Raw genomic sequence first — 72,089 nt, 5'->3', positions numbered from 1 at the left:
CTGGCTAGGACAGTGGGACCCTTAAGGTTCCCCCCGCGGTCCTGCCACTTTCCTCTCTCTGGAGGAAGTGATTTGAATATAGCTGTTATGTCTTTGCACTGCAGGGGAAAGAGTCACCTGTGGCCAAGTGCTTAAGGTCTCAGACCACTAAACCAAAGTTTGAGGGTGCTAGTGGTCATTTTCCCTCCTCTAATTTCTTTTCAACTCAAAATATTTAAGGTACATACCGAAAGGTGATCTTGCTCTTTTTAATTGACAAACACATTTTATTTCACAATTTGTCCAGAAATACCTCATCTTAAGTGTCTCATTCATCAAAGTCTAAATAAACTCTCCCTCGCTCTCTCTCTCTCTCTCTATTCCTCCCTATCTCTTTCTCTAATTCTCTCTGTGTCTCTCAATCTCTCACTTTCTCGCACTCTCTCTCTCTTCCGTCCCATAATGGGTGGTTATAGAAGATTTGCTACAGGACCTGGCCACAGCCACGGCCCGGCAGTGGTTGGATTAACGTATAGTAATTAAAATTACTTCACATTTTAAAAAAACATAGAAATTTGCTGAAAAAAACAAAGGCTAGAGGGACATAGTTAGGAAACAGAATTTAAAGAAAACATAGAAACTCAATTCAAAAACCAAAGGTTACAGGGACATTAGAGTTTACTCTTCTGAATTTACTCACACAAAACCATAGAAATCCAGCAGTTACAGTTAGAGTTATTTCAAATAACAACAACTCATGCCCTAAGGTCACTATAACTTGTGCCCTTGCTATGCACTGCTAATTACTCCATATATTACAGCACTCATGACAACTATTAGAATGTCATCAAAAATATAAATTGAACATTAGCAGTCAAATCATTGAAGAAAAAACTGTGCATGGTGGGGTCACGAGTTATAGTTCCCATACAGGGTGAGTAATAGTTACTCTTGAAACAACTTTAACTATAACCGCTGAATTTCTATGGTTTGGTGCGAGTAAAGGCAGAACTAACCTTAACATCCTGGTAACCTCTGTTTTTTAAGTGAATATATATATATATATATATATATATATATACATACACACACACACACACACACACACACACATATATATATATATATATACACACACACACATATATATATATATATATATATACACACACACCACACACACACAGCACACACGCAGACATAAAGGGCTGGCTTCAGGGCGGTGCAACTCATGTGGCCACACTGGGTGCTGACCTGGGGAGGGAGGATGTTGACCTCAGCTGGGCGTCACTGTGTTTAATGTAATAACTTATGATTTAAAAACACCTACTGCAGAGTTCCTTGCATGTCCCGCGTTCAGGTAGCAATGAAAATGTCAAGATCTCCTGCTGGAGAGAGAGACATGGAGTTTTATCTAGTGGCAGTTTTAATTCACCATAAAGTAGCACAGAGGGTTAATATGCCTGCTGTGGCATGTGGATAGCTGAGTGGATAAGTAAAGCCAGCCTTTACTAGCACTTTAAAACAAATGAAATGTATGTGAGAGAGAGGCTATGCACAAATGAGGGACACTTTTGCATGGTGGTAGGGAGGGAATCTGACAAGGAGGTAAAAAATTATAGTTGCACTGGGTGCCACCAGCGCTAAAGTCTGTGATGACGGGTATGTGGAAAGGTGAAGTAATACTGTGTAATTTTTTCCTTTTTTAGTGTCTTAGGAGAAACTGCAGATTTAGGAAACAAGATAAGGTAAGGTGTCTTTGTCTTTATTTACTGTATCACACACCTCTCACGCACACACCCATCAACTGTTTTAGAACAAAATTTCTGCCTTCTATGTAGGATAGTGTTTTAGAAGGACTGTTTTAGCCAAGTAGCAGAAATGGAATCTCAGTGGATGACTGCTGCCCAAGCCCAAAGCTCAAGTTTTGGAGGACAGATCTGAGGCAGGATCAGAGACTCAGAAAAAAGATACTAAAACAGCATCTCAGGGAGAGGTAAATGAAGCAGAATCTGGAAGTTATTTTTTTTTTTTAGCAGAGTCCCATCTAACGAGTCATCTTTCTGCAATTCTGAGGGACGCAGTGCTGGCAGTTGTGTTGCCCCTTCGCAAGCACAGTCTGTGCGGCGGGGCGACTGTAGTATGTTAGACTGACACAGAAAGCAGGCATGTGCGGAGGCAAGCACAGACGGAGTGCTCTCTTGGCACCCCTCCAATTTAGTTCAACCCCAAATTCCACATTGCACTGGAAACGCTGGATGTAAAGTCGAAACAGACAACTTTTGACCAATTGACTACATCCACCTCTTTTTTAATGTTGACATCCTTCAGCAAATTGGGCAGCAAACAAATTTACATGGCAAACAATTTCTGAGGGAGCATGGAGGCACTCTAGGGACTCATTGTAGGGCACACCAGTGGACTCCCACTTCGTTTGAGGAGTTGAAGATAATTTTGGGTCTTGTGTTCAAAATGGGGTTAGTCAGAATCCACCCTTTCAGTCCTACTGGTCTACTCCATGGTTTGGGTAACCCCCATCTTCGCACCGTAAATGAGCAGAGATTGTATTTGCTATTACAGCACATATTGAATTTCAATGGCATTTCTGCTGCATTGCCCCAGGACCATCCAGACCATGACAGGTTGGTCAAAATGTGGCCATCATGTAACAGTTGTCTCCCAGGTTTCAGGAGATATCTAGCCATTGATAAGTCCTTGATCCAGTGCAAAGGGTGGCTGCTGTTCAGGCAGCACATTGCGAGCAAAACACCTTGCCTTGGTATCAAGCTGTACATGCTGTGTGTGAGCTCTGATGGCTATGTATACAGCTTGAGACAGTATATAGGGAAGGACTCCACTCTAAACCTATTGGTTGCCCTCCCACAATAGGAGTCACAGGAAAGACTGTATGGGAGATTGCCCAGCCACTAATTCACAAAGGTTATGAACTTTATCTGGACAGTTTCCATGCGGGAGTAGAGCTGTTCAGTGAGCTGCATAAAGTTGGCGCTGTGGCGTGTGGTACAGTTTGTTGTCATCACATAGGATTCCTGCAGGAGCTTCTTTGTAAGAAGCTCCAGAAATCCCAGAGCACTACATTGAGTTCCAACAAACTGTTCGTAGTCAAATTCTTGGTTGGCGTGATGTGTATGTGCTCACTACAATTCATAATGAGAGCATTTCCCCGTGTGGTTTTTAGGTCAGATGGCAGAAGTTCACAAGCCCGCCTGTAAACTTGATTACAACATGTACATGAGGAGTTGATAAGAATGACTACATTCTTCAGGTAGTAAAACTCACACTTGTGACAAAAAACTGTTTACCCACATGATCCAGATGGTAACATACAATGCGTATGTTGTTCATCATCAGACAACCAAAGGAAGACTCATGCCTTTCATTGACTTTCAGTTGTCCATCATTGAAAGTCTTACTGCTACAAAAGCAGAAGCTTCCACTTCATATGTACTGGTTGAGGTGGCAAGGCTGCAGGAGCAACACTTTGCTGATCGCATTCCTGAAACACCCAAAAAGGTTTGATCATGTAATTTTAAATTCTACTCTAAGCAGGAAAAAAGGCAGGGGAGTTATGTTTACTGTCTCCAGTGCCATTCTCAGCCATCCCTGTGCTTTCCTTCTTGCTTCATGTTGTATCATACAAAAGTGAAGTAATGGGAAATGTACTGAGGTGAGGCTGCCATTAAATAAACCTTTCAATGGCTGTGCATGAATGCCTACATTTCATGGGCCACAACTTCACTGGGAAAGCAGACAAAGAATTTTAGTTCCTCGACTTGAGAAAATCATGGAATTCCTTATGGCCTGCTCAGCACCTTTCTCAGCCATCAAAACGTGGCAGTTATTCTGTTCGCCAATTGACAAGTGTATTGTTGTTTACACACTGCACATAATGGTGGACAGAACATATGCCACATTGTCACAGATTACCCTATTGGTCAAAATGTTAAAAGCTTTACTAGAATTTTGTAGTGCTTTTCAGGGAACATTTGTATACTACACAGGGACCATCCTGATTGCCAACAAGCACCAGAGTAAATGTAATAAGGCAAACAAATGTCCTGTGGGATTTATTCACCAACATTTCTACTTGCTTTGAAAGTGTGCAAACTCAACTATTAACTTGTATCTTAACCAATGTTATTAAAAAGGGATAGAGGACAAAATATCTTGTATGATCATTCTTTTCACATCTTTAGTATAAGATGTGAAACAAATCTTCATAGAAGATTTTGGCCCTCATTCTGACCTTGGCGGGCGGCGGAGGCCGCCCGCCAAAGTCCCGCCGTCAGGTTACCGTTCCGCGGTCGAAAGACCGCGGCGGTAATTCTGACTTTCCCGCTGGGCTGGCGGGCGGTCGCCTTCAGACCGCCCGCCAGCCCAGCGGGAAAGAGGCTTCCACGATGAAGCCGGCTCGGAATCGAGCCGGCGGAGTGGAAGCTGTGCGACGGGTGCAGTTGCACCCGTCGCGTATTTCACTGTCTGCGAAGCAGACAGTGAAATACATGTAGGGGCCCTCTTACGGGGGCCCCTGCAATGCCCATGCCAGTGGCATGGGCACTGCAGGGGCCCCCAGGGGCCCCGCGACCCCCCCTACCGCCATCCGGATCCCGGCGGTCGGACCGCCGGGATCTGGATGGCGGTAGGGGGGGTCGGAATCCCCGCGGCGGTGCAGCAAGCTGCGCCGCCGTGGAGGATTCAATGGGGCGGCGGTACACTGGCGGGAGCCCGCCAGTGGTGCCGGTCCGACCGCGGCTTTACCGCCGCGGTCGGAATCCCCATTGGAGCACCGCCGGCCTGTCGGCGGTGCTCCCGCGGTCCTCCGCCCTGGCGGTCTTTGACCGCCAGGGTCAGAATGAGGGCCTTTGTGTCTTGTATCATTTTTAAATAACATTGGGTATGATACAAGTTACTAATTGAGTTTTCACACTTTCAAAGCAAAAGTAGAAGTGTCAGTGAATGAGTCCCACAGGATATGAGTTTAACGTATTACTTTTGGGAACATTGGCAGTATTCCCCAGCATGTCTGGCTTAGTTTCAACTGTAGATATGCTTGCTCAGCTCAAGGAATGAGGCTTTGGAAGGCATACTCTGACACCCCCAACTTGCATTCACACACTGGAAAAAGTTGGATTTAGCATTGTAAATCCACTGATAGTGCATGAAAGACATGTTTCTTCAGATTCAAGTATTTAGAAACTATAGTTTCACTTGGCAATTATACAGGATTAGTCAGGACTGTGATGAGGACAGAGACATAAACGGGTAAGAAAAACATAGGGTAGGTGTACTTTCACAGGGATATTGCATAGGTAGAAGGCAGAGAGTAAAGGTAATACAGATGCACATGCGATGACTACCTTCACCTATGGATTCAAACCTATTGGTGCCGCACTCGCCCCAGTACCTAATTAGTATGGAACATATGGGTAATGCTTGGCCTCCTTGCCATGTTCATCCTCCGTCAGAATGTAGTAGATGGTCAGTGGATGGGACATATGCTATGTTGTCACAGACTACCTTGTGTGTCAAAAACTACAGTTCTTCATAGTTTAAGGAACTTCGGCAGTATTCCTCAGCATGTTTGCCTTAGTTTCAAAGCTATATATCCACACCCATTTTGAAGAATGATGCCTCAGAGGCATACTCAGACACCCCCAACTTGTATCCACAAACTAGAAGGAATTGGATTTACCACAGTGAGGGCGCTAAAAACGCATGTTTGACATGTCTTCCTGAGTCTCATGTGACTGTCATGGGAACCATTGGCAAAGGGTTCACTAGGCATGCATTTGGTCATTTTCAGAAAGAAGGAAGTGGTTACTTGACAGCTGGTAAAATGTAGTCAAACTGATTCAATTCTATGGTGTAAGAATGGGATGAGCCCTTGCACAACGGTAGTATGTTGATGTGAGTGCACTGATCGGGGTTGGATTGGGTCCACCTCCAACAGTACAAAAGTCTTGTGCATGGTGCGTGAATGATTTTGAATAGACCATAAAGCAGTTAGTGATTTGCCGTGGCTTTATGGCTTACCTTGTGAAGTCTTGGTTTCAGTATTCAGATACTTTGATAAGTATTTGTGCTTTGAAACCATCATTACTGGAGGTGCTAAAACCAACCAGTGTAAGTGATGGATTAACTTTAAAAAAAAATCCGTATCAGATTTATATCTGTGGCGGTAAAATGGCTCTTACTAAGAATTCTGTTTTTTTTTTCCATTATAGGTAGCTGTGGATTTTGGGCCCTAGCTCGGCCAGCATGTTATCAAACCTCCACATTTTTTAAAACTAGACAACTAGGGGAGTTCAGGTGTGCATGAATTGTGTGGCTCTTCCCAGGTAATATTATCCAGAACATTTTCATTACATATCTGTGACAAAAAAATACATCTGCAAGGAGACACAGATTTCTCAGCACCCTGAGTTTACACACATCCACCGTTGAGAACAGTGGGAGGCATCGCAGCTCAGGGGTAAGAAATCAGGGGCTGAAGGAAGGCCTGGGTTGTTTACTATGGGTATATTGTTTCTGGTTTCACCTAAATACCTTGTGAATAGAGTCACTGCACATCTCAGAACCCTAATTTGAGTGGAACCGGCTTGTTGAGGATCTCTACGAAGTACCCAGTGATGTAGCTACCATTGATGCAGCAGGTGCAGTGGTATTTGGCCACAGAGCCTTAGGGGGAACCATTGAAGCCTGATAATTGCTGTATTGTAGTACTTAAATGGCAGTAAAAGGGGCCATTTTCCTTCCATGCGCCACAATCCGTGTCATCCTTGCTATGCTATGCTATCAGAAGTACCATATCTAATGAGGCCGGATGGAAGTCACAGAATATGCAGATCAGTCTGACTTATTTGAGCAGATGCTGTGAATGTCAAGGAAGCCGTAGATATCTTATAATAATATTTCATGCCAGGAAACACCACAAAATGTTCCTGGGCTGTAAACTTCATAATTTCTCCCTCGATGTTCCACAGAACAGAAAAGACGCACTGCAAACTCTCTCTCAAACAGGGGGCAACCTCTGCAGGCAGACAGCGGTACTGCAGGGCAAGAAAAAAACTTTCATCTAGAAAGCAACCAATGAGGCCGTAGTTACATAACCAGCTAAAACCTTCACCATGTAAGGTAAACTCTTCGCTTGAACGCCGAAACAGTTCAAACAATTACCTTAGAGATAATGTAAATGTATTGCTGGTGATAGAGTGTGAATGACGAAAGAGAGTTTTTGGTGCAGGACATTAGTGTGACTGAAGTGGCAGTTTTAGGTTTTAGCTTTCGTAAAGTTTCATAGAAGGCTTAGTGAACTTTGCGAAATATTTCGCTTTGCCACGTACGCTTAAAATTGTGACTGGTGCAACAGAATGTGTCACAGGTATCCATGTTAACACTAATAAAATGGTTCAGCATAAGATATACTTCACAGAAAGTTGTTTTCCTGTGTAAAATCAATGTGTGACGAAAATCAACATAGGCTCCGTTATAGATTGTGCAGAGTACAATTCCATTGAAGGAATCCGCTCCGCTCAGTTATAAGAGAGCAGATGTGAGCCCTTGTGTCTTTGCTAAACCCCTAGGATCAGTAATTATATGTGGAATACCACCTTATAATTCTGACGTCCACAGTTGTTCCCCAGTCTGAAGGGGTCTAACTCATAATTACAGGAATTCTGTGTAGATATTCCAACTGGTAAAGGAAAATCTGTCCGCCTAGAATCTCTGCACATAATTTCTCATTACACTTAATTAGCTCCAAAACTGTAAGCTTGCAGAGAGAAATTCTGAAAACATTTTCACTGCTCGATACATCCAGCACCTCAAACACTGTTTTCAGGAATGGATGTCAACCACCTACCCGAAGGTTAACCCCATCAAAACAGAATTCCTGCTATTTGCCAAGAACAAATACATTTTGCAAACTTGGATCACTGCCATAAACCTGGATTCATATTCTAAATTTTTCTCAACGCACGCCCTTCGCATTCATCCTAATCATCAATATAACTTCAAGGAAGACACCAAGACAACTTTGTACCATTTTTCTTTATTCCTTCCACAAAGTGACTTCAGGACTGAGGTTCAAGCCCTCATAGATAGCAGCAATGCCCTGTTTCAAAGCCTTTCAGATGCCACATTGCACTCCTTTTAGGTCATCCTACACTTTTCAGACTACCTCATTAAGGGCCTTCAGCAATATGGCCACACCTTCCCACCATAATGGAACTCCACTGACTGTCCCTATGGCCAGTACCATCTTCAAAACTAGGTGCATCATCTATTAGCTATCTCATCTGGCACACCCGTCTACCTGGCAGACAAGTTCCACATCTTTGGTGGCTCTTGGCACACCTGTAGCCAGGACAGCATCAGCCTAGAAAGGACTAAGTACAAAACCCTCCCAAAAAACAACTGGTCATCTCCATCTATGCACCTAGGGCCTGGAATCATATTCTCACACACATTAGGACTGCCCCAAGCATGCTCCAATTTGGTAAGAGCTGAACATTGGCCTCTTTCAAGAACACCACATTATAACTGATTTACAGTCCAAAAACGAGCGCCTCTTCCAACATATGTTGACTTTGCCTTTGACCCTGTGGTGCTTTGACACCTTTATGCTAAGTTCATACTGTTTAAATTCAAATGAACACACATATTACAGACATTTGCCATAGTGCATGCAGATCTTCTGCAAATGATAAACATCCAGGGAAATATTTTGCGTATTGTTTCTGGCATTTCTGTGTTTGATTAGACTGAAAATAATCTCATTTGCCATAGTGCATGCAAATCTTCTGCAAATGATAGACATCCAGGGAAATATTTTGCGTATTATTTCTGGCATTTCTGTGTTTGATTAGACTGAAAATAATCTCTGTCCTAAGGTAACTATAACTTGAGCCCTCATTATGCACTGCTGATTACCACACATATTACGTCAGTAATTGTATCTTTTATGACATCATTGATAATATCATTGCAACATTTGCATTAAGTTGATCGATCTGAAAACTGTGCACACTTGGGGCACAAGTAATAGTTACCTTAGGGCACAAGTTATAGTTACTAGAAATAACTGAATTTCTATGGTTTTGTGCATATAAATTCTGACCCTAACTATAACATCTCTGCAACCTTTGGCCTTTTCAGTGGCTTTTTAAGGTTTTTAAATGCTAATTCCGAACTGTAACATCGTTGTATAATTTGTTTTTTTCAGTAGGTAATTGTAGTTAGGACCAACTATTCCCATAGATGAAGCCTTTACTGCTTTGCTTATAACTGTAGTGCTGTTTGATGAATTTTCACATATTGTTCAAAACTAGAGTACCAGTTACTTTAGCTGTTGTGTGGAAAGTTTTAGGTGATTCATCAAGCGGGGGCCGAGAAAAAAAGTGGGAGCAATGACTATGGCGATTTTGCAGTTTTTAGACACGACTACAACCCGAACGGATCAATCAATGGCCCAGCCAACATGAAGCAGTCACATGGACAATATAGGAAGGAGAGGAGACTTCCTTTTATGACATCCCAGCAATAATTTACTTCAAAAAACGGATGCCCTGATGAAGTCCCATGGCAGAAATGAAATGCATTGGCTGGGCCTTTCATTTGTATTGAGGAATGAACAAAGGAAGTGGAGAATTGACTTAAGTTTAGTCATTGCATTTATTGGAACAAAGTGGATGTGGACTAACCTCCCCAACCATCAATTTATGATAAATGGAAAAAGACCTTTAGCACTAAATGCTGCCTTCCCATGCCTGGACTTTTCAATTAAGTGTTAGAAACAAACTTGCCTTTTGGTTTGACAAGTCTACTGTATCTGCTCCCACCACCTATTATGTTAAGGATTGTGCATTTCTCTTTCACTGTGAGGATCTCAAAGCTAAACAGATGGTGAGCTCTGAGATCCAGATTTCTGGTGGTGGTATGTGGGAGACTCTTGCAACCCCTTGAGCTCACAGAGACCTTTTTAGTTTGAACTTACTAAGCAGCATCTGTCTGGCTCTGAAAGACGTATTGTGTTATTACCAAGAACATAAAGGTGGTTTGGAGCCTACCCAGTGGTTGGCTTTCATGTCACTCTCATTTGCATGCTTCTTGTTTGTGTCCCAACTTTTCAATTTTGTGTTTGTCTTTCACATAGCCTTTTAACTGTCTCTTTTGATTGGCTGACGACTATGCTTCTACTGCTTGCTTTTCAAACAATACGTTTTTTTTGTGGTTTGAGCACTCAATGCTACTGAATCTTTCAATTGTCTTACTTGTGTACTTCTCGGCCCCCGTACTCTGTGCAGCTCATTTTCGCCCATGTGCTTCTCCCTACCCTGCATGTTTTCTTCACCCTTGTATACTTCCCCCATAGATTTTTCAACCGTGTGCTTCTTACCTGCCCCCTCGCACTTTCACCCATTGCTTCTTCTCCCCACTCCCACCTTCCAAGTTGCTTCCTTCACCTGCTTCTTCCTTCTGTCTAGCCCACTGCTTCTCTTCCCTACCTCTATGTTTCTTCTCCCTTGCCTTTCTCCTCCCAAGCATGCCTTCCCTGTTGCCCTATCTGTGCAGCATCTGTTCATCCACATGACCGATCTTAAAAAAATAAAAAACACTTTTGTGCTTTCTTTTTTTATTTACTGGTACAACTCAGTAATTTAATTTTGTTGCTGCACAAATGCCTGGTATGTACACCTACATAAAGACATGGCCAGCCGCATCACATGCTTTTTTTTTTTACCTATTTAGCCATGCTGCACAGCATTCGGGATGCTGTGCAGCATTGCTAAAAACCATTAACAAATCCAACAGGTTTAAATGCAAGTCCAACAACAAAACCTGTTAGCTTTGCCAATGATTGTTTCATTCAGTGTTTCAATCTGCTGCTTTTCTGAGGACTGAGCACCAAGAGGAGGATGGACAGCCTGATCTGCCAAGCACTTCTTGGAATGGATTTATTTGATTTACGGATGTGCATGTCCTGCACCACAGTATAGGATTTTTTTTTACACATTGCGAAAGTAGAAAAATGTAAAGATGCAGAAAGTGCCACTGTGGACAGGCAAGGAAATAAACAAATGCAGGGAGAAGACAGAAGTTATCAGCAGGAAGAGAAATTAGGTTTGGTAGAGGTGGGAAGCAGACCATACCCACTGGGGAGACAGAAGTCCTCAGCGGGAAGACAGAGGGAGTCAATTGAAGGGGGTAGTAGGTGCCGTGGACGGCTGAAGCAGAAGGTGTCCGTGGAGAAGCACAGAAGGTGTCTGTAGGGAGGTAAAAGTGTAAAAGTCCTCATAGGGAGGGACAGGTGCTGTAACTAGGGTAGCAGAGTGGGAGACAATGGATGAGCTAGAATACTGTCTGACATAAATTTTGTGTGATAAATATTGTTTTCGAATATAACCCTCCATTGGAATTCATAAAAGAAAAGATATATGTTCGTAAATATTTAGGACACTATATTTATGTATGGCAATATTTCAGTATAAAATGTTCTGACATATGACCAGGCAGAAGTAAAGCCCTTGTTTATGGACACTGCTGCTTCTAGCCAATGTATTTAAATGTTTCTTTCGCTACCATCCATCCTCCGCCTCTACCATGTTTGTTCACAATAGGAACAGTAGTGAAATAAACCTATTTTAGCTTTTTTGTGTGTACTAACCCTTTACCCGTGAACCAATATATGTATTTGCTTTTAATTCTCAATGAGCCCTCTGTGTATCTTGTGTTCTATGTTCCTTTTCCCCTTTATTACATGTGACTGTCTCTTTCTTGTATCCATTAACTTCTCTTCCCCTACTCTCTTGCCAATTCATCTGTTGCCTCTTCTGCTCGGCCTCTCATTGTTCCTCCTCCTTTCTATTCTCCGTCAATCTGCCCCACCTTCTCAAATTTGCATCTCTCTTCATATTATTTCCTTGAGCTCGCCTTCTCCCTTTCCTTCTGTTGCACCCCCTACAACGGTTTTTTCCTACCCTCTGTACTTCAGATCCGTTTCTCTCTCGCTTTTCCTCCTCTTCCTCTTACTAATGTTTTGCTTCCCAACTGCGCTCCATATCCCGCACCCCCGCGCCCCTTTTCCAACTGCTCCCTTCCTTCACCCCTGTGCCCTCTTCACCCCTTTCGTTTTCCCGCTCTCCCCCTTCACCCCTCTACCTTCCCTGTCTCACTGACGCTCCCTTTTCACCCCTCCCTTCACATATCTCTCGCCTCCGTCCTCTCCGCCCCCTCCTCCCGGGCTCATCGGATGCAGGCACGCCATTTCCTCTGCCGTCAGATGAATAGAGAGCCACTAACGTCCTCTCCATGCGGAGCCTGGAGTGAGCCCGGTGCAGAGAGAGAGGAATGTAGGTCAATGAGATGAAGTGTTTCCATTCAAGGTGAGAGAGAGAGAGATGCATCCTGATCAGGGCGGCCGGCTCGGCACCCCGGCTCTCAAGAGCTGTCTGTGCGGCATTTCAAAGGAGGGGGAAAGGACGGCTCGGAAACCAATCGTGCACCGGCGAGACCCTGAGCACAGTTTGTGCTCAGACATAAATCTAAACAAGCCCGTAGCCAGAAGTAGATGTTTTGGGTGCTTGGACCCAAATGATAGATACAGCAAGAAAGGGATCTGGGGGGAGGTCAGGGGTTATGTGGCTCCACCCAAAACATCTTTTTAAAAATCGCAATATTTTACAAAGGTTTTAAAGAACAAAAAAACATTTAACTTGACAGCTGTTTGTGATAAGGAGATGGTACTATTAAAAGTACAATGAGAAAGGTTCACTGAGAATTTTTTAAGAAATGTGTGTCAAATTGTGATTGTGACTAGAAAAACAAAGTGGTAAAACATAAATGCAGTTATACACAGGGTTGTGCACAAAAAAGGCATCTTTGTTGAAATGCGTGGCAAATGCTGCCATTTAGGCGCATTTCACTAACACCCTTTGATAATAATTGAATGGGGTTTTAAAGGCAATTTTAAACACATTGGAACAGTTCTGAGTACAAAGACGTGGGGGCAGATTCATGAAAAGTATTTTCTTGCTCCCCTTATCGCGCCCCTAATCCATGTGTGTGCCATATTTAAAATGCAGCTCACCATGGCAGTATTCAGGGGTACTAGGCATCATTTTTTAAGCTAGTCCGGCGCTTTGCAGGATTAGCGTAATTTTTTTTCACATTAATACTGTGAAGCACCCAGAGCCCCAGTGAAAACAATGGGAGCCTCCCTTTAATACCTGCTCTTAGCAGGCGTTAAAAATGCAGATAAAAATGACGCAAAGAAATCTCTTCGATTTCTTTGCACCATTTTTTCAGCTCCCCCTAGTGCCGAAACGCCTCCCTTGTATATATTATGCCTGGCACAGGCATAATGTGCACAACAGGTCACAAAGATGCGCAATGCAAGCATTGCACAACTTTATGAATATGGCACAGCATTTTTGGCCTTTCAACACCACATTAACGAAAAAAAAAATTCTAATGTGACGTTGGAATAATGCTAGGCATTCTTAAATCTGGGCCATGGTGCTTACAAAGATGTGGCCTCACTGCTAGTCATCACCACTCTGACTGGTTATGCCTCCTATCGGAGTTACCTCAATAGAACAGTCACAAGGTAGAAAGACGAGCACAGCTCATGGAGTGGCAATGTACCCATTTAGACTAGTCAAAGTGAACTAGAACAGCCCTGTCATCTGGCCAACCTTCACTCCAGATCCTTGGGCTTTTACTTTTCTTTCTTGTTTTTTTTTTTTTTTTACAAACTAAGCACTGCTACAACCCGAAACTACTGGCAAGGTAAGGCAATGATACATTTTGAGGCTAGTACTACACTTGGTAATGGTCTCTTTCTCCTTCTATGCCTGCCTCCCTAGTACTTCCAATTTGAATGGGCCTGTGGGAGACAGTGCAATTTAACTGATAAAGAAGGCTTAAACAACAAGGGAAAAGCAGAGCCTCTCCTTACCTTCAAATGCAGTTTGCCTAGTTTGACTGAAACCTTAAATTTTTTACTGTGGCAGCAGCAAATACATGGCCTTCTCCCAGTGCTGGAAACTGAAAAAAGTGCATTATGGAAATTTACTTTGGCAGAGGCAGGGTTATAGTTGTTTTGGGCAGGGCTTCATAGTCATTGTGTTTGGATGCTGACAAACTGCCTTATTGCCAAAGTGGGGCCCTTTTGCTGCTGAGAGCTGTAAACACTGTTTGGTTAGGACCATAGACTTGTTTGTTTCTTAGGTCCATGGTCCTATTAACTATGTTGTTCCAGTCTATCTCACAGGCTTAGCCTTTGTGTCAAAGCATTAGTGTCCATATGTCCTCATGCCCAAGTGTCAGTGACCTTGTGTATCTTTCAGTGCCTCCTGTCAGTGACTCTGTCTGCATCCCTATGCCACAGTGTCAGTGCTGCAGTGAGTCTCCCAATGTTAGTGTCAATAACAATGTCCATGTGTCAGTACCCCCATTCATTGTCTAAATTACGTCTATGTAAAAGAATCAGTGGTTCCATGTCCAATGTCCCTTTGCCAGTTTATGCCCTTCGTCAGTGTCACAGTGTGAGTATGATCATCTCAATGTCTTTGTCATTGCCACAGTATCACCATTCTGATTCCAGTGTCCATGCAACTTTAACTGTCCCAGCATCAGTGTCTCACAGCATATGCAGTTGTGTGCCAGTGGCAGTAATGGACTTGTCAATGTATTTTCTAGGGTTGCAGTGTCAAGAATAACAAACTTATGTTCCTGCATCCATATCCATTTCAGCATTCTTGTATTATCATCCCAGTATCAGTATCCCTGTGTTAGTGTATCTTCATCATTATTCATGTTCGAGTGTTGCTACCCCAAAGTGCATTTCCCCTGAAAGATTCATTGGGTCAGTTTTGGTACTATTTTGCCAGCGACCCAGTGTCAGTGCCTCCATACTGGCATGCTTGGGGAAATGTTATTTCACTGTGCTAATATCCATCTGTTGTAGCATCCTGCATCAGGGTCCCAGTGCTGGTCAGTAGCTCAGACTTGTTGGGATTCCTGGCTCAGCTTCCCATGTCAGTAATAGTGAAAATGTGTCAGTGCTCCCGTGGTGATTACACTTTGAAAGTTCCACTGTCAAGACCAGTGCCCATATTTTTCCATTAACCCAGTGTCAATGTCCTAATGTCAGTGACGCAGTGTGATTGGCAGTTCTTGAGTGTCAGTGACCAAGTACAATTCCAGCATCCCAATTCCAATGTCTCTGTGTCAATGTCCTCTTGTCTCCGTGTGTGTTCCCAAACAGTGTCACTGTGGCAGTATCCCTCAGTATTGTTGCAGTGCCCAGTACTCATTATATCAGTGCTTCTTCGTCAGTATCAGTACTCATGTCTAAATGCCAATGTCTCCAGGTCAGTGTCCTTGTGTCCGTATCCCTTTTTCAATTACCTATGTCAACAGCCACAAGTCTGCAGCCCAGTATTGTGTCCCTCTAGTCAGTTCCCTTGTATTAGTGCTGATGTTAAGTATCACTATCCTCGTGTTGTGTCAAAGCATCAGTATTTTGTGTGAGTATCCTAGTGCCTGTTCTTAAATCTCCTGGTATCATTGCCTCCTGCTATTTTCCTAGCACCAACGTCACTGTTTTCAAGTCAATAGCCCCATGTTAATGTTGGTGCTCCTGTGGCTGTGTCCCAGGGACTGTGCCCTTGTATCAGTGCTAATATATGGTTGCTGGTGTCCCTGTGTCGAAATTCCAGTATTTGTCACCTACGGTATCCAGAAATGCCAGGTTTAAGTTACTGCAGTGCTATATTTTTCATCAAACCGATGTTATCCTTTGCAAGTTTCCTAAGATGTATGAGCTTGTGAATGCAGAGTGTCCAAGGTGTATACCTTGCATGTCTTTTGGACATACTCTGGGTTTCAAGGCCATCGCACTGAAACAACAACTAAGCTTGTGGGCATTATCAGAGGAACTAACTTACGTAAACCAAAATGCAGCATATTAGTCTTAATAACAAGATCTCAAAAGACTTAAAGAACTACTGACTTCCTGGGCTTGGCACTATGTATAGCTAACTGCTGCCTAGTGAAGTAGTAGAAAGCTGCTAAAATACCCACGTTTACCAAGTGGAACAGAGAAGCGATAAGTTTAAGAAACTGGTTTATCATTTCGGATGGCTGACTCCCCACAAAGGAACAATCACACCACTTTTCAGGGTGGTTAGAATTTGGGTTTCTGGCTGGTAGAGGTATGGACCCTGTGCAAGCAAGAACCACAATCCTAGTCAAGGTAAGTCACAAACATACACTAAATTAACTGGTGCTCACCCCCTGGTAGCTTGCCAGAGAACAGTCAGTCTTACCTTAAGAGGCAATGTGTAAAGTATTTGTGCAACACTTCAAACAGTAAAACAGTGAAAACACAACACAAAAATACCACACCTGGTTAACAAAATACAACTTAATTTAATGAACAAAACAAGACCAAAACGACAGAAATCGAAAAAGAAGACCTTGAGATTGAAATTTTTAAAGAATAAACTAAAATGTAGTGCATAAAAGCATAAAGCGCCAACCAGGGATATATGGTCGAGCTAGACCAGGTCAAATCTGAAATGTTAGGTTGACCACAATGGAGTGTGGGTCAGCTACAGAGACCAGGCTTGGCCCACTGACTACCCACCAAGGAACAATCACAACCCATTTCAGGGTAGTTAGAAATAGGGTTTCTGGTTAGCGGAGGAATGGGCCCTGTGCAAGAAAGAACCACAACCCTAGTCAAGGTAAGTCACAAACATACACTAAATTAACTGGTGCTCACCCTCTGGTAGCTTACCAGAGAATAGTCAGTCTTAACTTGAGAGGCAATGTGTAAAGTATTTGTGCAACACTTCAAACACCACACAAAAATACCACACCTGGTTAGAAAAATAGAGGTTAATTTAATTAACAAAATGAGGAAAATCCAATAAGAATAACTTGAGCTATAAAATTTTAGACTGGAATGTAGTGCATAAAAACATAAAGCGCCCACCGGGGCAATATGGTCGAGCTAGACCTGGTCAAATCTGAAAAGTTAGGCTGACCATGATGGAGTGTGGGGCAGCTAGAGGAGCCAGGCTTGGCCCACTGCAAAAAACCTTGTTTGCACTGACTTCGAGGGGGATGAAAGAGCAGGGGAGGGTGATGTGCCATTATCAATCCTTCGGATGTAGGCGATGCATCGGCTCTGAGCTGCTCAAAGTTGGGAGATGCATTGGAAATGGAGGCAATGAGCCATGCCGTCGGCAATGCAATGTTCCCAGTCCTTGTAGCAACAGCGATGCATTACAGTTGATGGAGAGGGACTGGTTTGGAGTGGCAGAACGGCATCGATGTGTTGAATCATGACTGGAGCAGCACTTTAAACCCACTTACAAGGGGGCAGGAATGGGCTGGCACCACTTGGCATGGCAAGGCTCACCGTTGATAGATTCTAGGTGCTGTAGGTGATGAGTTGGAAGTCTTTTGGGTCCCTGAGACTACAGAAAACAGGAGGCAATCCAGCAAGCCCTTGGAGTCACTTTGGTTCTGGGTTCAATTGATGTGGGGCCAGTCCTTCTCACCAGGCAAGGAGGGCAGCAGGTCATCCAGAGCAGCAGTCCAGCAAAGTGGCAGTACTTGTGGCAGCACAACAGTTATTTTTCCACAAGTCCAAAAGTGTACTGAGTTGGTAGGATCAGAAGTGGCGTTCTTATACCCAGTGGTGCATTTGAAGTGGGGAAAAGTAAAAACAGGGCTTGTTGTGCACAGAGCTCCTCCCTTCCTGCCCTAGCTCCAAACACACTACAGGGTCTTAAGCAGCCCTTTGTGTGGGGACAGGACACAGCTTATTCAGGTGCAAGTGTGAAGCTGTGCCAAGCTCCTCCCTCCCATCCTCCCCAGGATGGCCCATCAGGATGTGGTTGGGCCATCAATCACACCTAAGCTCACTTTGTGTATGGCTGTCTAGAGAGTATGCACAAAGCCCAGCTGTCACTCATCCCAGATCTGTATTGGATGCAGGCTGCAGGCACACAGGGCTAAGAGGCGGAAAATGACCACTTTCTAAAAGTGGCATTTTCAAAATTGTCTTTAAAGAGGATCTATCATTACAATTTTATAGGAACTAAACATAACAAACGTACCTCTTCCCAATCAGGAATTACATCTTAATACATATAATAAGAAACCACTAATGTCTTCCTATGAGAGGGGTAGGCCTCACAGTGGTAAAAAACACATTTTAGAGTTTTTCACTATCAGGACATGTAAAACTCAAAAGTATATGTCCTGCATTTTATTTCCACAGCGCCCTGTCCCATGGGCTACCTAGGGTCTACCTTAGGGGTGTCCTTTATGTAATAAAAGGGGAATTTAAGGCTTGGCAACGGGTTTTAAATACCAAATTGACCTGGCAGTGTACACCTGCATTCAGGCTTCAATGGCATCATTGAAACATGTTTAAAGTACTACTTAAGTGGGTAGCACAATCCTTGTTGCAGGCCCACTAGTAGCATTTAATTTACAGGCCCTTTGCACATGTAGTGCACTTTACTAGGGACTTATAAATACATTAAATATGGAAAATAAGCTATATACCAATCACACCATGTTTTAAGGAGAGAGCACAAGCACTGGAGCACTGGTTATAGTCCTTAGGCCAACAAAAATGAATTTCACGGAAATTGGAGGGAAAAAGGGAAAATGGTTGGGGGTGACCTCGCAAAGTGGGCCATTTCCAATAAGGGTGAACCCTCAAAGTCTCTAAATTAAACTGAGATCAACCACCTGATAGCTATGGCACAAAGCAGACAGGCTTAAATTTGGCCAATGTGTAAAGAAGTTATGGAGTCCAAACTCAGTAGTAAAGTCAAAATTCAAAACTATAAAAATCTGAAATTCAATTGAAAATAGAGTACAATTTAATAAACAAAATGACACCAAAATGTCATAAATTTAATAAGGGAAACCAGATGTATGAATTTTTAAAGTTGTAAGTAGAAATAGTGCCTAAAACCACAAAGCACTAATGTTAGTCAATGGTTGTGGCTGACTGGGACTGAGACTCAATTTGAGGCTGACTTCTAATGAAGCATAAGCATCAAGCCCAACATTTAATAATAGCTTTAAAAAAAGATGCAATAGCCAAGAACATTCCTCCCCATTCAACATCTGCAAAAAATAGGGCACATCTGCATTGGGTGATATGGTGTTGCTTCAACAATGGTGTTAACAATCATTCTGAATAAATTCTACAAAATCAACAGAAAAAGATGTATTAGTGCAGTAGTGTTTGGTCTGAGTGACCATTTTAGGGACATATATAAAGACTGACATGGTCATATTGGCCAAAAGGAAAACTGATATGGGAGCATATGACCCCTAACCTAAATTATGCCAAAAGAGCCCATTCTCAGTATCCTACTACCTTTAACAAGTAAGGCACTAAACCTTGTTTTTTTGTAACACAACATAATCTCTGAGTGTTTCTTCAGTTCGGCCAATTCCCTATCCTAGCATCTTTTATCCATAAACAGCAGTTTCACTCTTAACCTGTCATTTTTACAGATAGCTGAAGGATTATTAAAAAGATGAGATAACCCCGTGCTGACAAGAGTAACTTTGACATATGATATCCATGATATCATGAGGCCCTTCTCACATTAGGCAATCCCTGATGATACTTTGGTTACATTTAGCTTGAGGATTTAGCCAGACAGAAAGCCAAAGAATAGGTGGGACAAAGTTAATGGATCCTTCATGAAATGAATGACTGAGCTCTTAGTGAATACAAAGCTAGGACATGAGAGAGGAAAGCACAAAAGTCATCAAAGGCCATGTTTCTCCTCCAATCGGAGGATGCGTGTGCTGCCATAACCCCAAAGACCAGCATGATACATTGCTACTGGCACACATTGTCGCTAACAGATTACTAATGGGGGCAAGCGACTTGCTTCCAGACACAGAAGAAATGTTAATTAATGTACCCATATACTGTCCATATTTTTGAGCCCTAATGGCAAGTTATTACCCCAAGACGCCAGACACCATTCCAATGTAGGGAAATTGCTGGACTTGCTAGAATGTATTAGCCTTAGTAATAAGGGCTCTTGAAGAGGAACTTCACAACTCACTTGCCAAGATTTGGGATTTATTATAATTAGTCTCTGGACCTAACTCAGTCATAAAACACGAAAAGGTACTCACCAACTTCTCCAAGCTCCTCACAGTGAGTGCCAATAAGACTGCCTCATCTGTGTACAATAGTGCTGGGATCAGAATGGCATTAATTATGGGCACTTCCAAATCATGTTGCAGAACTCAGTTGTTCATGTTGTTTATATAAACAATAAACAAAATAGGTACCACGACACAGGCCTGCTGCTCTCCGCATTCAGGTTTTAAGAGGGAGAGGAGTACTAGCTGTCTGGGCTAAAGCACACTCTAGTTTCCAGATCAAGGGACAATACTTTGCTACTGTGTATTTACTAAGAATCAATGAAGGTTCATCCAGTGCTCCAAAGTACTTAGACTTTAACATAACCTGTATTGACACGGATCAAATCTGTCATTACCCTATGTCCATTCTCTAATCCTATTGAAAATAACTATACCAAGGATTTTAATGGAAGAGTCAATAAGTGAGACTGGTAATAGTACGCAGGTTGCTGCTGATTTCTCTTTTTCAAAACCGGTACAATACTTGAGGAGGACTAGTAGCTGGGAATGATTATTAGAAATGTTAAAAACATTAGTGAGAATGGGAGCCCATAGATCAATGTTACGCTCAAATAAGTCCATGGGCACCCCATGAGACCCTGGTGCTTAGCCCGAGGGGCTCTCCTGTAAAGCAAGGATGACCTCCCCTAACTCAATGGAGAGATATCAACTTGACTCATGACGTGGAAGATCAGCTCTCCCGACAAAATGACAAAGGCTTGATTGGTAGATATTAACGAAGTGAATGATCGACTGTTGTATGTATGTATGTATGCATGTATGTATGTTAGATTTATAAAGCGCATTCAGGCTCACAAAGAGCATCGAGGCGCTAGCATGAAGGTGAGGAAAACGCCAGGACCATCAGTAGAAACACCGAAAGAGAAAAAAAAAAGAAACAGGGGGATCCCCATAAAGAGGCTAACGAGGAAAGAGCCATGTTTTAATTAGTTTCCTAAAACTTAAATAACTGGGTTCTTTCCTGATATTCAGAGGAAGCGAGTTCCAACATTTTGCTGCAGCCACGGTGAAAGCCTTTATCACCCCAATTGGCTTTGTTGGTAAGAGGAACCTGAATTCTATAGGCCTTAGATGACCTGAGATGTCTCTTGGGTTCATACCAACAGAGCCTAGTGGTCAGGAATTGAGGACCAATGCCGTGAGCTGCTTTATAGGTCAGGCAGAACGATTTAAAGATAATCCGCTGAGCCACCGGGAGCCAGTGTAGCTGTCTAAGGCTACCTTTGACTGAAACCCAGTGAGAAAGATTAAGAACAGCTCTAGCAACCGAGTAGCTTATTCAACAAAGCTTTGTCTAAATTCAGAAAGAGAGCGCTGCAGTAACTACTTTGGACATAACCAGAGCTAAAGTGTCAGAGACTCTCCATTCATGTTGGAGATAAGGAAAAACTTTCCTTAGCATTTTAATCAGCCAGAAGCATGTTTTTACAGTATGATTCACCTGATATTTGAAAGATAAATGATTATCAAAAATCACAATCTGTCGGCCACCAGCGTAAATTCCATTGTTCAGTGCTCGACCCAAAACAAAGAATTTCAGTTTTGGCAACATTCAGTTTGAGCCAGTTAGTCCTTATCCAATTACTGACTTCTTGCATCCAATTATTGAAACGATCCACCACCTCCTCCCAGATCTTATTAACTGGGATAATTAGCTGTGTGTCATCCACATAGGAGGTGGGGATAAATCCAAAGGATCGAATCAAATTAGCCAGCGGGGCAACATACATATTAAACAGGGTGGGGCTTAGTGAGGATCCTTCTGGAGTCCCGCAGGGTAATAAGTAAGGTGTGGAGTTGAAATTTCCACAACTCACAGTGGTCCATCTGTTAGTCAAAAAAGTTTCCAAGAGTTTCAGAGCCCGTTCTCTAATGCCTGCTTGATAAAGGCGGGTCAGTGAAATTTGTGGAGAGATGGTATCAAATGCCGCCGATAGGTCCAGCAAAACTAAAAATAAACCTTGCCCTTCATCTGCCAATCTTCGAATGGAGTCAGAGGATGAGATAAGAGCGGTCTCCGTGCCATGCGCCTTTCTGAAACCATGCTGAGAGGAATCTAAGCCTCCCACCTACACTAGTAAATCTACTAGTTCCTTATTCATGATTTTCTCCATAATCTTTGCCAGAAAAGGGAGAAGAGCAATTGGCCGGAAATTAGGACCTCCTGAAAAATCGGAACTAGTGCCCAAGCCAGGAGGTCTGGGTCCATTTGAAAGATGGAAGGGGGCAGGGATCCAGAGGGGAACCAGACTTAATATCGAGAATCAATTTTCTAATACTGTCCTGAGTCGGGATTTGGAAATCAGACAAAGGTTTACAGCTAGCTTTAGGGTCGGGGAAACCAAGAAGATTGTACCCTGAGAGCCTCACAAGGAGTGAAATTGGCATGAATTCAAAGAATTTTATTCTCAAAATGCCTAGCTACCTTATCACAAAACTCCTGGGAGTTTTCCAAATCAGGTGGCCTAGAAGGAGTAGATAATGCCTTATTCACTTTAAAAAGCTCTCTAGGGGCATTCAATGCCTCATTAACTTTAGCAGTGTAGAAGTTAGATTTAGCCTTAAATCGTGCCGTTTTGTAGATTTTAAAAGTGGACTTAAGTATGTCCCTTTCCTCTGGGACAGGATTCAATTTCCACCATCGCTCCGGTTGCCGATATTTTCTATGGGGGGATTTGAGTTCACTGGTGAACCAAGGTTGACTCGACTTATTCCGGCTACAGGGCCTGAGGATCTTAGGGGGAGCCAGTTGAGTCATAGCAGTTTCAACACCCTGATAAAAACTGTCTTAACAGGGGCAGAGACAGCTTATTGACCCTATCCCATCCCTCTTCTAGGGCAGGTGCCAGCTCTTCCAATTTGATCTGTTTCCAAGGTCTAATTACTTTACTCTCCATTGTGTACAAAGGGAGGGGATGATTAATCACAGTTTTAAAACTCAAGAGATGATGATCAGTCCAAATTAACTGGGTATTAGTTAGCTCCAACTGTACTTCAGTACGAGCAAAGACCCCATCTAATATGTGACCCGCTATGTGGGTGGCGGAAGATACTTTGAGGGTCCAATCCAGGGCTACCATGAGATCAAGAAATTCCATACCCACTGGATTGAAGGTCTCATCAAAGTGGATATTAAAATCTCCTAATATGATTGCCTTAGATGACATGACCATGGGTTCCAGCAAATTCACCCAAGTTTGATAAAAATTCGTAAGGGGTCCGGGTGGCCGGTAAATCAATAAACCCTCGGAAACATATGATTATTCTGTGAAATCTTAAAAGCCATCACTTCACATGTTTCAGAGGGGATGCCCGTCCAAGTGCATGTGAGAGTGGTCCTGCAAATGATTTCCAGGCCTCCTCCCCGACTCAGGAGTCTATCTAATCTATAATAAGTATACCCTGGAGGAGTTGCTTCAATAAAGTCAGGGTCGGATTCTAATTTACCCGAGGTTTCTGTTATAAATAAATAGTCAATATGCCAAGAGTCAATCATCTCGCTAATTTCTAATTTGTGTTTAGGGAGTGAGCGAGCATTAATCAATGCATGACAAAGCGGCTTATCATAGGCTGCCTTATTCCCGTGGGCAATATATTACCTGACTTCAAGGTCTTACCGTGCTGAGCTCTAGCCTCCTTCAGGGTTAGGGGAGCATGTATTTTCCAATGGCATGCCTTACAAATCCAGTCTGACCTACAATCTACTGGCACCTTATGCTTGCAAGGTTTAGCAAAAGCCTTGCAAAAAGATGCATGAGAAGGAGCATTATAGAAAAAAAAGTGTTGTGATGTTATACACATACTTAAGCTTGTTACATTACTGCAATAGCTCTTAGAGCTCTGACAGTGCTCCAGAAGGCCTTAGTATCCCTAGTTTCACCAGCAGACATCAGCTGATCACATACATATTTTCTGATTAGATTATTTCTGTGTTTGAGATCAGCCTTATAGGAGAGACGCCAGGCAGTAATCAGCCCAGTGTTCCTAGGTTTAAGTTTCAAGGCTTCCCACAAGAGCCTTCTGGCTAATGAACAGAAAGCATCAAAGCACTTGGTACAAGGATTCACTATATTACCCACAGGCTTTAACAAAGATGATTTGATTCCTGCCAAATACCAACATAGCTGGCAACTATCTGATCCTCACTGGCCTTAACAGACAAACAGCAATTAAAAAAGACTGAAATAGCTATGAATCAATGACGTAAAGTCTTTAATTTCCAAACCAGCCTGAGCTCATCAGGTTTTGACGCCAAGTCATGTTTATCCTCTGGTTGGCGACATAGATTAGAAAAGGGAAGGAGAATCTCAGCAGTGATGGTATTGTGATCACTATAGAGTTTCTCAACAACATGACAAGAGAAAAATAGGTTTATAAATCCATCAAAGAGAGGAACGCCCCACCAAAATAAATGGGGACAGAGCTACTGTTGTAGTAATCAAAATGTTATCTAAGTCACACTCCAGGTATAACTATGGGGAAACAGCATTAACATTGTGGTCATTACCATGCAATTCCTATATTATGAATCCATTACCATGCACATGTCTTTACCACGCATGTTTTTACCATACAAATTTGTACCATGCATAAAACTTTACCACACATGCCTTTACAACCAAAATGTAAGTATTTTACAGGTAAGTAGGGAGGTTTTAGGGTTTTTGGGTGGTAAGGTTAATTTTTGGGTTTAAGATGTGGAATGGAATTTGGGTGGCATGGGTGTTTTTAGGGTTTTAGGGTGGGTAGGGTTATTGAGTGGTAAAGGTATTTTTAGGGTTTGTACGGGTAAGGGTATTTGGGTGGCAAGGGTGTTTTTAGGGTTTAGGGGTCATTGAGTCTAGGGGTTGGGGATTGATGAGGTAACATATCTTTAAATATATATATATATATATATATACATATATATATATATACACACACACACACACACACACACACACACATACAGATATGCATACGTATTGGAAAATGGCCCTCTCTGAAGGGTCAACCCAAACTTTTTGCCTTTCTCTTCCTCTTTTTCTGACCTAACATTTGTTGGCTTTAGGATTTTGCCATTGCTAACTAGTGCTAAAGTGCATGTGCTCGCTCCCTAAAAACATGGTAACATTGGCTCATACCCAATTGGTGTATTTAATTTACTTGTAAGTCCCTATTAAAATGCACTACATGGGTCCAGGGCCTGTAAATTAAATGCTACTAATGGGCCTCCAGCACTCATTGTGCCAGCCACATAAGTAGCCCCTGAACCATGTCTTAGGTCTGCCATTGCAAGACCTGTGTGTGCAGTTTCACTGCCACTTCAACTTGGCATTAAACACTTCTTGCCAGGCCTTAAACTGCAACATTTCCACTTATAAGTCACCCCTAAGGTAGGCCCTAGGTAACCCATAGGGCAGGGTGCTACGTAAGTAAAAGGCAGGGCATGTACTTATGTGTTTTACATGTCCTGGTAATGAAAAACTCACAAATTCATTTCTCACTATTGTGAGAGCTGGTCCTCTCATAGGCCAGCATTAGAACTGTCCTTGTATACTTTTAAGTGGTAGATTCTGATCTGAAACGAGTAGCTCGTTCATGTTTAGTATAGCCAGAATGGTAATACAAAATCCTGCTTACTGGTGAAGTTAGATTTAATATTACTAGTTTAGAAATGCCACTTTTAGAATGTGGACATTTTGCTACACTTACTGCCTTCTGTGCCTTACAGTCTGTCTCCGATCCACATCTGGGCTCTATGGGTTGACAGCTCCCCTTGTGCATTCCACCAAGACAGCCAAAAACACAGGACAGTCTGCATTTATCTGCACACTGAATGGGTTGCCCTGGGCAGGAAGGGTAAAGGGGCTCTCACTTACACTTCAAAGACCACTGGCCTGACCCCACACAAAGGACTGATAATCCCCACAGGGATCTTGAGAGACAGGGCTAGGTTAAAAGGGGACCTTGTGCTCTTTAAACCCACTCTTTGAAGTTTTCCCACCTTCAAAGGCATTTTTGGATATATACTGGGGTCTGGTACCCTTCAAAATTAGACACTTCTGAATCTACACCAGCACTTTTCAGATGGACTGTCTGGCTGCCCAAAGGACTCATCTGGACTGCTTTGCTGACAAGGACTGCTGCGCTGCTTGTTTCCTGCTGCCTGCTGGCCCCTGACTCTGCTGGAAGGACTCTGCCTTCCCCACAAGTGCTCTACAATGTCTTGGATTGAGTTTGCCTCTTGTTCTGAAGTCTCAGGGCCAAAACTTCACCAAAGAGAAGAAAATTCCTGTGCATCAGAAAATCAACGCAAAGCTTGCAGAAGTCTACGCGCCTGCCTCGTGGCTGAAAAATCACTGCATTGCCCACCGGATCGACGCAGCGCCTGCTCCTTCTTGCCAGTGCGTCAAGGATTTTCACTGCACTGTCCCTGTGCATCAAAATATCCCCACATTGCAGTGAGAAACCAAGGCTATGATCCTGTAAATTGATGCATCTCTTTGAAGCATGGAAAGAAAGGCCACATTGTTTGTGCCGCACCAGAGAATCCAATGCAGCACCTTATTTTTTGATGTATCTCCTTCTCTGTGACCCTGTGTGTCATTATTTTTGAGGAATCCCATGTACTGTGTGTTGCAAGAATACAACCACTGGTTCTTAAGGATTGTGACTCATTTAAACATTTAAAAAGTGATATCTTGACTAGTGCATATTGGATTTTTGTAGTTTTGGTTTTATTTTATTCAGACAAATATTATCTATTTTCCTAAACTGGTGTGGATTACCTTTTGTGATGTTTTCACTGAGTTACTTTATGAGTTATTGCACAACCACTTTACACATTGCCTTCTAAGTTAAACCTACCTGATCTGTTTCAAGCTACCAGAGTGTGAGCACAGGATAATTTGGATTGTGTTGTGACTTACCCTGCCTAGGATTGTGGTCCCTACTTGGACAAGGGTGTATACCTCTGCCAGCTAGAGACCCAATTTCTAACTGTATGTGAGTGTGTGTGTATGTATATATACTATATATTTATATATATATCTTATATGTTTATATATAAATAGATATATATTCAGTAAAAAAACAATGGTTGCCAGGACGTTATAGTTAGGTTCTGAATTTACTCGCACTAAACCTTAGAAATTCAGCAGTTATAGCTATTTCAAATAACCATAACTCACGCCCTAAGGTAACTATAATTTCCGCCCTCGCCATGCACAGTTTTCTGATCACTAATTTTGTTGCAAATATAGCAGTGATAATATCAAAGATGCCAAAGAATGTGTCATCAGTAATATAAAATGTGGAGTAATTAGCTGCACATGGCAAAGGCGCAAGTTAGACCACCCTTAGCCCTGCCAGAACATAAAGGCAGAGGTGAAAATAAAATGACAACAAAAACCATTGAATAGTAGATTTGTGATAGCCCAGGCTTCTGGAAATACGACAGTGTCATATAAGCCAATACATGAAAGTTACTCTGCATATTTCATCTTGGATTTATGCTTTTCAATGTTACTCTTTAAAAAATTCAAAGTAGAATAGGAGTTGATCAACCCATAAGACATATATGTGAGCTCAGTGCCCTCTCTCTCGGCTTTAGTGTCCGTTGTCACTGATTCTGATCAGTCCAGATTGTCTAGACTTAATAGGAAAAGGGATCTATTTTGTGTGACTAAAGTGCTCTCAAAAATGGATTGTCACTTGCCACTGGTAAGCTTGGTAATTCCAGGAAACTGCCTCTTGTAGCTGGTTGTGTCCCTGTAGCCTGAAAAAGAAGTCAACCCAATGGCACTTGGAAGCTACTCCTATGTCCAGGGTACAAGAAGCAGCAGGGCCAGTCTTGCAGGGCTCTTCTCCGGTCACAGGCAGCAGCTCTAGTCCTTTTCTGATGTTTCGCTGGTCCAGAAAGTGTTCTAAAATGGATGCATGAAGATGAACTATTTATGCATTGTACTGGCTAGTGGGTGTAAATGGCTCCTAATCATGCCCTAACATTAGGGGCAAAACATTATCTGAGCCAATCCTACCCACTATGGGCACTTTCAAGCTAGTGAAAGTCTTCAATCACACTAAACGTGGGCTCTAAGGGCTGTGGGTGTTTGTGCGCGGAGTGTACTATGGTAATTCTAGTGTCCTCCCACATCTAACACTAAAATATGGTTTGAGACAGCCACTGCACCTACAATAAACTGAGACAGACTCCTGGTAGAACAAAAGCAGTACCTTTCATCATCCAGACAGTGTAACAACAAAAATTGGCTTGCCATTCTGTTCTCTGCCCTTTCAAGTGTTCTCCAGGTGTTATATGTAAATCCAGCAGACCTGTCAAGCAGGATTTGGCCCTCAAGGAGTACACTGTACGGTTCAAACAGGATGCCCACAGCCCCAGCCTTGGATTTTTAGAGGAGGTATCTCTGTCCTTTGAAGTCAGTATGTTGTTTGCTCTTGGAAGGCATTTCACACTTATCACACCTACATAGGGCTTATTACTGCTAGGAGAAGCTGGAGAGCTGATGCAAATTAGTTTCCGGAACCTTCAGGCAGGAAAAAGGTAACTTTTTAAAAGATACTTTACCCGTACTATTTAATAAAATTTCAGCATCACCATTAAAGCTGATTTTAGTAATCAACAAAAAATAGTTGTTTAATTATTTTTTTAGCTGATCCCATTCCCGATATAGAATATTAGTATTTTAATTTGTACTCTGGTTTTCTATATGGGACACCTTGACCTGGCACATTGAAAACAGCTTCTGTGTTCTAGCTACTGTAAGGATATCTTGACTATGCATTTCAACGTCTCCTACTTTTAAATACCATGCACTCCGTCATTTGGGCTAAACAGCCTGCATAGTGGTGAATTATTAATATTTAAAAGGAAGGTTTACACCTCTCAACAGAGTTTACTTTGATAAGTCGAATTACATTTTTATTCTTGTCTTGTTTTTTACTATGATACAGTTAGGCTACAATGGTAGGCCTGAAGCCATTATTGTGCTGCTTCCATAGTGGATAGCTGAATTTGTGCTACAGTCCACCAATGAGACAACTTCTAAGCCCTGGATACACATTGTACCATATACTAGGGAATTATAAATAAGTTAAATATGACAATTCAAAGTATACCAATTAACTCCTGTTAAAAGAGAAAGCACAGGCACTTTACTACTGATTAGTAAAGATAAAGAGCACTGAGTTTCAAAGCCAGCTAAAATATAGGGTCCAGCAAAAGTAAAAAGACATACAGAGAGATATAGTTGACTACGAAGAGATGACTTATTTTTTAATTCACACTTTACGGGGCTGATGAAGGACATAATAATTTGTAATAGAGGGGAAATGGACAACTACACTGCTTAAGAAGAGAAATATGGTGGCTTAAAAGGACTATATCCTTGTGCCCTAGCACATCTGTGTCAGTGTGCCAACATTAGTGAGTGCTCCAGTGTCACTGGCTCCATGTCAGTATTTATGCTTATTTTTAGTGTCCCTTTTGCTAGTGACCAATGTCAATGTTGATTTGCCTGTGTCATTTTCCTAGGGAAAGTGCCTATTTGCCCTTTCCCTTGTGTCAGTGTTCCTTTGATAGTGCCCTAGCATCAGTCTACTTTCTCACTGTACCCATGTCAATTTCGCTATGTCACTGTTGACAGTTGCACGGCAGAGAGCCAGTACAGTGGTAATGCCCTCTTGTCCATGGCCCTGTACCATTGTTGGTGCACCTGTTTCAGTTTATTGATGTCAGTCTGAGCCCCTTTGCTTGATGTCAGTGTCCCAGTCTTAGAGTCCCACATAATGGGGGTCATTCTGACCTCGGCGGTAAAAGGCCCTTACCTCCGGTCAGAAGTCCGCCATACTACTGCCACGGCCGCGGTAGACCGCCACGGTCATTCTGACCACCAACTGTGAAACCGCCAAAAATCCGACATCCAAGGAAGGCCGCCACATCAGCGGGCCGCGGAAAACTGGAGATGACCAAACCTCCACCGTCACGCCAACACAAACACGCCCATGCCATTCTGACCCACGAATCCACGCGGCGGTCTTTCAACCGCGGTATTCCATTGGCGGTACACACCGCCGCGGTCAAAATACACACACAGCACCAAAACACTGCCACATTGGACATTTTGAAATACGCACACCTGAGACACATACAAACAACGCTCCCACACATCCAATCAACTATAAAACACACACCCACATCACCCACAAACCCCCACTAGTTGGAAATCGGAGCGAAGGCGAGAGCGAGAGAGATAGAGATAGCGAGCACAGCATTAGAAAACCCCAACACACACAGGAACACAACTTCATCACCCACACCACATCTACGCACACATCACCACATATCACCACGCACATCACCACAAACACCACCCCACACCTCATCCACACCACCCCATGGCACCCCAAAGACACCCACGGTTTTCGGACCAAGAACTCCGGGTCATGGTGGAGGAAATCATGAGGGTTGAGCCCCAGCTCTTCGGCACACAGGTGCAGCACACCACCATAGCAAGGAAGGCTGAGCTATGGCAAAGGATCGTAGACAGGGTCAACGCTGTGGGACAGCATCCCAGAAATCGGGAAGATATCAGAAAGCGATGGAACGACCTACGGGGGAAGGTGCGCTCGATGATCTCCAGGCACAACATCGCTGTGCAGAAGACTGGCGGCGGACCCCCACCCACCCCACCCCAATTCACAGCATGGGAGCAAGAGGTGGTAAACATCCTGCATCCTGATGGCCTCGCTGGAGTACACAGAGGAATGGACTCTGGTAAGTCGAATCTCAACTACTTCACCCCCCCCAACCACCAGCATGCCAACCCCCCCCCAATATCACCCCCCAGCACATAACCTCCCTGCCAATGTCTCACCAACACAACCCACCCTAAACAACACCAACCCCTGAATGCCAACACAAACCATAGACAGCCACCACCAAAGCATGACCATTGCACATACCCATACACCCCCCCAAACCCTCACAACACCTCCCACAAGGGAATGTCAGCACTGGGGGACAAGGGCACCCAAAATGCACGCCATGGCACACACAGAAACAATAACCATACTCCTTCACCCCTGCAGGGCCCGAACGCCAACACACCGCCACGGAGGGTCCAGAGATGTCCATCCCATCCCCAGAACAGGCCCCCAGCGAGGACACCAGCTCTGTCGACCTACAACCTGACGACCAGCCCGGACCATCGGGGACCTCTGGACAGTCGGTTCCCCACACACAGACACAGGCCACAGCAGACCCAAACCCCTCTGGGAACACCAGCACAGCTCCCACCCAGCGGGCCCATGCCTCTGTCTCCAGGACAGGTCAATCAGCGGTGTGTCCGCCACTACAGGGCACCCAGGCTGACCCAACACCCCAACAACAACAGGGACCTGGGGGCAGTGGTAGTGGGCACACCGTCCAGGGGACAGAGGCCCGGGGAAACAGGGCAACTGGGAGGGCTGCTGTGCGACAGGGGGGGGAGGACAGGCCCAGGGAACCGATTCTCCAAGAGGCCCTCACCACCATCATGGGAGCATACCATCACTCCCAGGAGACGATGGCAACGGTACTGGCCAGGTTCACCGAGATCCAGGCACAGCAGGAGGAACAGTACATGGGGTTCAGCAATGAACTCCGGGACATCGCTACCGCAATGGGGACCATAGTCCAGGCCCTCAACCGGCTAGAAACCACATTGCGGGACCATGTGGCACCGCAAAGGGCCCCTGTCACTAGCCAGGAACAGCCTACCACCTCCGCCGGCGCTAGTGGTAAGGAGGCCCCCACAGAACGACGGGCCACCAGAACCCCACCTCCTGCTGAAGAACAACCACCCCGCAAGAGGAACCTGAGATCTCAAAGGAAGACAGAGTAGGATGCCAAGACCCCCGCCAGTCTAATATCCCCCCGGATGTCATTCCACTGTCCCACAGTGTCACCCTGTCCAACCTAGAACTGCCCCTGCTCCATCCTTCCACAGCCATATGAACAATGCACCTGTGCGACCGAGAACTGGACTCTGCCATGGACATAACTCCACCCTCACCCTTCACCGTTTTAATATCATGTACCAAAATATAGCACTAAAAATAAATCACTCATTGCACATAAATCATTCTGGAGTCAGCCTGTATTATTTACAAATGTATAACACATTACTTATCAATAATGTTCTGTTACTTATGTGTGGACAACATACCGATGTCAATAAGCAATAGTCCATGGGCTAACCAAGCAGAAGTCACGCAGTGGGTCATACAGCACTGAAAAGGGAAGGGAAAAGTAAACTTCAGTTTAAAAGAACTGGGGGGAAATACACAAAGTAAAGATGCCGGGGGCATTCAGTAAATGGTAAATGGCGTGGGTGATTCCTACCTGTGTGCTACTGAAAATACTGATGGATAACTCTGTCCCTGTTGTCTGGGTCGTCCTCTTCGTCTTCCTCCTCTTCACTCTCCGCAGGCTCCACAGCTGCTTCAACACCACCATCTGGACCATCCTCCTGCAGGAAGGGCACCTGACGTCGCAATGCCAGATTGTGAAGCATGCAGCAGGCCACGATGATCTGGCACACCTTCTTTGGTGAGTACATCAGGGATCCCCCTGTCATATGTAGGCACCTAAACCTGGCCTTCAGGAGGCCAAAGGTTCTTTCAATGACCCTCCTAGTTCGCCCATGGGCCTCATTGTACCGTTCCTCTGCCCTGGTCCGGGGATTCCTCACTGGGGTCAATAGCCAAGGCAGGTTGGGGTAACCAGAGTCACCAATTAGCCACACACGTTGTCTCTGTAGCTGTTCCATCACATAAGGGATGCTGCTATTTCGCATCACATACGCGTCATGCACTGACCCAGGGAACATGGCATTCACATGGGAGATGTACTGGTCAGCCAAACAGACCACCTGAACGTTCATCGAATGGTAACTTTTCCTGTTTCTGGACACCTGCTCATTGTCCTTTGGGGGTACTAAAGCCACATGGGTCCCATCAATGGCACCAATTATGTTGGGAATATGTCCAAGGGCATAAAAATCACCCTTCACAGTGGCCAAATCGACCTCCTCATGGAATACAATGTAGCGCTGCATGTGTTTCGTCAGGGCAGACAACACTCTAGACAAGATCTTTGAAAACATAGGCTGAGACATTCCAGATGACATGGCCACTGTTGTCTGGAATGAGCCACTTGCCAGAAAATGGAGGACTGACAGAACCTGCACTAAAGGGGGAATTCCTGTGGGTTGGCGGATGGGGGACATCAGGGCTGGCTCCAGCTGGGCACACAGTTCATGTATAGTGGCTCGGTCAAGTCGGTATCGTAGTATGATGTGGCGTTCTTCCATTGTCGACAGGTCCACCAGCGGGCGGTACATGCAAGGATTCATCCTTCTCCTCGCAAGTCCCAGCGGACGGTGCCTAGGAAGGACAACATGGAGCACAGAGTCAAGCAAGTCACAGGTACGTTCACCACTGCATGCACAGTACACGAAAAGGTATGGATGGCTATGTTTGGATGTGTGGCAATGCAAGGCCTAGGCCTGTGTGACGCAGTTGAAATTAAGCCCTGTGGGCCCTTGAAATGGCGGCTGCCTGACCGGTGAAGTGGGACAATGGGATATGAGGTCAATGCGCTGGCGTGGCACACCATGGCGGTAGGCGGTTGAAGACCGCTATACGAAGCCGCATTGGTTAACATTGAACCCTATGGGATTCAGGAGCCAATGACGATGTGCGCCGGCGGTCGCGGTACGCACCGCCGCGGCCGTGACCGCCATTTTCTATCTGCCTAATCACTCGAGACCTGATCATCCACAGGAGAGGACCTATACTGCAAGTGCTGCTGTGACCTCGGTCTGGAAGTGACAATGGCTGCTGCGACTGGGGAAAGGGCCCCTGCCTTCACGTCTGAAGAGTTGGAGAAACTAGTGGATGGGGTCCTCCCCCAGTATGCGCTACTCTACGGTCCTCCAGACCAACAGGTGAGTACACTGAGTGCACATTGAATGGGTTATGCCTGTGTGGAGTGGGGTGGATATACGTTGGTGGGGTGGGGAGAAAATGAGGAGTGCAACGCACGACAGATGAGAGAATGGGCCACATGCCACGGTTGGGGAGGGGGGGGCATGTACTCGAAACATGCCGAAATTTCACGTTTTCTCTTTCCCACCCTGTACATGTCTAACAGGTGAGCGCCCATCAGAAAAATCGACATTTGGCGTGCCATCGCCAAGGAAGTCCGGGCCCTGGGGGTCTACACCAGACGGGGCACCCACTGCCGCAAGAGGTGGGAGGACATCCGCCGCAGAACCCGAAAGACCGCAGAGTCACTGCTGGGGATGGCCTCCCGACCTAGGAGGGGTGCCAGTCGTACCCTGACCCCCCTGATGTCCCGGATCCTGGCGGTGGCCTACCCTGATTTGGATGGGCGCTTGAGGACATCACAGCAGACACAAGGGGGTGAGTACCTGCACATTCTGCTAGCCTTAAGCGCAGTTGAGGCGTCTGGGTGGGGGAGGAGGGCCGTGGGTGACACTAGGCCAGGGCGCTTTCTGTAGTGTAGTCCCCTCCCTTAGACATGGCCCTGTGCCCCCGCCCCCCACCTCTGTAGGGTGCCAAGTACAGCTATCCATGGTCCTGCATCACCCATGTGCGCGTCTGTTGTCCCTAGACCTGTTGGCCTAGTCAGAAGTACTGAGTAGTGTACCCCAATTTCACGGCTTAGTGCATGAGGCACCTGTGTCTGTCCTCTCCGCCAACGGTATTGACAAGGCATACACTCAACTTTGTTTTATTTCTCCCCCCACCCTTATTCTTTGTCTTCTTGTGCATTAGCATCATCAGGCGGAGGAGAATTGGCGTCGGAGCACAAGGGAGCTGCAAGTCACAAGGCCCCGGTGGGCACTGGAACAGACACCGAGGGCACCAGTGATCCGGAGGGCGAGGGGAGCACCACAACGGGGACTGGTGAAGACACCAGCGACACGGACACGTCCTCGTTTGGGAGCTCCCTAGCGGTGGCGGCAACATCCGGGCCCCCCGCCTCCACTGGTACAGCCACCACCCTGCGCTCCAGCTCCGCCCTCCCAGCAGCCCCTCAGCCTTCGCTCCGTGCCCGCTCGCCCAGGAAGGCGGGCGTCTCCTTCGCCCCAGGCACCTCAGCCCCTGCCCCAGTTACCCCTGCTGCCCTCAGTGCGGAGCTCATTGACCTCGTGAGGACGCTCATTGTTGGGCAGACTACCCTTTTGAATGCCATCCAGGGGGTGGAAAGGGAGGTGCATCGGAGCAATGCCTACCTGGAGGGCATTCATTCGGGTCAGGCTGCCCATCAACGATCGTTCACTGCTCTGGCCTCAGCACTGACGGCAGCCATTGTCCCTGTCTCCAGCCTCCCTCTTCTAACTGCCTCCACCCTTTCTCTGTCTCCTGTTCCTCAGCCTATCCCATCCACACCATCAGACCAGCCTGCACACACCTCAACACCCAAGGCCAGATCATCCAGACACAAGCACCACAGGACACACAAGCATTCACCCCAGCAACACCCAGATGCAGACATTCCAACAGTCACTACCACCTCTGTGTCCCCCTCCTCCTCGTCTCCCTCCTCCCTCCCTGTGACGTCTACACTCACACCTGCATGCACACCACCATCAGCCAGTGCTTCCATCACCAGCACACCCTCCACTACAGTCCTCACACATGCAGTCACCACCCCCACTGCCATCTACACGTCCCCTGTGTCCTCTCCCACAGTGTCTGTCACCCCCTCTTCCAAGACACATAAACGCAGGCAGACACCCAAACAACAGCCAACCACCTCACGACAGCCTACGCCTCAGTCACCTGCACCCAAAGACAGCACACCTGACTCTCCTACAACCACATCCTCTTCCTCCACTTCCATCACCACTACTCCTACCCTTTACCTTGGTCCTAAGAAATATTACCTCTCTAATCTTAACCTCTTTCCCTCCCCTGACCCACCCCCTCCATCGGTTAAGAGTCCCAAGAGCACCTCAGCCACCACCAGCCCAGCTTCGAGTGTCCAAGTGGTGCATGGCTTCTGGAGTCCACCCTTTGGCGGCAGTGACACTTCACTGAGCAGCAAGGGGACATCCAGCCCACCCCCAGGCAAGAGGACACGTAAACTGAAGGGCCGACGTGAGAGGACTGAGACGGCTGCCCCCAAGGAGCCAACAACGGCCACTTCACCTGCCACAACAGCCAGGGGAGGCAAGGGCCCGAGAGCCCCATCTAAGGAGCGAAAGGGCAGCAAGGCGGAGAGGTCATCCATCAGGAGCGCGGAGCTGGAGGGCCCCGCAAGCCCCATCCCGCCTGCAAGGGACGACAGCAAAGGGCCCAGGACTCCGTCCCCGAAGGGGCCTGCCACTGCACAGTCGGAGGGCGAGTGAGCAGGGTGTCCAGCCCAGGTCTGGCTCCCTAGACTTCCTGGAAGAGCACAGCTGAAGAGGGCCCCGCCGTGAAGACAGGCACCGCTGAACAGGGCCCCGCCGTGCAGAAGAGCACCGCTGAAGAGGGCCCCGCCGTGCAGAAGAGCACCGCTGAAGAGGGCCCCGCCGTGCAGAAGAGCACCGCTGAACAGGGCCCGCCGTGCAGAAGAGCACCGCTGAACAGGGCCCCGCCGTGAAGACAGGCACCGCTGAACAGGGCCCCGCCGTGCAGAAGAGCACCGCTGAAGAGGGCCCCGCCGTGAAGACAGGCACCGCTGAACAGGGCCCCGTCGTCTCAGGCACCGCTCCGCTGGGCCCTTCCTGTCAAGCACTGCTCCGCTGGGCCCTTCCTGTCAAGCACCGCTCCGCTGGGCCCCGCCGTCTCAAGCACCGCTCCGCTGGGCCCTTCCTGTCAAGCACCGCTCCGCTGGGCCCCGCCGTCTCAGGCACGGCTCCGCTGGGCCCTTCCTGTCAAGCACCGCTCCGCTGGGCCCTTCCTGTCAAGCACCGCTCCGCTGGGCCCCGCCGTCTCAAGCACCGCTCCGCTGGGCCCTTCCTGTCAAGCACCGCTCCGCTGGGCCCCGCCCTCTCAAGCACCGCTCCGCTGGGCCCTTCCTGTCAAGCACCGCTCCGCTGGGCCCCGCCCTCTCAAGCACCGCTCCACTGGGCCCTTCCTGTCAAGCACCGCTCCGCTGGGCCCCGCCGTCTCAGGCACCGCTCCGCTGGGCCCTTCCTGTCAAGCACCGCTCCGCTGGGCCCTTTCTGTCAAGCACCGCTCCGCTGGGCCCTTCCTGTCAAGCACCGCTCCGCTGGGCCCCGCCGTCTCAAGCACCGCTCCGCTGGGCCCTTCCTGTCAAGCACCGCTCCGCTGGGCCCCGCCCTCTCAAGCACCGCTCCGCTGGGCCCTTCCTGTCAAGCACCGCTCCGCTGGGCCCCGCCCTCTCAAGCACCGCTCCGCTGGGCCCTTCCTGTCAAGCACCGCTCCGCTGGGCCCCGCCGTCTCAGGCACCGCTCCGCTGGGCCCTTCCTGTGAAGCACCGCTCCGCTGGGCCCCGCCCTCTCAAGCACTGCTCCGCTGGGCCCTTCCTGTCAAGCACCGCTCCGCTGGGCCCTTCCTGTCAAGCACCGCTCCGCTGGGCCCCGCCATCTCAGGCACCGCTCCACTGGGCCCTTCCTGTCAAGCACCGCTCCGCTGGGCCCCGCCCTCTCAAGCACCGCTCCGCTGGGCCCTTCCTGTCAAGCACCGCTCCGCTGGGCCCCGCCGTCTCAAGCACCGCTCCGCTGGGCCCTTCCTGCAAACACAGTTCACGGTTCACTGTGGCCATCATGCATCTTCCTTGACCAGTGGAGCAATTCCTCCACCTGATGGACTGTGGCTTTGCACTCCCCAGGATATGGCAGTGGGCAATCCAACCACTGTAGAGACATTGAGAGACTGTGGCTTTGCACTCCCCAGGATATGGCAGTGGGCAATCCAACCACTGTAGAGACATTGAGAGACTGTGGCTTTGCACTCCCCAGGATATGGCAGTGGGCATGGTGGCCCCTTCGTGGGTCTGGCGTCGTGGACTCATGTGGCTGAGGTGCCCCCCCTTCCCTTCCCCCTGAGGTGCCCGTAGTTTTGTCATCAGATGCCCCTGCAGTGTTCTCTCCAAAGGACTCAGGTCTCGTGTGTGGGCTTTGCCCTTGTGTTGCTACACTTTGGCCCACGGACAAATCGTGAATACGTAAAATGTGCAGGACTGATTTCTTCAGTTGTCCACTGCTGTGTATATAGACTTTTTAAATGTAAATATTCTGGCTAGTTGACCAATACTTATCGGAGGCTATTTTGGACATAAATATTTATTGTCAATTTTGAAATGTCATTGCATTTTTTACGGGGGTTTGGTTGGTGTCACTGTGACTTGTTGCTCTGCATTGTTGTGTACATATTGGGGGGCGGGGGGTTGCATATGTGTGTGCCCGTAACCTTTTGTCCTCCCCCCTCCCTTGTGTCGTAGGTGCTGTACTCACCGTTGACGTCTGCGCCGGAGTTCGTACTCGTGGTAGATGAGCAGGTAGACGAGAGCAGGTATGATGTTCAATTCGGGTTCCATGCTGTCCTCCGTACTCGTGGAGTGCGTAGAGGTGAGCGTTTTCACATTCGTAGTCTGTTTCTGCCATGTTTTTATCGGCGGGGCTCCCGCCCCGGAAAAGGTGGCGGATTGGTGGGTCGTGATGGTGTGGGCGGTACATTGTCTGCCGCCTGGCTGTTGGCGGTGACCGCCGCGCTGTTTGTTTGTCCCGCCGTGGCGGTCGGAGTGTTAATGTGGCGGGCTGTGTTGGCGGTTCCCGCCAGGGTCAGAATTCCATTTTTTGGACCGCCAGCCTGTTGTCGGGTTGGCCGCCGCTTTATCACCGACCGCCAGGGTTAGAATCACCCCCAATGTCATTGTTTGCTTATAACCTACTTATTCTATCTTAATTCCATTTCAAAGAACTGAGGGGGATGGACAAATACTCGGGGCTGATGGTAATGATGTGGAGTTCGGTGACCTGAAAAAGGTACCTAGGGTTACTATTTTAGGAGTGGTATATATTAAAAAAGTTGTAAATAATGGCACAAGTTTACTACATTTTAGCACAGCACAGTGCAGCAACCAAAGCTGCTGTACTACGCTGCACTGGAGGGAGAACGCAGCACAGAACCATGTTTACTGAAAGTTCCTGCTGCTGCTGTCTTCCTCTACACTGCCTACAAAGAGGCTGCCTAGTGCCACACACATATATTTGTACTACACTATAAAGGAGCATGCATGATGCCTTGTTTAGGTTTCGTACTGGAAGTATACCCTTGAAGTACACAAACCTATGGGTAGACATTTTTATAACATTCCGTACATTGGATATGTGCTGTACAGTGCAGCTCAGGCACAGTGTGTAAAATGTAGAAATAATAAATCACTCCAATTTTGCTTCTGCTTAAAGAAGGCATTGTTTATTGCAAATTTGGCCAGGTTATCTTAGTGTCAGTCAGTCAACAACATATGTTTATTTAGACCATGGTCTTTAAACAGAAATTCATAAAACACATCTTCACACTCACAGTAAAACTTAGTTAAAATCGCAATTCATCCAACCAATTATGGTTACTAATCCAAAGACTACATACGACAAAAGGTTACTACCCAAAATACATTATTAAAATGTAGGATTACCTCTAAAAAGGTATCAATATAAAAAACTACTATCCTGCAAAAGGATTACTCCTCATTATACATTATAAGAAATTTCAAATTGAGCATGAAAAAGTATTGACAGACAACAAAAATCACCCCATTACATTTAGGTAATACATCGCACAAAGTAATTTAAAAGTCTCCTCCTGGCTTTTAATATCACAATTTGGGACACGATTTAAGAACAATTTCCATTGGCCTAAAATCCACAGAAAGTCCACCAAAATATGTATTAACCCTCCCTTCATATTGAGGCCACATTTACAAATTTTACCTTCACTTATCAATGATCCCTCTGAGATCAAAAATTGGTTTATCCCACATCTAAATCTCAGGAAGTTGCGTCACATCTGCACATTTGGGAGCTTCACCAGATATGGGAAAGTCTCATCATCTATCCATGAGTTCATCAGGTGGGAGACAGACTTCTTATTCTTTAGTTATAACAAATACTTCTCTCTAGAGGCTTGTTTTATCCCTTTTTGTAGCTCTGCCTTACTGATCTTTACCTGATCGATCCAATCTTCTGTGTTGATTTTTAACTTCCTGCAGCAGTTGTAGATCCTTTCTCTGACTTCTTGTGCCCAGAAGGTTAACTCACTTTGTAGTATCTCACTTTTACATAACAGTGAGATTTGTTAGGTCTCCTCACAATCTATAAGTTTCCAAAATGTTAGCATCCCTGCACATATCGATTGAGACCATTTTGTCAGACCTTCTTCCATTCCAATTGCTTGCACCTTTGTGGATGGGGGGGGGAGAAATAACAACCTTTTCAGGTTCCCTTCTTCAAGGTCTTACTTTGTTTTGCCTCTGAAGCCAACCACCTCTGAACTGTACAGAAACTGCGGCCTGATAGGCTGCCACCAGCAGTCGCAAGGAAGGACCACCGGAACGCCTAGCAAATTTCTTCAGACCCTCCACTGTTGAAAGTGTCTTAGCTTCTACTGCAGCTAGGTGATCCTTCAATCGTAGGTCATAACAAAACCACATCCTTAAATATTTATACTTCTTGACTACCTCTGTTTTAACTTTGTTTAAGACCCAGGCAGATCTTATCCTCTTTTTCCCAATTGGGAGCACTTTGGTCTTATCCATATAGATTTTTAGCTATTCCCTCTTGAAATAGTCTGAAAATATGTCTAATTTTCTCTGGAGTCCAATTTCTGTCATATCCAAAATAACTAAGTCATCGGCATAAAAAAGACAACGTACACGTCTGCCATTCATTTTAGGGCTGAAGCTATTTGATCGAGAGATATTGTTAGGTAGGTCTTGCAGAAATAAAGAGAATATGGTCAGGGCCAAAACACACCCTTGTCGCAGTCCAATACTTATATTGATCCTGTTCAGGGCGGAACCATCTAGGTTGAGCTCTACTTCGGCCCAATTATCCTATGGAGTTCTTGGAGGAGTTAAAGTAAATCTTTCAGGATTCCATAATTCTTTAATGCTTCCCATAGCTAAACCCGAGCTACCAAATTAAATGGACAGCTAAAGCCTTTCTTAGTGGTCAGGGATTTGCGTCAAAAAACATGGATGCCTGCGCTGTATCATTCAAGCACCACCCAGGTAATATTCCTTAATGCGATTTCTACATGAAAAGGGGGCCTTGTCCGCTAAAGGTGTAAAATGAATATTTCAGTCAGACCTTGCAAATACATTGTTTACAACAATATGGAAAGGCAAAACGTACTTCATCACTCAGGAAAGCATGTGAAATTTCCTAAGCAAAAAAGTGCTCCCAAATAAACCGCAGTAGCATTTCATTTATACCCAATATGAATATAGAAATTACAATAATAAATGAGACTACACAAAATCCAACAATAATAATAACTGAAACAATCTCCTAGGAAACCAGTCCAAATCTGTGCCACTCTGTGTGACTTTGCAGCGGCATAAACTCGTAGTAAATGTGTCTCAATGTTTTTGACAGAGAGACAGCAAAATTCTGTTAAAAACGAGTTTATACCCGCATTTCACTAACCCATACATTAGCAGCATTATGATTTTCTCCTATATCAAACATTTTTTAAGTTGACCATACAGGACCAGTTTATCCAATCATTTACGAATAAAGGGTTTGCCGTTTGTTTCACAATGCAGTGCAGTTCTTTAATTTTACTTGCATGTAGAAAATATTCTGAGGTGAAGTAAATATTAGTGTGGGCTAACATTTTGTTGTGAAAGCTCTTTCTTGGTCTTGACCTGAGAGCCCAGGCTGCTGTCAGTTGTATTTGGGGAGCTCAAAAATGATTATGGGGGTGTCTGGTCCCTCCAAGCCCCTCATTGTTATTGCCCTTGAACTAAATATTAACTAGTCTCAGGGTCTCCGATGTCAACAGAGCTTTACTAGTGCCAGCGAACCAACTGTGCCCTAATCTGACCTAAAGTACCAACCAATTATGAGATAAGACCCTGAGTATGAAGTCAGCTTATTTAGATGCAACCCTCAGTAGCAAACATCCTTAGACTAAACCGTTAGGCCCATATTTAGGGGAAAATGATGGAGCACGACGCTGCGCCAAAATTGGCAGTGCTGCGCTCTGTCATGTTCTTGATGCAGGGATGCACTGTATTTAAGTGAATGCGGCGCACCCCTGTGTTGTCCCCTGCGCTGGTGCTAAATTTAGCTTTCAGCACCAACGCAGGCATCCTTGCAGTCTGGGTTGAGGGGTATGATTTTTTATGTGCAGGAAGGTGTACCTTCCCGCACACAAGCAATCACTAATGGTGCTATGGCACTTCTGTGTGTGCTGTAGAATACACCACACACAGAAGTCCCAAAGCATCATTTAAAAATGATTGTTTATGTGCAGGAAGGGACACCTTCCCGCACATGAACAATCATTGCTGGCATTTTGCTCTTTCTATGCCTGCTGCATTCACAGCACGCATAGAAAAAGCAAAAAACAAGAAGGAATAAAAGTATTCCTCCTTGTTGTGCCTTGCTAACGCCACACCTGGGGGTGGCGTTAGGTTTTGGTTCTGCCTCACGCCCACAGCAACATCCATTGCAAGCCCCTCTGACGCAGATAACTGCGTCGGAGGGGTCCATATTTACAAGGGGGTGTAAGTGGCGTTATACCTCCTTGTAAACATGAAGCAGAGGTTAGCGCCACTGGAGCGTCACGTAAAGTGACACTCCAGTGGTGCTAGGGGCTCATAAATATGCCCCTAAGTGCCAACCATGGTCAGGCCAGACCATTGGTACCAACCATGTCCAGGCAAGACAACTATTACCAAGCTACCCATATAAGATCCTGAGTATCAAGTGTACTCAGATGCTATGAGTGAGCCAAAGAATCAGACACTAGTTCTGGTGTCATGGCCCCGCTAGATGTTGCCTTTATTGTTAAGCAGCAGCTTTGAATCTTACACAAAATATTTTTGTACAGCGTGCATTCTGAAGTGAATTGCTTGATGAAACTCTCAACTGTGATTATCAGGGAGAATGAGCGATAGTGAAGTAAATTCATCGTTTAGGATCACACGGTAAGGTCAATCAGGAAGCCAGGATTCAGCTCTGATTATGTTGTGTGCAGTTCATCTACTCTAAAGATATCTAAATCTTTTCCTGTTTAATCGAACGGACAGTGCTTTAAGTTCTGAAGAGCTAAAATAAGTATACTGTGTTAAATAAATAGACTTATCACACATTAAGTCAAGCTGGCAAGAATTCCTTGAAAAATGTATTAAGTTAAAAGGTGGCAGGGCACTTTTGTGCTGCTATCACGACCTCTTCGCTCCCAGTGACTTCATAAGTGAAGGCAATTAGACGAATTAGCAAAAGAATAGGGCTCTCAGAGAGCACATCCTTCATCAGGCCAAGTGAAGAGGAGAGCCTGGCTGCAGCCAGACTTCAACAAAGAGCTCAAATGTTATGTTTATTTTTAGTGTGGAGGTAGGGGAGTAGAAAGGGAAAGCAGGAGTTGGGGACACTGTTAAAGTGCTTGTAGAGCGTACATGCCAATATTTGGAGAGATGAAAGAGGGAGATTTTCAAGCCAATAGGCTTCACCTACTAGAGCTACTGGTTTTGCTGAATGTTTTGTAGTTATGTATTGCTAAAACTAATGCAGACAAGTGCTATGATGTGGCCAGTGATAATGGGAGATGAGCTGGTGGAATACAAGCACAACAGAAGGAGGACCTGGAGGCAAATAGAGAGCAACGGAGATTGCAAATGGGACAAGAAGACATGCAATGCAGAGTGAGAGGGACTTAAAGAAGTCAGACAACGAAGGATGGATGGTACAAGCAGATGAACAATGATGGTTAGGCAGTTGGTGGCAAGCAGATGGACAGCAAATGGTGGACGAGGAGGCAAGCAGACAGACAATCAAGAGTGGGAGAAGTGATAAGCAGACAGATTATGAAGGGTGTGTGGGGTGTTAAACAAATGAACACTGGAGGGTCAGCGGAATGTCTATGGGCAAGAAGACTGACAAAGGAAAGTCAATGGGACCGGCTGGTGGAGATCACACGGACAACCTAGAGTGAATGGGAGGAGCAGGACAACTACACAGAAAACAGAGCTACTCAGGATGGGCTGTGGGCAAGCAGATGTACAATGAAAGGAGGTTGGAAGGGGCTGAGGGCAAAAAATGAACAACTGGGGATAGACAGGAGAGATTGAAGCACGCACAAGGGCAACGTGGGGCTCAGTGGGCTCTGGGGCGAGCACATTGACAACGGATCGGACTGAGGGAGAAACACAGAGCAGGAGAAGTACATGAGAGAAACAAACACTCTCACAGATTGCTTAAAAAACAGTAACGCCTAAAAAAGAAAGCAGTGGAAGGACACAAGTAATGCATCCATGCTCCAGGGGAGGGACTAACACACTGTGAGGAAAGAAGCCTACAGACATTGACAAATAGGAATGAAGCAAATAGGAGTCAAAATGGAGTCAACCAATGGTAAGCAACAGGTGGCCTCTACGCCTCACATAAAGTAACAAAAGGTCTGGCAAGACACCACACGTGTGATGCTTAAGCCAGACCTAAAGTTTAGTACTCTGTATGTGAGTAGTGGAAGAATACAAATCAGCCAGTCAAAAAGGATCACAAAGAGCCTAAACTCCTGTGGAGGGACAAACACAAAAAGAGGATGCTGTCACTTACAGAGAGCTAAAAGTTATCTGTAGGCATATCCTGGCAATAACAAAAGTAAAAAACAATATTAAGCAAGGCATCAGACAGCTATATTGGAAATGTATTGTTCCCACTGTAAACAGACTATAAGAACAATCCTCTCTTTACGTCTATTTCCTGTAACACATTTTTCACAAAAAGAGAAGTCAAGCCTACTGCCTTTGATAAAAGATTTCATATTAGATCAGTCTTGATCATTGGCTTGTCACAATAAATGCTGCAAGGCTACTGTATTGACCATAATCTTAAAAGTAGGCAATAAGTGCAATACAAGGATTCTTTTTCGGAGAAGCGTACTCCTTCTGCCAATGAAACGATTGCAGAGAGAGAGATAAACATGTGAGAGACGCCTAAGTCCCTTTTTCAATACTGCTTCGGAAAGCTGCTTTTCTGGCGAGACCTAAGGCTTGCGGCTTCTGCTCAGTGCATCAGACCTAAAACAGGACTGCTTTCTATACAAGGATTCTTTTTCGGAGAAGCAGACACCTTCTGCCAATGAAACGATTGCAGAGAGAAAGATAAACATGTGAGAGAAGCCTAAGTCCCTCTTTCAATACTGCTTCGGAAAGCTGCTTTTCTGGCGAGACCTAAGGCTTGCGGCTTCTGCTCAGCGCATCGAGACCTAAAACAGGACTGCTTTCTAGAAATAGAAATATGCGAGATTCCCCTACAACATCACTGATGATGTGAAGTATTTCTGTTTCAGTGGCAAATTGACAATGGCAAGAGTGAAAGTGTTAGAATACATGCTTGGTAACTTTACAGGCTTTCTATTTGTGACTAATAATAACAGCATATTTGCATAGCGCTCCATACCTCTTGTGTGTCTATGGTAGGTGCTGTAGATAACATGCTTTACTCTTAACCAATCTTATTATCCACAACTTACTCTGTTGCTATGTTATAATCTTCTTCAGGGTGCACAAATCCCTCTTGTACACCTGTGCCAGACTAAGGTGGGGAAATGCAGGGGCAGAAAGGAGGAGGAGACATGGGACACTCCTCCCCAGTCACATGGTCAAGGGCTCGTCTTGAACACCCTCCGCACCACCTGTGGGAGGATGAAATTCTCAGACAATGATCATCTGGTAAAGTACCATTTTCAGCCGAGATATGGAGTTGGCCCAATATTCTTAGATGCCTCATGAGGGCATCATATGAGTTAGACATGGAATGCCAAGGCACTCTGAGGGGTGGGTGGGGATGTGTTAAGGCATATGGAGCCAAATGTACAAACCAAAAAATGTGCGATTCCCTAATTGCGAATTCTTGCAAATCGCAATTAGGAAATTGCAAATTCAAAGGTATGTACGATGTGACCGCAGAAATTGCGAGTCAGTAACAAGTTGCATCGTAATTTGCAAGGTTGCTAAACGTGATTCCCTAAATTGCGACTGGATTTGGTACAGAATCGCATATAGTGATTCAGAGTCGCAAATAGCGAGTTTGAATCACAAATAGCAAACAGGCTGTAAATCAAGGAGAAAATACTTCCTAATGATGGGTAATCACCCATGAACCAGGAAGGGCCCCCACAGGAGTGTGGGAGGAGTCGAACTAGGACACAGAGCAGAGGCCCATCAAGCTGAGAGGAACAACTGCAGCCATGGCCAGCCAAACAACTGAAAAAAGCACTGCAGGCAGGAACAGGAAACAAAAAGTTGTGGAGAAGGCGTTAAAAATCCTCACCAAGGAGTGCTGTCTTCACCATGATGTCTTATTTGGGAGGGCATAAATGACTGTGCCATATTCCCAAAAAAGGAAGACTTGGCAGAAAATACAGGTCAAGATTAATTCTTTTGGAGTCAGCCACCGCTCCGTAGAAGAAATATGTAGGTGGTGGTATAACCTCATGTCGCGGACCAAGGAGAAGTGGGCGGAGTGACTGAAGGAGTCACGCGGAACTGGTGGCGTCCCATCCACACTACCACCACCAACTGCAATTGAGACCATGGTGGAGACCAAACTGGAGCAGGAGGCTCTAGTGGGTATTGGGGGCCTTGACATTTCAGCAACAGGATCCTCGAAAGGTTAAGTGTCACATATTACCTTTTTACACATCTCAGTGCACAGCTCCATGCACACAGCCACAGAGTGCAACAGCATGCATTAGTCAGGAATACTCCAAATTACAAGTCCAGTGCTAGTATAGTGCATTATGAATAATGTAGTCTAGAAGGAAGCTCAGAAATTAAGGGGCATATTTATACTCCGTCTGCACCGAATGTGCGTCAAAAAGTTTGACGCACATTCAGCGCAAACCTTGCCCCATATTTAAACTTTGACGCCTGAGCCTGCAGACGACAAAATTCCGCTGTGTGTCATTTTTTGGATGCGGCAACCTGCCTTGTGTTAATGATATGCAAGGTAAGCGTACCCGTCCAAAAAATGACTTAAATGGCTGTGCGTCGTATTTATGCTTTTGGGCAAAAATTACGCACGGCCGGGAGGCGGAGCCGTAAAATGACACACAGCCCGATTTGCATCAAAATTTCAACCTCGGTCAGGGCAGGCGTTAAAATGGGGCAAACACACTTGTATTTAATCAGAACACACAGAAGCAACAGGAGAGCAGCAAAAGGGAGACATGGAGGTGAATCTTATCCAGCGTGAATGCAGATGCAGAGCCCAGCAGCCACAACAGCAGCTACCACAACACCAGCAGGGACCCCAAAGGCAGCGCAGAACACAGGAGAGTATATTCCACCCCAGAACAACCCTTCATGGCCTCAGGGAACGCGACATCATCCAGAGGTACAGGTTGAACTGGCAGGGCATTCAGCAGCTGCTGCGCAACATTGAGCCGCAGTTGGCACCCACTTTGCTGACACCCCTCACCATCCCAACAGAAACCAAGCTGCTTGCCGTACTTCACATGCCGGCAAGTGGCTCTTTTCAAACAACTGGTGCCCTGGTTGCCAAAATATCACAGCCATCATTCTCTGCCTTTTTGCCCAAAGTACTGGATGCCATCATTGGACTTACACCCGCCACATCTACTTTCCTAACACACTGCAGAAGCAGCAGGGAACAAAACAGGGATCTACCTCATTAGTGGCTTCCCACACGTCCTTGGTGCAATCGACTGCACACATGTACGCCTTGTGCCACCTGCTGTAACTGAACACCTCTACTGCAACAGGAAGCACACACATTCCATCAATGTGCAGGCCATTGTCGATCATCAAGGATTGATCACCAACATCGTTTCTAAATATCCTGGGTGTGTCCATGACTCAATATCTGCCAGCTAACATGCTGACCATGTGCAATGTTGGGGAAACATACAGGGTAATTGATGCACTATGGGAAGGATCACAATTGCTAGCTGTCAGGTAGCACGTGCTCTGCAAAGTTACAGGATACTTTTCCGTTAAGTAAATTGGTGCTGCCTTTGTGTCAGACAACCAAACAAAATAGGAGCCAATCATGTCTATATAGACCACATTTGCCAGAGAGTAAAGATGTACTAACATATTGGCTAACTTTGTTGACGCAATAGCTAGACTGACTTTAGAATCACTACATGATGCAGAAAATGAGTGCTGGCTTCACGTCAATTGATGATAGCAAAGTGGCCCAGACATATGTCTCATGTGAGTCTGGTGAGTGTGGAAGGAAAGCGTTTACAGAAGTTCTATGAATGTTAGGGATTATTCTGGTCCTTCATCTTTTTGGATACAAGTCAGATCTGGATTTGAAAACATTGTGAAAAGGTGTAAGGTGCCCTCAGCTAACATCTTAGAATGTTTTTTGGAGTTAGTTGTGCCACATTCCAATTAGGGATGGCAGTCCAAAGGTATTCACTAATGACGGGCATGTTTGCCACCACATTATAGTTAGGGCCACTGCATGTGTGCAGATATGTGTGTAACCGTCACAGGAAACCCATGCTATGTCCAAGTTGGCCGTAATATATCAGATGCAGTATCATCATGTCTGAATGGCTACCATTTCCTTATTCAGCCTACACATTGTATATGTCTTTGAAATTGTTGGTCAGTGCACAGATTTTGAGCACATTTCTTCCTTCCATGCCTTACAGGTGGACCGGCACCCTACACTATGGGAGAGGTGGCTACATTTGAGGACCCCTACCACTCCAGTAAGTGTTGATATGTCTGTTATGTGTTGTGTTCGCTGGTTATGGTTGATGGACTCCTGTGGGTTGAACGCATAGAAGGTGTGATGCGTTGGCCAATCATTTATCTTGTTCCATGAGTGAGATTTCAGTTTCTCAAATGTTTTGAGTTGGCCAATGCGTATCCTATTGTATTATCTAGGGATTGTAGGCCATTCCTGTAGGCACCACAGTGAGTACTGGGGTGAGTCATGTGGATGACACTTGTATCAACAAGAGTCACAAAGGAAGTCAGCTCAGATTTAGTCAGCCTGTCAGACCCACATTCTCCCAGATTGGTACAGCAAATTGCTTTCCAACAGACTTCTGCTTCCCTATTTACCAAGGTACTTATTAAACTGTAGGTAGAACTTCCTAGCAGCATGTACTTCCACATGTAGTGGTACAAGTATGTGGAACTTCAGTGCAATGGCCTAGGTGTGCATGCTAATCATGATCATGGGTGTTCTTGCAACTCTGTGTCTGATGTAAGTCATGTCTTACTGGAAGCATATGTTGTGTACCAAGCTCTGCATTTCCTGACAAGTGTGGCACTATGATTGGTCTAGGGTTTGCAGACTCCTAATTGTTGATAGACCTTACCTGTAGTGTGTGTGTGTAGAGCCAAACATGTGTGGAGTTTTCTATACACTCCTCGGTGTCCATGTTGTTTGGAATTGTTAGTTGTTTATCCACCCCCCACCCTCAAACACAGTCATGGGTTTGTGAATAGGGTACCTAGGACTGATGCTACTAGTATGTTAAACATAAATGTGAATAAGTGACTGTTTGGTCGGAACCTAGTACACCACACTAAGGTATGGCACATGGGTACTATACTGGCAAGTCCTGTTACAACTTGCAGACCATGTGGCTTTAGTTTTGCATTCCGTACACTTACATTTGTAGCCCAGGTATTGGCGGAGGAAATGCAGCATGATTGTTAGCTGATAACTGGAAGAACTCAGATGGCAAGTCAATGCCAGTTGTTACCCATCTTGTAGGTTTTGGATGTGCTTTGTGTGATGTGACCTTTGTAGGCTGGCCTGCCATGTACTTACTCAGGGACATTCAATGATCTGTATTGTGATATGAGCTGTTACAAGTACTGTATATGTATTGTCTGATTGACTTCTTGTGCCATTTCACACAATGTAGTTCCTAATGTAGATTATTTGCATTTGTCTTAACAGCTGCAAACATGACTCCAGACCAGGTCAGTAAGTTCCAGTGGCGGGCCATGAGATACCAGCACATCCTGCTAGTAGAGTCGGGGTTCAGGAGGATGGCCCGTCGATACCGCCATGAACGAGCCTCCGGGGCATGGAGGGCCTTCCCACATGGTGGCCCTACTTTGCCCACCACAGCCACCACCAGCACAACCACCACTTCCAGCCAGGTGGCCCCACCCACAGCTGGGACTGTTGTCCCTACATCTGCCGGACCTCCAGGCCCCAGCATTGCTACAGGTGCAGGACAGCCCACTGGCCTTGGCTCCACACACGCACAGACCTCCTCCACCGGTACCCAGACTGCCCCAGCTCCATCACTTGACCCTGCAGCATTCCACAACATGGAACGGAAGATGGACCGTGTGTTGCGAAAGTTAAGCCACCTGAGCCGGGATGTTCGCCACATTAACAGGCATGTGAAGTCCATAAAGAGGACCCTCCGGAGGGCCAACCTCTAGACTGATGTAACAATGGACATGGGGCCAGGTGTAGCAAGCAGTTTTGCCCATTCTGTGTCTATGGGAAAATGTGTTCGTACATATGGCCCATGATTCCCTCCCCTCCCTCCTCTTTCCTTGTTCTCATACTTAGTGGGCTTAGGGGGCTTAGTGTTAGGTTAGTATAGGCTGTTAGTTTAGTTAGTGTTAGTGGGTGGGGGGTCCCGATTCTTTCTATTTTTACTTATTACGTGTATGGGTGGGTGGGGGGCTATGTTGGGGTTCTTGTGTGTTTAATAATAAAAAAAAATATATATATAAAAAATATATATATATATATATATATTTGTTTGGGATAGTATAGTATGTGTTTAGGTTAGTATGTGTTGTCCTCCATGTGTCCCGTCTCATAAGGGGGGCGGGGGTGGATGTTTAGAACGTTTCGTTACATGTGTTAAGTAAGTTTAGCTTAGGTTAGTTAGGGACAGTTGTGGGTAATGAGTAGTCAGGGTAGATTAGGGTAGGTAAGACTTTTCCCTCAGTTTCCTCTACTGTGATTAGCATTTAATAAATATATAGTTAACCCTTAACAGTATGTGTTAAATGCTACTTGATCATGGGCTTGGAATTAGTGTACATGAATGTTGTTCTATTACATTTGTGTCCTATGCTACAAACAAAACCCAACTGAGCTGGAAGATTGGCAGCTAATCCAGAGCTAACTTGCAAAGTTTCCACCATTCGTTGCAACCACCAATCACAGTTAATATGGATCCCAATGTGTTTCTGTCGATAAGTATGTTTTCTAAGTCACAAACAGTGCTTCCAGACTTGGTGTTGGGGGAACAGTTTTAGGTCTGACTGCAGTGTGATGATCAAGGACACCCTTATAAGATGAGTTCTCGTAAGCACTCTTGTATTCTTGTCTTCTTGACTCACATACTTCATTTGTGACACAGTTCAGCATGATTACCTATTTGTATGTCAACTCAGACAGCTTCATTCATGCAGTTTTTGTAGTGTTTCCTTAGATTTGTGTCCACTGTTATATGTGTTAATATTGCATGGTGACAACATTTTGAGACCACTATTTGATGACTTAGATATCCCTTGAGGAAGCATTATTCTGTCCAACACAGCATGATGGTGTATGGTTTCTCACTTCATCAGATATGTCCCTCAGGAAGGGCAGAGTATGATGCAATCATCGACACTGTGCAGAATTATCTGACTACATAATATCAGGACAGTTGTATTGACACGCTACGTAATTTAACAGTAGGCACATTTCAGTTATCTACTGCACAGTTGATATGTCACATTACCCAGAGACAGATTTGTTGTGTAAGTGTTATTTATTGAAAAGTGCTGTAGTGCTATATGTACATTGTCCATGATTGTGAGTCCAATATAGTGACATCTTACATTGTGATCTTACACAAGGGGTTAAGGAAATGCTTTTGACATGCTGGGGTGATGTTTCAGACAGTGCAGAGGGACAGTATTTGCCAATGAGTAAGAGAGAGACAATCACTGGGCAGGCTGACAAGATATACAGTGGTAAGCAGAACAGTCATTGAGTACAGTTGTTGTAAGACTGGCATGTTGCAAAGCGCAGGACCTTGGTAATAGTTGGCCATGTGGCAGGGACTAGTGCTTCCGGGTACTTTTCCGTGTGAAAGTGATCTGTTCCATGTCTTCTTCTTCTGATGTGTGTGTTGCCTCCTCTGTCCTTGTTGGTGGTTGTTGTGAAGGGGCAACAAACACCTCAGTGTTAGAAGACGTGGAGTCAGACATTCCGGTTGCTGCTACCTGTGAAGGTCTTAAGGCAGTACTGCAGCAAGGAGGATCTGCTGGTTCTTGAGAATAGCAGCCACATCACGATGGTAGGCTGCCAGGTCAGCCCTGAGGGGTTCAATGTTGCATTCGTTCGTGCACGCGTTGACAGGATTGCTGTTGTATGTGTTCGGTCAACTGTATTACAGCTGTGCTGATTTCCTTCAGCCTTTTTTCTACTTCCTGCAAGATAGTTGTTCGCCCTTGCATAGCTGCTGCCTGTTCTTCAGTTGACATCATGCACGAACGCACACCATCAAGGCTGGCTGCCATAGTTTGCATTCCTACCCGCACCTCCTTGGCCAGCTCCCGCTGTACTCCAACTACAGTTCGCTCAAAGCTGGTGCCTGTGTCGTCTGAGTCCTCAGCTGTATTGGAGCTGGCAGGTCTTACAATTGGGGTGGTGGGTGGGTCCTCTGTGATGGCTGCTTGTACTGTGCTCCTCCTTGTGACTGAAGGTGGGTTCTGGAGGGTTCCAAGGACCACTTGGATGGTCTCCTGGGGAATCTTTATCAGCTCGTCATCCATGTCATCAGGGTATTCTGGGGCAGGCATATCCGCAGGAGATCCATCTTCCTCTGCAATGAAACGGGGTGCAATTAGTGTGTCTGTGTTGTGGCATTAGTGATGTGACATGCCTGCCTTGTGATGAATTTACATTGTGATCTTGTTTCGTGTTTATTGCTCCAGTCTTTTAGATGGGCATTCTCCCAGGCCTATGGCCCACCTGCATGTCACATGTATAGTATTAAGTTATTGGACTTCTCTGCATCATCTCCTCTGTCTTGTTTTAGGCCAAATAGTGAATTGACACCTTCTTGTCCTACTCAACCCTCCGTCTACATCCATTCTCATGGTGAGACCTTTCACTGGCTGTGGGTGTTCTGATGGCACTGGCAGCACACTTGACAATCTGGACCTGCCCCAGTCTCTGATCTTTCACATCCACTTAAATGAGGTTGACATGTAGTATATCCTATGCATAAGAATGTTATGGCACAATATGGATGTTGGCATTGGTAATGTGTACAGCTGATGTTGGGAATGTGTGGTACATTGGATTGCCCTGACAATCATAGCAGTGTCCTATTTCCTCCTCTGACTGTGCAGGTGTATTTCATTGACCAGTTACATGTGTACTCCCCCTCAATGCTGTTGTCTGAGCAATATGACATTTGGGATGTTACATTGTGACCCAGGCACAGGATGGACCCTGACATATGAAGCATGGTTATGTCCTTAGTGCTGTGTAGCTCCTATTGTTGTTGACATTGGCTGATGTTTGTAACAACTCTGGGCATTGACATTTGACAGTACTGGGGCCTTTGTCTTTTTTCAGGGGATTATTGGAGTTGTCATCCTCAACCCTCTAATTTAGGTGTGTATGATCCATGGGGAGGTTACAGCCATTGGCTACTTGAGCTGCACACAGAGCGGAGGTGGTAGTGGCAACTGTTGTCGCAGTTACATTCCAGTTGTCGGTATGGCTAGAGGTTGTTAATAGGGCCCTAGTTAATGTAGGGGGTATGGTGGCTGACGTGTGCTGGGATGTCAGTTTGACTTTGTGCCCTTCCCTCCTGGCGTGGCTTTCCCTTTGCTCCATCGTTGGCATGGCAGCATGCCCCATGGGACTGTTGTTGGTGTAGTGTAATGGTGTGCCCCAGCTTCTGTCTGTGCAGGCCATGCCCCCATGCCATCCCCCTTTACCCATGCCACTCCATGTATATGATGACTTACATGCATTGTGTAGTAGGTATTCCCACCCCGCTGGCAGTTGACATTAGTGCATTTTAATTCCCTATGCGACTTACCCTGCATGTGCGTTGTGTCCTGGTAGTCTGCGCTGTCCTGTCCTTGAATCCCTGTGACGATCTCTTCAGGGATGACAGCTGTGACCATCTCCTCCATGTGGTCCAGGGCCTCCTCGTGTGCTTGACGCCCATCTCCAGTCTGGAGTGCTGCCTTCCTGTTCCTGGCCATATTTTCCTTGGTCCTGCGCTTGCAGTCATGCCAGCGTTTCTTACATTCGATGACTGTTCTGCGTACTTCTGCCACACTGTTGATCTTGTGGACAATTTTTTGCCACATAGCCTCTCTCCTACTAATTGGCAATTTAGAGGTGACAAACAGTTGGTGCTGGTGTTCCGACACCTCTTTAACCAGAGTTTCCTGCTCCTCTGCACTGAAGCGACACTTTCTTTTCTTCTTAAAAGTGTCCTGGTTCTTGTGTGGGTCCTCATGGCTGGTTCCTGGTCTGTTGTCATCTTCCTGGGGTCTGTAGTGGCATCTGGGATCCATTTTGGCTCTCCTCTGCTGAAATGGCAGTGTTCGCTGTTTTTTTTTACGCTATTGCGTAAAAAAACGCTACATATCCAGTTTGCGGGGTCGTAAATCGACCCACAGTTATTTCTGCCACATTAACGTCATTTTGCTTTACGACTTGACGCTGCGGTATGCGTCAAAATAAATGACTCCCACCTGTGGTTTGCGCCGCCGTGCGTCAAAGTATAAATTTGACGCCCGCACGGCGCACCAAAATGGCGTTAACCGGCGGCATTATTTTTGACGCAAAACTGCGCTGGTGCAGTTTTGCATCAAAAAGTATAAATATGCCCCTAAATGTTACTGTATTGCGCTAAACATCATGTAGGTGATTACAGTGTATCTCATATATTCCACAGATGTCCCTAAGGTAAATATTGAGGAACCCAGTGCGGAGGGACTGCAAAATGCTAACATGGCAGCAGAGGAACAGGTCCCATAGACAGAGACAACAGCCACTCCCTTTCACCCCCACCGCACATTTGCATGGAGACAGTGTCAGCAGAGCCCACTGCAACAAATGACAAGGATGTACCTCTGCCTCATAGTCCAATGACGCAGCCAAGTGTGAGCCACAAACAGCGAGTTGCAAGGTGTGGGCACAAAAGGCATAGTGAGGCACATGATTCTGGTTAAGATGATGGCAGTATCCAATTGTTCCTGGATTTAGAGGCATCCCTTCTACACAATCAATGCCTGAAAAATAAGCAGTTGCGATTAATGAACAGGAACATGAATCACATGCAGAGAGCATAAGGACACATGTGGCCACCATGAACGAGAGCATAGTCAGCATCACCAGTGCAATTCATGACTCATTTAATGAAATGGTGGCTGACTGTGTGTGAGAAGGTAGCCTCTTTCTAGCCTTGTTACCCCCACTTTTGGCCTGTTTGTGAGTGTATGTCAGGGTGTTTGTCACTGTTTTCACTGTCTCACTGGGATCCTGATAGCCAGGCCTCAGTGCTCATAGTGAAAACACTATGTTTTCAGTATGGTTGTTATGTGTCACTGGGATCCTGCTGGTCAGGACCCCAGTGCTCATAGGTTTGTGGCCTATATGTATGTGTCACTGGGACCCTGTCACACAGGGCCCCAGTGCTCATAGGTGTGCATGTATATGTTCCCTGTGTGGTGCCTAACTGTCTCACTGAGGCTCTGCTAACCAGAACCTCAGTGGTTATGCTCTCTCATTACTTTTAAATTGTCACTAACAGGCTAGTGACCAATTTTACCAATTCACATTGGCTTACTGGAACACCCTTATAATTCCCTAGTATATGGTACTAAGGTACCCAGGGTATTGGGGTTCCAGGAGATCCCTATGGGCTGCAGCATTTCTTGTGCCACCCATAGGGAGCTCTGACAATTCTTACACAGGCCTGCCACTGCAGCCTGAGTGAAATAACGTCCACGTTATTTCACAGCCATTTTACACTGCACTTAAGTAACTTATAAGTCACCTATATGTCTAACCTTTACCTGGTAAAGGTTGGGTGCAAAGTTACTTAGTGTGAGGGCACCCTGGCACTAGCCAAGGTGCCCCCACATTGTTCAGAGCCAATTCCCTGAACTTTGTGAGTGCGGGGACACCATTACACGCGTGCACTACATATAGGTCACTACCTATATGTAGCTTCACAATGGTAACTCCGAATATGGCCATGTAACATGTCTATGATCATGGAATTGCCCCCTCTATGCCATCCTGGCATTGTTGGTACAATTCCATGATCCCAGTAGTCTGTAGCACAGACCCTGGTACTGCCAAACTGCCCTTCCTGGGGTTTCACTGCAGCTGCTGCTGCTGCCAACCCCTCAGACAGGCAGCTGCCCTCCTGGGGTCCAGCCAGGCCTGGCCCAGGATGGCAGAACAAAGAACTTCCTCTGAGAGAGGGTGTGACACCCTCTCCCTTTGGAAAATGGTGTGAAGGCAGGGGAGGAGTAGCCTCCCACAGCCTCTGGAAATGCTTTGTTGGGCACAGAGGTGCCCAATTCTGCATAAGCCAGTCTACACCGGTTCAGGGACCCCTTAGCCCCTGCTCTGGCGCGAAACTGGACAAAGGAAAGGGGAGTGACCACTCCCCTGACCTGCACCTCCCCTGGGAGGTGTCCAGAGCTCCTCCAGTGTGCTCCAGACCTCTGCCATCTTGGAAACAGAGGTGCTGCTGGCACACTGGACTGCTCTGAGTGGCCAGTGCCACCAGGTGACGTCAGAGACTCCTGCTGATAGGCTCCTTCAGGTGTTAGTAGCCTATCCTCTCTCCTAGGTAGCCAAACCCTCTTTTCTGGCTATTTAGGGTCTCTGTCTCTGGGGAAACTTCAGATAACGAATGCATGAGCTCAGCCGAGTTCCTCTGCATCTCTCTCTTCACCTTCTGATAAGGAAACGACCGCTGACCGCGCTGGAAGCCTGCAAACCTGCAACATAGTAGCAAAGACGACTACTGCAACTCTGTAACGCTGATCCTGCCGCCTTCTCGACTGTTTTCCTGCTTGTGCATGCTGTGGGGGTAGCCTGCCTCCTCTCTGCACCAGAAGCTCCGAAGAAATCTCCCGTGGGTCGACGGAATCTTCCCCCTGCAACCGCAGGCACCAAAAAGCTGCATCACCGGTCCCTTGGGTCTCCTCTCAGCACGACGAGCGAGGTCCCTCGAATCCAGCGACTCTGTCCAAGTGACCCCCACAGTCCAGTGACTCTTCAGCCCAAGTTTGGTGGAGGTAAGTCCTTGCCTCACCTCGCTGGGCTGCATTGCTGGGAACCGCGACTTTGCAGCTACTCCGGCCCCTGTGCACTTCCGGCGGAAATCCTTTGTGCACAGCCAAGCCTGGGTCCACGGCACTCTAACGTGCATTGCACGACTTTCTAAGTTGGTCTCCGGCGACGTGGGACTCCTTTGTGCAACTTCGGTGAGCACCGTTTCACGCATCCTCGTAGTGCCTGTTTCTGGCACTTCTCCGGGTGCTACCTGCTTCAGTGAGGGCTCTTTGTCTTGCTCGACGTCCCCTCTCTCTTCAGGTCCAATTTGCGACCTCCTGGTCCCTCTTGGGCCCCAGCAGCGTCCAAAAACGCCAAACGCAGAAGAGTAGCCTGAGATTAAAGGATGTTTTTTGACATCTTGGCAATGTGTAAATCACTTAAGTGAGTGCAGTTACTCATAACTTACCTTGCAAAGTAATGTGTTGCTATGTGATCCCGTTGAAATCTCCTCTCTACTGCTATGCTGCCATTTAGGGGGGTGTCATAGAGGTGGCTCTTACTCTTCATTACCTGAATCTACATCATCAGTATTGAGGTGTAGCCCATGCCTGGTTGCGATGTTATGTAAGCTGCCGCAGGTTGCCACGATTTTGAGGGCTATCTCTGGAGCATTCTGGAGTGCACCTCCACCTTTGTGAAGGCCGCTGAATCTTGATTAAAGCATGCCGAACGTCCTTTCAATTAAACCTCTAGTAAGTCAATGTGCACTGTTGTAGCGCCTCTCATTATGGTCCCCAGGGGCTAGGTATGGGGTCAGAATCCATGGCCTCACTGCATATGCACTGTCACCTAGTGGAAAACATTGTAAGTGAGCATGGTATGGCCTGATTATGGACAGACACATGTATGCAATTTAGGTTACAACTGCACATCACCTAGTAAAGATCCATCATCAAAATCCCCATGTTCCAGGCATTGGTGTTTTCCATCGTGCCTGAAGATGTATGCATCATGTGTGCTCCCTAGGTATTTTGTCATCATATTTGTGATGACATATGGGCATCACTTACAACCTAGATGTTGAGTGAGTACTTTTCCGATTGCAGAACAAATATTTTAGATGGCCAGGTGGACAGAAGGGAGCATGTGTCCTATACACAAACTTTAAAACATGGGGGAAGACAGCTATACTGTAAAAGTTCAGTTTGGTGTGGTGTATTTCCTCCACATTCTCGGGCAGGTAAATTATGTTGGGAATGTGTGAGAGTATAGCATCTAGGAACCTTCTGAAGAAACGTGATAAGGCACTTTGTGACATCCTACCAGCGACAGCAATCACCCCCTAGCAGCTACCAGAGGCCAAAAGGTGCAGTGAGCACATGAATTGCACGTGTGGGCATAGAGCAGCTACACAAGGTACGGCTTTCTAGCTAGGGTTTAAGCATTTCTATTCGCTTTAAGATTACTGTGCTACTCAGCCTGTATTTCTCATATATATCCTCCTCTGTCGGTTGGAAAATTGAGAGTTGGCTTTTTTAGATCCTCTCCTATCTCTGCCTCATCCTCCTCTGCTGGGCAGCCTGGAATCACCTCCTCAACGCAATCACAAAGATTGCAGCCATTGTGGGACATCATGGTGCATTCTGAGGCTGTTTTTATAGTTTGAATCTACTTACCACCTGAATAGAATTGGTGCTAAATTGCACATGGAAATGGCTGATTTCGTGACTAATCGCTAATTGTGACTGTCTTGTACATATGGTTTGCAACTCGCGAATAGAGATTCTCTATTTGTGAATTGCAAAATGCAGTCGCAACAGTTACAAAATCGGTATTTGGTCATATGGATATTTATGCTGACTGAATGGCATTCATACATAACAAAATGCCATATGGTCAGACGCAAATAGCTTTGCGAACAAATTGCGACTCCCTAAATGTACGTACATGTGGCCTATGATTTTGTATCACAAAACAGAGAGAGAATGATTAGTCTACTGTTTGAGGCAGAAAAGGCCATGACCAAGATCACACATTCTTATTAGTGGAAGGACTGTGACTGAAGTTGAAGATGTTAGCAATACATGTCCGTCCACCTCCATCCTTTGTGTCACCCATTCACCTACATGTGCAGTAGGTGAACTTACAGGGCACACTTTCCTGCTCAGCTGTACTTATTTCATCAAGCCTGGAATGTTGAAATGTGACCGTAGAAGCTTTTGACCGTGTGATTTGATGACAGTGCAAGCCCTTGAAGCCTGCGCATTGTTCTGCAAGCGCTCTCCCCAGGCATTAAAGACTGCTCAGGTGAAATCAAGCTCATGTGTCTTGCCCTGAGGCAAAAACTCTCCTTCCAATAGGAGGTGCTCAAGCAAAGGTGTTCTGCCCAGCGGCCCGCCCCCGGATCAGTGCGTGACAGCCCAGACACTCAATGGCCATCTTTTTCTCCCAGCACCGAGATAACAATCCAGCTGTATGAACAATTGTCATCTGTTTATCAGTGTGAAAATAACATACTTCAGAGAATGAGTCATGTTTATATCTTGTGCATCCAAAACCAGCCACCCAAATCCAATGAAATGGAGGCCCAAGGACAATAAACTGACTAAGACTTATGTAAAATACACTAGAGAAGAACCTCCTCTGGTTTTATATATATATACAGTATATATATATATATATATATATATATATATATATTTTAAAAAATACTGCATATGAACCTGCCCAGCACATACATAAAAAAATGCACAAGCGCCATCCCAAGATTTATGTAAAATAAAAAGTACTGTAAAGAATGTGCAAGAACGTCTGTAAAACAAATACTGCAAAAGATCCTTCCCTGGACTCATGTAAAAATTAATGCACAAGTACTGCACAGGATTTATGAGAAAAACAAAGCACTGAAAAGGAGCCTGCCAATGATAAATTTAATGCTGCCAGCAAGAAACGCAGACTTTGCAACAAGGAAGGAACTTCCTTTGCACTTCTTCAAAAAAAGCATTGGCAACTCCAATAGGTCTTGCTTACCAGAAATCTATTTGCTTTTGAAATACTTTTTAAGTAAACAAGAAGCACTACGACACCCCCAGTATTATGATAAATGATATCATAGAGCATGTCATGAGTGAAGTAATATGTGACGTCCTAAGCAGTGCATGGTGGGGGCGCTAGTTATAATTAACTTTGCTAACTGTAACTGGTGAATTTCTATGGTCTTTTTTCGTTCAAAACATTAATGTTATCACTGGCATATTCACCTAACTATAAGGTTACTTTAACTATTTTTTTTTGTTACATTTCAAAGTTTTTTTAAAACAAAAATTGATCTTTTTATCACACCTAATTATCACGCTACTTTAACCTTTGGTGTTTTAGTGACTTTCCAGGGATTTGTAATGTAAAGTTATATTTTATTAACTTCCTGCCACACACGGTCAAGGGGAAAGGCCACACGACCTGACTTGTAGCCAGGACCTGCAGCAAACACCCTACAGGGCTTAATGTTTTTTAAAGGGAAGGGGACCTGTTTTTTAAAGGAGACAGGGGCCAAGTGTCCCACCTCCCTGAGCCTTATTAGGCCCTGTGGATATATATATTTATTACCTACTGGGGGTCGCCAGTAGGTAGTTATAGTTAGGACCTAATTTCCATAGGAATTTATTTTGCTAATAACTTTTGGCTCAATTTGATAAATCTTCACAAAACATTTAAAAATAGGTTACCACAAACTTCAGCTGCTACTTGGAAAGTTTCAGGGTGATATGTCAAGGGAGTGCTCTGAAAAAGTGGGGTCTCAAAACACATTTTCCCCATGGAATTTCCCATTGGGATTTCAGACGCAACCACAGCCTCAACCTCTGGATGGAATTAACCAAATTTGGAAGAAAGCAACATCTAGGTCCAGAAAGATCACTTTATGTAATCTGGTGTAAATCTGTTCAGTAGTTTTGGAGTAGCAAGGGCCAGATGTATCAAATGGTTTTACCCATTCTGTGTCTATGGGAAAATTATTTTGTACATATGGCCCCAAGAGTTATGTATATCTAGAGAAGCAGATCCACCACAAATCCACTGTGGTGGATCCACAGATCAAGGCACCAACAGCAATGGCATGATTGGCTAGTCATAACATGAGAGGAAAGTTGCTGCCACCCTGTTGTGTACCAGGACTTGGTTCCTGAGGAAACAAAACTAAAAGGTGATAGGTGTCACAGTAGAGATACCCTAGTCCCATGGGACTGATGGAATGGTCTGTGAAGGACCCTTCTTGGGGATGAAATTGCAATAAGATTGTTTTTGGGTGTGTGAGGATCTGCAGAGTCACTGCAGAGCTCAGTGCAAGCCCCATGTAAATCTGTGGCAGGTCTGCAGATCCAGACTACAATTAAAAGTGCATACACCTACTCTCAAACCCACTTACACACCCACAAAACCACTCATACACCCATAGAGCCACTCACAGACCTACACAACCACTCACATGCCCACTCATAAACCCACTCACACACATCCACCCAGACCCACAGAGACAGCCACATAGCCACTCACATGCCCACTCACAGACTAACAGAATCACCTACAAACAACTCACATACCTATATAGTGCCACTTACACACCCACCCACAGATCCAGAAACCACTTGCACACCCTTAAAGGCACTAGAGAGCTACTCACACACCCACAGTCACTTACACAGTAACTCACCAACCCACACACAAGCAGTGATAGTTCTATAAATTGCATGGGAATGTTTGTATTAAGTGTGTTATTGCTTTGTATTGAATGTGTACTTTTGGTTGGGAACATATCCTTGGATCCTTGCGGATCCACCTGCAGCATAACTGGGAGAATCCTTATTTGTCTAGGGATCCACAGCGGATCTGCCGATCCAAGAGAGCAATTAAAAAAAAAACTAATTGGAAAACAAATTGAGCCAGTGTTTGAGAAACTAATTGAATCTGAAAAGACCCTTTGTGTTTGTGGTGTGCGATAATTACAGATAGAACAGGATGCAGTCTTTAAAGTTCTTGAGGAATACCCTGTTGCCTCTGTCTATGAAATGGTCTCTATCTTTTCAATATATTCCATTCATGTCAAAGCATAAGTTGTTATGGTATATAGAGCCTATGTTGTGGTCTCGGAGAAAAGCAGCATCTGAAGTATATGGTAATGTTTCCTGGGTTTCTCTATCTGCAGACATAATTGGGTGGACCACTGCCACCTCTGTCTTTGGCAAGTGTTGAAAAACAGTATGTAGGGAAGATTGACATTAATTTAGCAAAGTTATCCTTCATTAGGATTTCCATTCCTACCCAGTAATTGTGCCTAGGTCATCGCCACCACAGTGTACAATCATGAGGTCTGGATGTTGGCAATCTGCAAGGCTTTCAACAAAAGGCAGCAACTGATGCCACTTTAACCCTCTCTGGCCAACCCAAGTAATGTCCACATTAGGTAAACCTAGGTCCCTGTCAATGTCACTCTTTCTAGCACTTTCTTCTGGCCCAAAACACCAAATATGGCCCACAATCCAGACTCTGACCATCTTGGAGACAAGTAGGAGTAGCACACAGGTAAAGGCTGCAGCCGAATGCAGCAGTTTTGAAGATGATAGGCAGTTAAAATGGAGGACAACAATTAAAATATAAAAGAACATATTTGATTTGATGGTGGAGATGTGCAGGAAACTAAAATTAGGTGGTGAAATTAAGAAAAAAAGTAACTAACTCTGTGATTGGCTTTGGAAAAATAAAAAAAATGTTGTTTGGGAAATGATTGGAATTGTAAACAAACAACCACACCTGCTACAGTTAATGTGAATCTAGTATCCTTTGGATGCCTGGTGAACCTCTGACCTACTGGTAGGCAAAGACTATTGGAAACATGGTTCCTCTGGAAATAGGAGCTAAAATAGTGTGGGGGAAGGGAACAAAAGAGATTGCATTGTCAAACTGAAAAATAGACTGGTGTACAGAAATTGCTCAGTAGGAAGTGTATGTTTTGTAATTGACAATATTTCACAAAGTAAAAAATAAATGAAAAGCATTGACAGCAGATTGTTGAAAGCTTTTATGGGCTGTCATGTGGATCTGCGGGTCCACGGACGACCACACATGGGACTACGCTGAGCCCCGCGGTGGACCCAGAGATCGACTAAAAGCCTAGCATGTTGGGCTTCTTTGCAGGAAATATGGAAAATGGTAAAAAATAGTGACCATGTAGAAGTGATATAACAAAAACAAAGATGAAAGGAAGTATGTGATTGGTAATAATGAGTTATCTACTGTAGTTGTATATAATATATATATATATATATACTGTATATATATATATACTCCATATTTTACAAATATTCACTTCTTAGCATACAATTGCTAATAAAATGTAGGATCTAGTATAAGAATGAGGTCCATGCAATACACTCCACTCTGCTGGTGGAATTTGCAGAGTTTTGGCCACAGTTTTGTCAAATTCAGCTGACCACTGCGTGACAACTTTTTTTCTCATTCACGGCTCACAGTAGTGGCTCGCGGGCCACAGAAGCGGCAGGGCGGGGAGAAGGCATGCGGGGGGAGGGGCCTAAAATTAAATTAAATTAAATTTAAAAAAAAGAAAAAAACGTACCTTTTTGCCTCCATCCCGCGCCGCGCTCCTCTTCCCTGCTGGCTGTCCTGTATACAGGCACAGGCTCCCAATCTGCCTTGTGACCAATCCTGAAGCTGCCAAATACGTCAGGATTGGCTGGGAGCGCCCTGGCTGGTCGCTCCCAGGAAGACTGGGAGCTTGTGCAGGCTCTCTCTAACGACAATATATAGGGGTTTGCACCATTTTTTGGATGAGTGAACCTACCTTGCGTCAATGAGATGCAAGATAGGCGTTCCCAAACAAAAAATAGTGCTATCCCCAAAGCTCCATATTTATCCCACTGTGCTAAAATGATGCACGGGTGGGAGGTGGGGCTTAATAATGGAGATAAGCTTGTTTAGCACCATTATTTAATGCCTGGGTCAGACCAGGCAGTAGGGGACCTGTGGACCCATTTCCATGGTCAGACACCATGAAATGGGACCACAGGTGCCCTTCCCAAGACCCAGGGACACTCCCTCCTCCACCAAGGGACACCGGAGGATGAGGGACCCCATCCCAGGTAAGTCCAGGTAAGTATTTTTTTGCCATCAGCGGCCCTAATATGGGGCCCCCTGCATGGCACTGGGTGCAATGGCCGTGCCCATGGGACAGTTGTCCCCTGTGGGGGCCATCAGGGTGGTGGGCATGACTCCTGTCTTTCCTAAGACAGGAGACATGAGTCCTGGTTGTGCGCCAGGAAATGGCTGTAGTTTGGTTAGAAGCATTTTTTTTTTCCTCTAACCGGGCTAGCATCACTTTTTGGGGCACAACCTCTTCCTTCCCTACTGCCACTCTCACCCGCCTAGCATCATATTAATTGACACTAGCCCAAGCTGAGTGCCGGCTTGCACCATTCCATTAATTTGGCATCCAACTGCCACTCAGCAATGGCGCAAGCCGGCGCTACACTTTTTGGTGCAAAAATGCATTCTGCAGTTTTGTATCAAAAAAGTATACATTTGGGCCCAAGTTTCTCTGCAAAATGTGTTCAAAGGTTAATTAGGTGTTGTCAAATTCAATCCATCCTGTATTGCTTCTTAAATATATGGTGTAATGACCAGAAAATATGTATTTTCAACAGTGGAAAATTATTTCAGGACACGTAAAAGTGTGTCCCACTATTGAAATTTGAGTAGCAGCAAAATCGGTTTGTAATCTTTGTATTATGTGGACTACTTCTTTGCATCATTATACATAAATACTTATTCAGCATAGTTAATGCAACTTTTGACACAAGTTGGCATACTCAGTTTGTATAAATGTTAGAGTGCACTGCTTGATATATCATTTTTTTATAAAATTGATTTACAATGAGGAATAGGAAGATATAGAAATTGTTCAAATTCTGTCACTATTGAGAAAGTATTTAAGCATTAGAAGTATTCATCTTCTCAATAGTAGCTTAAGGCATAAAGATTAGGCTGAGGGAACGTCTCATTTGCTAGCATTTCACGAACAGCCATACAAAACTCCTGGGCATCCTGTTGCTCATTCAGGGAAACTAAAAAATCCTCTGCAAACATCAACTATATCTCTGACATCACTTGTAGATGGGAACAAATGTTTGTTGTACTGAAGTCCAGAAAACAAATTAGGTACAGTCTTACAAAAAGGCTTTCTGTGTCTTCCATAATTAAGGGCCTGATTACGGGTTTGGCAGAAGGGGTTACTCCATCACAAATGTGACGGATATGCTGTCTGTCAAATTACCATTCCATTATATCCTATGGAAATTGTAATACGGCGAACAGGATATCCCTCACATTTGTGACGGAGTATCCCATCCGCCAAACTTGTAATCAGGCCCTAAGTCTTTCCCTAAATGTAGAGATAATAGCAAATTAATAATAACATTAGTATAGCATTTAATCCCATTAGCATTGTTAAACTGGAAGCCTACAATTTCAAAGTTATTTTCCTTTTTAATTTTATATGGCTGAACATTTTCCAGAGCCTCATCAGTTCTGAAGCTTATTTTTCCTTTCATATATCTTTTAGGTTTACTCACTACTCGAAATTCACCAAGGTAAGGAGCATTTATCTTCCTTAAATGATTACATTTGCGTACACAAAAAGTGTCTGCATTCATTATGGTATAAGATTAAAGAGCCCCTCGCACCTCCTTGCGCCAAATTAGCATAATTATTTTATGCAAATGTGGTCCAATGAGGCAAAAATTGCTGCACCACTTTGTAAGCCTTAGCGCCACATTAGTACCGGGCCAGGCATAACATATGCAAAGGGGGCATTCCCCCGTTAGGGGAGCGAAAAAATGGGGCCATCATTTTTTCAGCACTTTTAATGCCTACTTAGAGCAGGTGTTAAAAGGAGGCTCTAATTAGCTTCAATGGGCCTCTGGGTGCTTTGCAGGATTTACGTCAGAATTTTTTACGCTAATCCTGCTGAACTAGCATCAAAGCTTCTGACGCTATTTCCCTAACTACCCCCATAGTGCACCATATATTAAATAGGGCGCACAAATGGTGGCAGTAGGGGGAGCTAAGGGGCGAAAGAAAAGTGCTGCTGCACTGGGTGCAGCACCACTTTCTTTACATTAGGCCCATAGTTCTTCTAACATTTTCACACTGGACAAAGCAACATTTGCCACGCCCTCTTGAAAACCAACTGGGCCAATGTTGATCAGTGCATAATCCAAGCTTAAACCTTGAGATTTATGTAGTATAACAGCATAACCTAAACACAAAGGAAATTGCTCTCTTCAAATATGTCTTTTATTAATAATAATCTTGCCATTGCTCATTCAAGGTATTTGGGGTCCTTGATATTATCCAATCTAATAGTAACAAATTCAATGTCATCACTACTTTTCTATTGTGTAAAACTAACTATATATCCCATTGCTTCATTCACAAGTCCGTGTTCTACATCGAAATTGCATTGTAAAATAACACAACTATTTTTGCACACAAATAAGTCTTTTTTTAAATCTATTTAGCAGATAATGGTTTTGTTATAGGAATATTTTCGCCCTGAGTTTCAAATGGATTTTTGCAAGGTAAATGTTTAATTCCTGCATTTTCCATTGATAACATTTTTATTTTTAAATCATTACATTCTTTTAGGATTGACATCAAACAAACAACAGGTAGATCTTGTAAAAGAGGGAAATGTATTATTTCTCTGGCATTTTTTAAATCTGGAAATATAATGGATGTCCTTCTTGTCTGAAATTTATTTTGCCACTATCAGTAACAATTCATAGCCTAATATCTTTCAACAATTTCCTCATCTAATTGTCTCATATTTTGCTTTAGTTCATTATGTAACTAAACATTAATAGTACCTATACTACCTAAGGCATGTCCCATTTCTTAAACTGACAGTTTTAAAAATTGGGTCTTCTTTAAGTGGAATGACTTGGAGTAGATCATCAGAAACAATGACATGTTTACCACCAAAGAGATTATCATATGCAGTTTTCAATATTTCTATCCTACATAAATGAATAAAAGCCATCATAAACTTGGATACTATACTAACCTCGTCTATAATCAAAATGTGTAACTTTTTTTAAAGTCTACAAACGTCTTGTGAAGTATCGCCATTTAATCTTTAGTATTTTAGTTTATTATTGTGCTCTACTCGTAGCAATAGTAGTCAGTAAAATGGCAGTACTCTAAAATTATATGTGGATAACCCAATTGGAGTAGTACCTACACGAGATAAGGTTGAATTGGTAATTTTGTTAAGATAAGTTGTTTAAACTTTATAAGGAAATGTTTCCCAGTACCAGCTTGTACCGATATATAATTTATTACAGACTGATATTGAGAACATATACATAAACCCTGTTCATGCTGTAGTCCATGATCAACACTTGATTTTCTTCAAATGTTGCACGTTGATCACAATTGAATTTTAATAAAATTTAGTCAAAACTTTCACTGCCCTTATGCATTTCTCCTATAGCAAGTTCTACCTCATCCATACCTATTGTTCCTTAATTTACAGTATTGATTACCCCATGTGGATCAGAAGGACTTGCATTAGAAACTGTATTTGTACTTGCAGCATCACATAATATTTCTGACTGGATTTTTTTTTTTTTTTACAATTTCTTGGTCAGAAATATCAGCATAAATCTTAAACTGTGCTATTGTATTGTTGGGTGTGTAGTTCTAAAAAATCTTTCTCATAATTGTTCCAATCAATTCTTCCTGTTTTCACCATGGTTTAAAAGATGCAGCAGTGCTAAAAAATACAAATATTTGTTTGCAGGATCACTTATGTATGTTTGCAGTGATAATTTAGTGTAGGGTTGGAATGGCATGTCAATCAACCGTCTGTTCACTGCACATGAAATTTCTCACAATGAGCATCCTCAACTCTAATATTTCTGTAAGTATAAAATAGAGCTACTTCATATAGTGACAAGTTTCCAATAAAGGGCCTCTGTTAGGATAATATGTGTGTATCAAATTAGTTTTCACAATGTCCTTGTTGTCAGGATCAAAGTAAGCAAGATACTCAATTTCTGGTAAACATTGTTTTAAGTGTTTGCGAGGACACTAATCCTAAACTAAGCCATGTTATAGCCCAATATTTAGGATATGAACTGGAAGAGTTTAAATGGTCACACATCTGATAACTACTAACCTCTCTGTGAGATAGCATTTGAAGGCTAAGTCGATAGCCTTTTTTGTTAAAGATTTCTCTGCAGAAATGCCTTCCTATATTTCCTTCATTTAAGTTTTCTCAGCTTTTGTAATACATGAAGTCACATAGCAGGCAACAGCAGCTGAATTATCAGCGACAAAATAGATATCAATATAAGCATTCCACATATGCAGTATGAAAGGATTTTATAGTCATTGATGCGCTGTGATGCATGCCCTCTTTTTATATTATGCGTTTTTAATTGACTTTCTTTTGACAGCATGCCTAACAGAAGATATTAAGTTATTTACTCCTCCTTTTTATCTAAATTGGCCTTAGGGTTTCAAAACAATATTTTTAATACTGCATTTTTAATACTGTTTTGATCTGTTCCAAAATTTTCTCAAACAGTATTTTCCACATTTGTGACTGAAATGTAATAACTTGGTCAAACAATTGTTTGTTTGTTTGTTTCTTTAACTGAGATGTCACAAGTCACATATTGTTAAGAAGTGAAGAACCGATTCATCATATCCAAGTTTTAGTACATTTTTTATCCATAAGAGCATATGAAATTGAGGTGCACCTCTCGCTTGATACTATTTTCTCTGAAATAAATCAACTTCTGGGGTTTTTTGTTTGTTAGGAACTTCAGCATAGTGTGAGATTTCTGATTTAAAAAAATCGGCAAACATTTGCTAGATCTAAAGAGCATAATTCTACTGTTGTTCTAAGAGCTACATCTAGCAAAGTATCATTAACCTCAAGAAGGAAAGTGTGTAAATCATCCCATAGGTATTCAGCACAGCTTCAAATGAGAAACCAAGTTGGTGGGCTCAAATTTCTCAATATACATTCTAGTTCCCCATGTTTTCTGAACCAGCATTCATTTGTACCTCATTGACATGCCATGCTATTTACTAAGCTATGTTCCAGTTGTTTATCATTATTTTCCTCTATATATAAGAAATCTGTATTTGTTATGTTATTAAATCCTTTTCAAGTACGCATTACAAGCACAATAGCATAAGAGGATACTGATAATTCACTTTCATATACCAAAGTGAAAATATAATTGTTGCGCCGCGTGGTGCGGCGCGAGCCGAGCATTCGGCTCGCGCCGCGCAGCGCGTTCTCAGGACGCGGCGCGCCCCGAGTCTTCTTTGTACAGCGCGAGGCCCCAGATATTATTTTGGGCCTCGCTCTGCCTTCTGTTGTGTCCCTGTTCTCCCCTGACCCCTCCTTACCTGTTTCTTTTTCTTTCTTCTTCTTCTTTTTCTTCTTTACTTTTTCGAGGCATTTTCTGTCCTTTCTTTATGTCTTTCCCCCTTCCCATGTTACCTTTTTCTTCCCAGCATTCCTTGGTCCCTATTTTCTATGGTTCCTGTTCTATTCTATCCTATGTACTTTTTCCCTATCTAAAATGGTGTCTTTTTACTTCCTGTTGGTCACTTCCTGTTTCTTGGTATATAAGGGCTCTGTTTTCTCCCTTTCCTTGCGCTGCATCACTTTCTGCTCAGATTGTGTCTTCGCTCCTGATTCTTAGCCTTCGGTTCTGAATCTTTTCAATTTTGCATTTACCTGCATTTTGTTCCTGTTTGATTCCTGTTTTTGTTTTCGTTTCAGGAATCCATTTTTTGGAGGTTTTTTCCCCTTTATTGGGTTTTTTTCCCTCTGGCACTAATTCTAAAGGGCACGGTCTGTTCTTGGCGTTTCCACTGCCTGCAGCACCGTGGCTACTAGAAAGAGTCGCCCTTTTCTGGGCCAAAGCCGAACCCTCAAGACCTACGCCACTAGATCTGCGGTTTCCAGGCGCCAGCAGCACGTGAGTCGTGACAGAATGCAGCGCCAAACCATTCCGACATCTTCTGATACTATGGATGACACAGTGGCGGCGGCTGCAGATCCTGATTCATCTTTTTTTACTACTATTCAACAACAAGCTCAGGAATTGCAACAATTGCGCAACGAGAATGCGGTCTTACGACAGGCTTTGGCCCTCCGCAGGGGCGATGTTCCGACTATCTCCGCCTCAACGCCTCGCTTCTCTGGTGAACCAACTAAACTGCGTGAATTCCTGGATGCATTAACGGTTTACTTCGCCTTCAGACCTACCCAATTCTCTCATGACAGGACAAAGGTGGGATATCTTATTAGTGCATTATCCGGTCCTGCCTTGGCCTGGGCAACCCCGATGGTGTCATCCAACGATCCAGTATTGTTGGACTATTCTGCCTTCGTGACCCGCTTCAAACAAATGTTTAGTCGCCCAGGATTGGAAGCCTCGGCAGAGGAAGCATTATGTGATATCCAGCAAGGTTCCCAGGATGTCCTCCGATATATTACACGTTTCCGTCAATTAGCGGCAGAGACCACTTGGGTGGAGCGTACCCTGGTAACTTTGTTTCGCAGAGGACTTAAGGAAGAAATTAAGGATGAATTAGTACATTCCACCAGAGTTGAAGATCTTCGTGGCCTCATGGATCAAGCACTTTCCATCGAGTATCGTCTTCAAGAACGACAAATGGAGAAGAGAAGGAGTAGAGGAGCGTCTCAGCCAAGCTCTTCACGGATGTATCCACCTCATCCTGAGGAATCTCGTCCTCCTGCTAAAGATATAGAAGGGGAACCCATGCAAGTGGATACTGCTCGAGGGCCACTCTCTGCTAGTGAGAAGGAAGACAGACGGAAGAAGGGATTGTGCCTCTACTGTGGTTCTGCTGGTCACATGCTTCGTACATGTCCTGTACGTCCACCTAGACCCTTGGGAAACGCCACCTCCCGTCCTCTGTAAGAAGGGAGGGGACGGGATCATCGGCTATACCTTCTATCAGCTCATTCAACGACAATACAACTTACTTGTTCGTGTTACCAGTCATATTACAACTACCTGATGGCCGCCAAGAAAGAACTATGGCATTATTGGATTGTGGTGCTAGTGGTATATACATGGATAAGACATGGGCCACTAATCTGCAAATTCCCACTCAACCCAAAGACATTCCTGAACAAGTACACACCATGGATGGATCTTTAATATCCTCAGGTCCAGTCGATACTACGACCTTGATGTTAAATTTACAGTTTGGTATCATCAAGAACACCTCTCTTTTGATCTCATT

General features: G+C 44.8%; 1 long non-coding RNA gene across 1 annotated transcript; it reads left to right on the top strand.

Moving 5' to 3' along the window:
* Window positions 1–12,054: 12,054 nt before the first annotated feature.
* Window positions 12,055–51,082, top strand: LOC138302139 (uncharacterized). The gene is made up of 3 exons (XR_011205302.1): window positions 12,055–12,383; window positions 49,117–49,176; window positions 50,385–51,082. It is a non-coding gene; the product is annotated as an uncharacterized lncRNA (long non-coding RNA).
* The last annotated feature ends 21,007 nt before the right edge of the window (window positions 51,083–72,089 follow it).

Source organism: Pleurodeles waltl, chromosome 6, assembly GCF_031143425.1.
Source record: "Pleurodeles waltl isolate 20211129_DDA chromosome 6, aPleWal1.hap1.20221129, whole genome shotgun sequence".
Lineage (NCBI taxonomy): Eukaryota > Metazoa > Chordata > Amphibia > Caudata > Salamandridae > Pleurodeles > Pleurodeles waltl.
The sequence above is the reverse complement of the archived record's forward strand: the minus strand, read 5'-3'. Positions and strand labels throughout refer to the sequence as shown.